This window comes from Cryptomeria japonica, chromosome 3 (genome assembly GCF_030272615.1).
Source record: "Cryptomeria japonica chromosome 3, Sugi_1.0, whole genome shotgun sequence".
Taxonomy (NCBI): Eukaryota; Viridiplantae; Streptophyta; class Pinopsida; order Cupressales; family Cupressaceae; genus Cryptomeria; species Cryptomeria japonica.
The window spans coordinates 173,783,903-173,855,991 of NC_081407.1; the positions used below are offsets into that span (position 1 = coordinate 173,783,903).

The 72,089-nt window shown below is 35.4% G+C and overlaps 1 protein-coding gene across 1 annotated transcript; it reads left to right on the plus strand.

Annotated features, from left to right (window-relative positions):
* Positions 1–17,526: 17,526 nt before the first annotated feature.
* On the plus strand, positions 17,527–21,639 carry LOC131874587 (LRR receptor-like serine/threonine-protein kinase EFR). Its single transcript, XM_059218135.1, has 2 exons — positions 17,527–20,876; positions 20,982–21,639. Exons 1-2 carry the CDS (start codon positions 18,410–18,412, stop codon positions 21,464–21,466), a joined length of 2,952 nt encoding a protein of 983 aa, XP_059074118.1. The 5' UTR covers positions 17,527–18,409; the 3' UTR covers positions 21,467–21,639.
* The last annotated feature ends 50,450 nt before the right edge of the window (positions 21,640–72,089 follow it).

Sequence of the window (72,089 nt, forward strand, 5' to 3'; positions counted from 1 at the left end):
AGTTGGTTGGACATATTGTTGAAATTGAACCATTGGTTGTGTTGGTTGTATATGTTGTTGATTCGAGATTTGATTGAATGAAATTTGACCAAATGAATTTTGATTTGGGACTTGATTGAAATTTGTGCTTGTTTTTTGAAATTGTTTCATCATCTCTATTTGAGAGATGAGAGCTGGTATGTCTGATCGATCAATAAGAGCTTTTACATCAATTGGCTCAAATTTTGGGTTTGGACCTTGAAATTTTTTAAATGTTTTGGACATTTGGGATCTAATCTTCTCACTATTTTTCACTTTTTGTTCCAAAATCTCTTTTTCTCGAACTAGTTTCTCCTCTAGTTTTTGTATTTGGACATTTACATCATCATGATAAGTTTGATCCAAGTTCTGAGACATGTAGAGATTGGATTGACATGATTGATTTCTCAATTGTGATGACATGGCTTCCTAAGAAGGTTGAGACCTCATTTCAACAAATATGTCACTATGCAAATGCAATATTTTTGGGATTCTTTTGATTTTAAAAGGATGATGTATGATATGCAACTAAATGCAACCTAAAAGGATGACAATGCAACTTAATGTTTTTGGACTTTTTGAATTTTTGGAGACAAACTTTTGAAATGCAAAGCTAAAGACACAACCTTGGGAAATTGAAATGAAGTCAAGACCTTAAAGGACAAAGGACCAAATGACAATAGGACAAATTGACAATGTCTCACCTATATGCTTGGATACTAAGCTAGGTTTGACAAAAATGATATTAATGAAAGGACAAATTTTAGACAAGGTCAAGACTCTCGAACAACAACTTAGGGTGTCATCCAAAGTTTTGATTTTTCAAGTTTGACAAACCAAATTTTTGAGACTAAATGCAAGAAGGCAATGATTATGACAATGACTTAGGATATGACATGAAAATGATCTAAGGATATGATATGACAAGATGAAGCCAAGACAAGATGACAATATAATGATAAGGATATGCGAAGACCAAAGACTTGGAATATGCAAAATGCAACCTAGGCAAGACCTAATTTTAGCATGACAAGGATAATGCAGGAATGTCACCTAAATGGAAATCTAGCCTAGATATGACAATGAAATGCAAACTTAGGGAAATGATCTTGGACCTAAGTGCAAAATGAGGACACTTGCAATGAAAAGGACTAAAATGAAAGGAGATGACAATATGCCTTAGGACCTAAGTGGCACTATGCAAAACCTAGCCTAAAGTGACATGAATTTTGAAACAAAGACATTCAATGTTTTGACAAGCCATGTTCAAATGTTGGATGAATACTTGGACAAATTTGGACTTTTGTTTGGATCTTGCTTTTGAATTTGAAGGTTATTGATTTTGAAAATCCAAGTTGATTATGAGCACTTTTGAAAGTTTGTTTTTAATTTAACCTTTGACAATCACGGAAGACAAAATGTTTGTTTGACTTTGACTCAAGACAATCAAGCACATTTACAACAAATCCTATGGCTGGAAAGGACAATATCTATTGAATCCTCTAACGAAATACAACACTTAGCCAGATAGCTAGACGCTTGGTAGCACTGGCTCCCCCTTACAGTGCACTCACTTCTCGAGCATACCAAGCTTCGAGTTCAAGGGGCATCACTTCCCAAGAACTTGCTATCTCTAACTAAGGAGTACATGAGAGGTGTCTTCGGCATGTGCGTATCACAACGTCTGAGCCAACATATAGAAGGATTTTGGCCTCTAAAAACAAGAGATTCTAGTAAGGGCTTTCGTTTGGGTGGGTATTGATCCGGCGAATAAGTCCTCGCAATACCATTCCAACACCCGTTGTCTACAACTTTCGTTGCATCCACAGTTATTTAGAGTGGTTCGGAAGAGCTTGGCTTTAGCCCGTCACCACTTAGGGTCGTTCCCTCTCACCAATGCCTGTGCGAAGTGCCAGGCAAATCGGGAGGCAGGCCCAATTCTAAGGGTTAAAACATGCAATCAAACTAAAAGAAAACAAAGCATGCATGGTGTTCATTAACATTTAAGAAATTAAATGTGCAACTACTTTAAAAATCACATGCAAGATGTTTTAATAAAAGTCTTTGACCGTGTCTTGCATAAGATTTGTTAGTAGTTTCATTTTTAGTCTTCGTCACACGTAACGCCAAGGTGCTGCACAGAGAATTAGTACCAAAGAAAAACCAGAATATAAGAACAGAATGAAGACAAAATAATTTGCAAGTAAAAACACTGGTTTCACCTCTGTTTTTGGCCTCACACAGGCGCAAAATGTCTCAACACAGGCGCAAAATGCCTTGACACAGGCGCAGAATGCCTTGACACAGGCGCAGATCTCTTTGACACAGGCGCAGATCTCTTTGACATAGGCGCAGGATGCCCTGACACAGGCACAAAATGTTTTGACACAGGTGCAGAAGTGTCCAGAAAGCTCTGAGTTGCCCTGTTTCTTGATTTTTTCACCTGCAAATTAGCTCAAAAGCACTCAAAAACATGGTTAAAGGGGTTAGTTCACGTCGGGTTCACCAGAAAATGTAGATAGGAATTTGGAAATCATCAAAGCAATAGATATTAAACTAGCTCAATCACTAAAACTAAATTGCAATGATAAGAAATCCTAATTACAATCAATAAAGGCATGAAGATGAAATACTACAATAAAAAGAAAACCAAAGCCTGTATCTCCTTCATTGTTCCTCCATTGTTCTTCTTTCACCTTCCAATTTGATGTTGTTCTCACCTGCAAAGTGCATTTGCAAGTGGAAAGCAAGTTATTGATGAAATTTTTAGCATAAGGTTACTCGAAAATGTGATTGATTGATCCTGATTGAAGAAAATCATCCAATTTATAGACAAATTGGAGAGATGACAAGATTAGCATGAAGAGATTTGAAAGGAAATTTCAAATCAAGAATGACAAATATGACAAATTATGACAAAATTGACATTTTCTATGCAAGATTGATTGATTGACACAATTATGACAAATTGACATGCAAGATTGATTGATTGACAAATTATGACAAAATTGAAATGTCATTCCCATGAAATTAGGGGAAATATTAGAAAAATTGAAGAAAATAGGAGAAATAGAAAATTAGGAATTAGGAGAAATTAGTAAATTGGAAAATTGAGGAAAAAAGATGAAATAGAAATTAGGTGAATTAATTAATAGGTTTTCATCCATTGATTAATTCATGAAAAAGACCTTGGACTAAATAAATAGATTTATTTAACCCACCAAGAAGAAGAAAAGGATTTAATGATCAAATCATAAAACCCTAGAAATAAGAGGACAAGGAATTAGGTCAAGACAACAAGAAATTAATGTTGATTCGATCATGATTTCGATTGACAAAGGACCGATGTTGATAAACGATTGAGATTGGTTGACAAATTGACCAAGATTGACAAAGAGATCAAATTGATAGGTGCCAATTGATGAGGAACAATGACTAATTGATCCAAATTGACATGATTGAAAAAGGACAACGATTGATGACAAATCGATCGCAAAATGACAAGATTGACCAAGACAAGGATCGATGACGAATCAATCGCAAAATGACAAGATTGACAAGGACAAGGATCGATGATGAATCGATCGCAAAATGACAAGATTGACAAGAGGACAAGGATTGATGACGAATCGATCGCAAAATGACAAGATTGACAAGGACAAGGATCGATGACGAATCGATCGCAAAATGACAAGATTGACAAGAACAAGGATTGATGACGAATCGATCGCAAAATGACAAGATTGACAAGGACGAGGATCGACCAAAATCATGACTGGAGATTGTTATCGACAAGACTAAATTCGAAAACAAGAAAAATGAGGAATGTAGAAGAAGGACTCGATGCTCGCAAATGATAAAGACCAAGCGCGCAACATAGAAGAAATGTTAATGCAACACAAGAACCCTAAAATAAGGCAATGCGCAAATGTTAAAGTATGACTCCGCAAGCATTGACCATTTTTAGACGTCTATAGAATCATGTATCACTCTTTAATAATTATATATATTATTTCATTTTTAATTTTTAAGCATTACACTTTATTTTTTTATTGATTAAAATATCTAGATGCAACAAATTTCCTAACTACAAGGTTTGTAATAGTTGACCAATAAACAAAAAAGTTATATCTAGGTAAAATGTAATCACAAAATTGGTTTGCTTTTTATTATGAATCATGATCATTTAAAATGCTACAATTTATCACCAATAGAATAAAATAATTGGAAAAAAATTTCAAATTATTTTGTAAATGACAAATGATTTTTATTTTGTCAAAAAATATAATTTTAAAAAATGAATAAAAAAACATTAACCTTGTGCAAGATTTTTTTCCATCAACGTTTCGAATCACTCTCATTCTGACGATGAATCACTGGAGTGTGATTCGAAACATTGATGGAAAAAAATCTTCCACACAATCAAATCTAGACGCATTATAAGAATTACAACATGGATTGTGGAAACGTGATAGCATTAAACATTAACCTTGTCCAAATGTATAGAGGTCCCTTATTAATTTTACAAGGAAATTGAAATATAAAGATGGTACAAGAAAATAATGCATTAAGATCAAATAACAAGGAATTATTAGGTGTAGATTTGTTCTAAAGATTGAGTGGAATGCATCACTTTCCTTAAAAAATTAGATGAAAAAAAGTAAAATCAATTTTCCTATTTTTATTGGTAAAAATTTGTCTTTAATTATTGATTTTTGTGTTTATATACTATTAGATTGCATATATATCATTAGGTATACCAATTATTTGAGTCAAGAAATTTTATTATCTATCAAAATGTGTTCCCTCTAAACACTAAAATTAAAATTGTTATTCATGTATGCAAATACTCACAAAAATAATCAAGCTAAAAATAATTTCAATATAATAGATTGAAAGAAGCATCATCTCTAATCAAACTAAAAAACAAATATATAAAACAAGAGCTGTGATACAGCTAGAGTCCCTACCATTTGCTAAAATTTGTTGATTTATTATTTTTTATTAGAAACATGTAGATAGTGGTAAAAGGTCATAGGAAAATTATAATATGATTGAGAATAGCAGTCAAATATGTAAATGGGTCACAGATGAAGTGATTTTTGATCATGTGATAAATTCAAATTTATTGTCCTTTGTAAATAGATATATAGATGTGCTCAGTAAATTCCAGTTCAGGATAGCTACAATCGTTAATACAATGCATTTGTAACACTAGCAAGTCAAGTATAAAAAGGAAGCGTTGAAGCTTTATCTCAAATTTTGTTTTTGTGATGTAATATATATGAAACATAAATGAATAAATTATTTTCTTACATTAATATCTTATTCTAATATTCACATTAATAGAACAAAATGAAAAATGTATAACCTTTGAAAATATGAATCATACAAAACAATCATATTCACATAATTGTTGTGAAAAGTTGTTTGCAACAACTACATAACTATTGGGGAAAGTCATTTGCAATACTTGTACAATTGTTGTAGAAATTTTTTTGTAGCCATTAAACAGGTGCTACATAAAGTTATTTGAAATATTTACACTTATTGTGAAAAATCAATCACAATAGCTTTGTAGTGGCCTCAAAAATGATATTTTCAAAGGCAAATAAATGAGTTTTAATGGTCTTCTCCAACTAGATTGTACACGACTTGAACTCTTCCATATAGGGAGTGCTTCATGTTGATAACATAGTGGTGGTCATAGCTTAGTCTTTCCATTGACTAAAATGTAATTTTTTTATAGAGCTGATATAGGGAGTGTCATAAAGGTGTTGTAGGCTGGTCAAAATGATGACTTAGAAAAGAAGAAACAAAAAAAAACCTACAATTTGACTGCACATCATTGTTTTAATGGAGAATATTGAAGCAATTGCAACTATCATCAAATTACAAATATGACTAATTTTATGTGCAACATGATGCTCTAGGTAATCAAATATCTTTCATGAATGAGATCAATGGATATTCTTGTAAGGCAAACATATCACAATTTGATTTATTTGGTGGAGATTATAGCTATTAGTATTGACCTTGACTTCAAATCAATTAGTACTAGGCATAACTATTAGTAGCATAGTCAATGTTGAGTTTTTCCTTAGAATAAATATTTGTTAAAATTTGATGAGAAAATAATTTATTTGTAAAGAGTCTTCATAAGATTGTTGGTTGTTTTTAATTTTGATACTCAAATTCCGAGTGTAGTTGAATTTGAGTTTTCCACTTACAATAAATATTTTTGAAATGTTGATCATCAAGTGATTTTGAAGTATACTTGAAATTAAAACCATGAATTCTTATCTTATAATTATTTATAGTTCTTAAAAATGGATATGACTAATATCCTAACTTTTGGATTAGAATATGTAGATTTTTTGTTGCCAACGTTTCAGATCAAACTCTATGATCCATTGTCAAGGCAGATAGGGGAAGAGAAATGGAAGGATGTTAAGAGAGCCAACATAATAAATAGAGTAAGAGGTCCAAGATGAATGACACGAGAACCTAAAAGATAAGAGATAGATGGATCATAGAGCTTGATTTGAAACATTAAATATAAATAGTCTAATCTAGATGTTAATATATTGATCATTATGGAATGTGGAAATTTCATGAATTTGATGGATATGACTATTTTTCAAGTCCAAAAGTTAGCATATTGATCATTATGAATAGAAAACTTCATCAATTTGATGGATATGACTATTCCTTTATAATGAAATGAGTCTGATATCTTTTGGCATCTTTTAGGTAGATGAATTTAAAATATCTATAGTAATTATTATATATTTTCCAATGTAGTAATATTTTTGATAATATTTTAATAATATCTATATTAATTATTATATATTTTATAATGCAATAATATTTTTGATAATATTTTAATAATATCTATATTAATTATTATATATTTTCTAATGCAATAATATTTTGATAATATTTTAATAAAATATAAATTAACAAGTGATATAATCAACATTTTAAACTTATATATACATGCAAACAAAATAACATCTACTTTTTTAAATAATAGAATTTAATTATTAATTTTATGTTCAAATTTTTGATATTTATGTTAGAGGATTTGCATTAATTAAATATATTTTATGGTTATTTAAAATAACAATGTGTTATTCTATAACTATATATAATAATAGAAATATAAGTAATAAATATTTTTGAAAGATTAAAATTATATTACAAATTAAAATTATCTAAAAGTTATTTAATTTTTTATTTACTTAAATTGTTTTTTTATAATTTCAATTTCAACATGTTTTTGAAATATTCAATTATGTTTAAAATCATTTTTTTTTTTTATAATATTAAATTAAATGTTATACCATTTAAAATTTGTTTTAACATCCTTTATAACATATATTTATTATTAAATTGTCTTTTTAATTCATTCAAAGTACCCTATATTATTTCACCACCCTTCATTATATTCTTTTAAAATTCATAAGACATATAATTAAAAAGGTATATGAAAAGTTTAAGAGCAAAAGCATTAGCCTTCTTATTATTATGATAAATCAGCTTATACCTATATGGTTTAGTGTTCGAAAAAATACTTATTGTGATAAATCAACATATGCCTATTGGAGCAGAAAAAGGACGGATAAAGCTAGGCCTAAGTGCACAATTTATGAGAAACAAATTAATTTTCATTTGGTGAATAGGATACAAATAGGAAATGTTTAAATCTTTCCACTGCTCAGCCCTCATTGGCTCAAACATTTTTTTTCTAAAATTTTAAATAGAAAATAACAAAACCCCCACAAAATTACGACAGACCAATCAGGAAAATGAAAAAATCAATGAAAAATAGTTTTGAAAATTCAGAGCAGGACAAACTATAGGATAAACATTTAATTTTTGTATTGACACGATTTCAAAAAAAGATTAATGGGGTGAAGTGAAAACATTAGTCTCTGCCTATATATATAGGCAGGGACTAATAATAATAACTAGCAGTTGCACGCAATGCGCCCGCAACGGGAAGCCGACGGGAAGCCGATAGGGGAAGTTTGTGAAAGGCGGGAAGGGGAACTCCTATATATGTACATTTTTATGTGCTTATATGTAGACAGAGAAATAAATTCAATGGGATTGTCAATAATTGAATTGGCAAGCACTCATATATTATCTTCAGTCGATAGAACCCCAAGTTTCTTCGAATTGTTCTCCACCGATTGATGTACTCCTCGGATGCAAGAAACACTTGTCGGCCAAGTGCAGAATTTAAAGGTATAATTATTTTATAAATTAACTAATGGTAGTCGAGAATAGTTTGTTTTGTTAAAGGTGTGGTTTATTTTATGTTTATTAGTTTAATATAAAATGGTATAATTGGTTGCAAACCGCAAGTTTTCATTTCCATTGCACGGAAAGGATGCAATATTTTTTTTATTTTTTGTGCTGTGGTATATACATAAAATGGAAAATGTTGATATAGTGTGGTTAACTATGATATGAAGAGTTGAAGACTTTGCTGAGCATATTAATAAAATGTATTTGCAATGAGAAGTTATCTATAATATAGTCTTATAATTTTTATATATAATTACAAGTATTTTATAAGAATAATCGCCTCTAAATAGGGAATGGATAATATTTTCTTAGATGATGCCAATGTATGTGGTTGGTAAGCGTTTGAAGCGTAAGCAAATGCTACAATTGGAGAAGTTTGTAATGGATACAAAATGTGATTTATTGGCATTTTCTTAATTATAAATCAGAAATTTAAGGAATAATTTTACTATTAATATTATGAACTGTGGGAAATATATGATTTGCACCAGTTATTTGAATATTTCATCAAATGTAAATATGAACAAAGTCAAATTATATCAGCATATCAATTTCAATTATAAATTAAACTAAAAGGTCATCTGATAAGATACATTCAATAATGAAATAAACATAAGATTAATCATTAAATGAAACAAATAGTAGATATTCCTTGAATAAATACATTGTGTTGGCTCATAAGGCTCCATTATAATCATAGATCGATCAACATATATTAATGCCAGATGCTTTGCTATTAACAGATTATCGAAATTCATTAAGCAATTATTCCACAAAATCAATAATATGCCATGGATTCCCAAGTCCAACCAAAGATTCCCCACATGCGTCCTTTCTCTACAAGAATTTAAAGCTCCATTTAAAACACACTGAATCCAACCACCTTCTACAACACAAGTCTGATTTTGGACATACATCTCCCCTGCACCTTGGATTCCACGTCGTGGCATTCCTTCTTGCACACGAGTTCATGATTATTGATTCCACCTGCTAGTTAGTTCCTAATGACAGGCATTCCATTCAATGTACAAGCATTCTATACAAACAATTCAAGCCTGAACTATTCATTTCAAAGCATTGGACATAAATTTGAGATACATGATATCGTCAGTAATCTGCATAGAATTATACCACATGCAGTCTTGGCCAAACAAAGTGTATGTTTGTTGTTCAGCCCTGCCACGCGATGGATGTCATGTTCGATAGGGGGTAACAAGAATAATATATACACAATTAACAATTCTAATTAGTCATGACAATTACAAATTCTGAGCACAACACTTTTTGATTTTGTGCACTTGCACTTGTTAAAGTAAGCATGATGCTTGTACCTTTGAATGCTAGAAAGACAAGGCAATACCAACTGTGAGGAGATTCCTAGTCATCAAATTTGGAGTGTCAACTTATTATTTTATGAGGGGATGAGTTTAAACATGGTCATCATCTAAGTTGCTAGCCTCCTTATACAACACCAAATCATGTTCTGCATGTCATGTAGTAAGTTAAATTGGTTTTTTTATCCTTATTCAACTAAAGAGACAACCAACTTTTATGAAGAAAAGATTCATCTTGATTGAATTATTGTCTCAAAATTTACCAATGCCATTTCCACCACATTGGTAAATGGTTTGAGAATAATGCATCTCCTAGAAGTGATTCCTATTTTGTAGCATTGCATATACATAAGCTTTGTATTTGGTATTAGTTGATGAATGCTATTAAAAAGTTAAAATGATAATATTCTCACTATTTAACATCTGATAATATTATGCTAAAAAGATACACTATAGCATCAGTGTCTGGTATCTGTTCAAATGACTAATCCCTTTATCTTATGTGAATGAAAACTTGGGGAATAGAAGGGCCATTAAAAAAATACCTAATACATAATTTAATACAGTTTAAATGATCCAAAAAGGTTGCTTGCAACTTTTATTATCTTCTACTCTACATATAAGTTTAAAACATACAAAATTGTAAAGTAAAATTTTAAAAGTTTGTTAATTATGTATGTGTACATAACAAGAAATAGAGTATAAAATAGAGGATAAAATACATTTGAGAGAGAGTGAGATGAGAGAGAGAATCAAGCTAATAGTTGAAGCAGTCGCAACAATCACACTTCTAGTATCTTTAAAAGCTTGTTTAAGTTTTCTTATGTTCCTACATCAAACTGGCGCCAAAGAAATTCAGAGTACAAAGAAAATTATTTATATACAGCTTAATCAATATTATATTGTAAGTCATTTGCCTAATTTATTTCTTAACAAACTATACACATCTTAAGAAGGCTAATGTTTCCTAAGCCTTCATCTTTGTCAATAATTGTTGATGGCTTTCCCCTTCCTCCTGACACCTCAACGTACACATCAGGTTCAAGAAGACCAACACACATTAACAAAATAAATATATAACAAGTGCTACTGCTAAATATTTGAAGCTATGGTTAATTGTTATTCCATTGAAAACCCAGACATGTGCGCACAATTTCCCATTCCAAAGCACAACCATTCTGGGCAGAAAATTCCACGTACATATCTCTGAATTGCATAGTTATCCTGATGCTAGTATCAAGCAATTAGTTGACATAATCCTATGCATATAACATAAAAGGTCACCACATAGAAAATGTTTCCAACTCACTCTCCCATAGGGAAATATTTACATTAAAATATACTTTGTGCCAAACGATAAAGAGTAGTTCTTGAAGATCTGAGTGCAATAATGTATAAAGTACCAACAAGTTTATGATTTTATGGAAAAATCCATTGCAATAAGAGTTACAAATTCAGGAAAATAACAAATAATACCTTGAGTTATAAACTTTACTGAAAATACAGGAGCAAGCAAATAAATGCAAAAAACCATACAAAATTATTTCAAACACCAAACAGTTTCCTTGAATAGAGAAATATTTGAATCTAGACTATTCACAAATTAATCATTCATAATATTAAAGTTAGAGAAAATAAAAAAATTAATGGAATTTCTATAAATGTCTACAAAAGACAAGGGTTTGCATGGCTAATTAGTAAATTTTTTACAACACATTTTTGTTCTACTTGTCTCCTAGCTATGGGAGCCTACAACCATATCAGACAAATGAAGAGACCAATAGAATTTTCTATCTATTCATTATTCCAAGTGACGCTACTGTAGCATCTTTCTTCGATGAGGTTACAAAATAGACACAATCTGTGAGAAGGTTGGCATTGACTTACCCTCTAAGAAGGATTTGAAGATTATAAAGTCTTTTCTAGGTTCATGTAGTGCTACCTCATGATGTTGAAATGTGGCGACTGATCAGCAAAGTACTGTACACTCAGCACGTATCCTCGCCGGGGTCCGGGGCCGGGCCGGGCCCCGGGCAGGGGTTCGGGGGCGGCAGCCCCCGAGAAAAATTTTTTTGCCGTTTTTTGTTGATGAAAACCGACATTGTAATAAAACCCAAAAAAGGCCGACTTTGTTTGTTGCCCTAAAAACGCTGTTATAAGTGGCTGGGATGCTTAAGGCATTGTGAGGGTTGATGTACTATTTTTGCTGGATAATAAGAAAGATTGGACGGCTGTGTATGGTGGACGTAACCCATTCTGGGTGAACCACGTTAAATCTCTGTGTTATCTGTGTCCTATTTTATTTCTTTATCTTTTGTATTTAAATCTGCATATAATTGTTAGTTCATATTTGCTTCGGATCTGCTTGAAACCCTAACACATGACCCGCCCATTATTGTGACCTGTCATATCTTGCTTCGTGAGGGTTACGAAGTAGCCAAAAGCTCTAGGGAGGCTGGCATTGCTGACATTGGCTTACCCTCTAAGAAGGATTTGAAGAGCATAAAGAATTTTTTAGGTTTATGTAGTGGTACCTCATGCCTTGCCCCTTGGATTGTTACAAATGTTAACCCTTCATACTCTTGAGACCATCCTCCTACCTGGAAATTGGAAAACAATTACCATCTTTCATATAGATGCTATTGGAATTTCCAAAGAAAATTTAAAACTCAAAAGTAAATGTGTCTTGTCATAAGTTTACAGTCAAAGTTATAGTTTAGTAGAACCATTTATGATTGCTATAGGTTAAAGAGGTCAGTGTCAAGTGCCATCGAAAGAGAAATTTAGCTATAGAAATTAACTGAGGATAAAATAGATAAATGATTGTTTCTCACTTAAACGAAAGTAGAACTCAAAATTCAAATAGTTCAAAACAGAAACCTATCAGTCAACAAAATTAGTTTCAATCTCCTCAAAAAGTAAGGTAGGATCAACGTCCTCTTTGACAAAGAAAATTGATTAACTTTTGCCTTCTTCATCTTTGAATTCATATTGAAAAATTAGTGAACTTACATCCAATTCTTCCTTGATTGATATGAAAATGAAAATGAATCTAAATGATATGAAAATGAAAATGAATCTAAATGATATGATATGATATAAAAATGAATCTAAATGACATGATATAAAAATGAATCTAAATGATATGAAAATGAAAAATGAATCTAATTGATATGATATGAAAATGGATCTAAATTATATGATATGAATAAATTGAAAAATTGAAGAACTGTAGTCAATTTTGAAGACAACGTGCAGAATCCACAAAGTCTCACGTTGAAAGTAATGATATGGATGGCGATTACAATATCCACGGTTGGTGATCATCCATAACTTGAGTTCATTAAAACTACGATTAACATATGTGAAGCTATTTTAGAAGAATCAGATTCATTTCAATTTCAAGTCTATACGAGGGGTTAGATGGAGTAATTAGTATGGGGATTCTCTTCTTTCTCATTTCATCCCTGCTGATTTTTACAAATCATCAGCAGCTCTAGTGTTTGGCGGTGGCAACGCAGAAATTGGGTGAGTTGATTATTTCAGTTTTTGTTTCAGATCTCCATGTGTAAAAAAATTCCAATTGTTTATCTTTGGTATATAATAGTAATGTGAGATGTTTTGTGGTCGACTAAAAAAAAGAATAAAATGCTTTATTGTCACATATAGTGTATATTATATACAAATGAAAAAAAAATACAAGGCATTAGATAACAAGGACACAAAATAATAAGCCTAGAAAAATACATGTGAAACAGACTTTCAACTATAACACAAAATCTAAATCTAAAACAAAAACTCAAACAAGTTAAATTGGGAATTCATCTATTCATATTGCCCTGGCAATGACCACATGCACCATGGTACCTAAGAGAACAAAAAATAAACTAAATGATAAAAATAAAATAAATTGGGGTACCTCTTCTGTATAAACAGAAATTGGTGAACTTTGATTTTTTTGATTGCTAATCTTGTCTCCAATATTCTCCATTACCCACTCCTATTCAACCACCAAAGAATTTAGAGCAAATATGAGTTCCAACACATAATTTCAAACAAGAGTTGTGAAAAAATGAGTTGGTCAATGCATATGCAAATACATTGAGGCAAAACTCGATACTTCATGCTGGCAAAGTGAAGCGATCTTTGGGAGATGCTGCTCCTTTCAAGACCACCAACCTGGTTTTCTTATATATTCCATTTGTAGACATAAAGGACGACATCTTCAAAAATGGATTCACAAAAAATAAGAATTTCCCACAGAGAAAAGCATGAGATCGCAAGGCCTTCAAGATGATTATAAATTAATAATCACATAAAATTAGATAATTAGGGTAACAAGTTGGGAAACATGATCTAATAGATTGGGTAATATAATAACCAACGCTCCAAACTAAAAGGAATCAATATTCTTCTCAATGTAATCTCAAGCAAAATCTAAGTTATAAAGGAATCAATATTCTTCTCAATGTAATCTCAAGCAAAATCTAAGTTATAAATTTCATAAATCATTGAGATTTTGGAAATTTGATGAAACTACCAATAATATGCATATATTCAAAAGAAAATGAAACACAAACTAAAATTTGTCTTTTTAAGCACAATGAAAAATTGTCCTGAATAGGTTTGGGGTCAAATGAGACTACAACACCAGCAGCTTCTATAACTCTCTACACCAAACGTTGCACTTGAATATGAAAAAGAACCCAAGAATAATAGTTGAAACAACAAGAAACCATCCAATATGACATGCATTTCTTGAAAAGGCTTTTCAATCCTACCTCAAGAATGTATCTAGCTACCCACACTTGATTCCTTGATGAAATTCGAGCAGATGGAGCAACCTGGAATTTCCACTGTTTCAGTTAAAAAAATTGCTTTCTGCTAACTAAAGTCAAACTGTCATTTAATTGCTTCTCAATGTGATAGCATTAGATCCATTAAATATTATCATTACCTGACCGGGCATGACCTCTCCATTAATACCGTTGATGTTAATGCCAGTGTATAGACATGCCTTGTAGTAGGCGCAAACAGCATCACGACCATATGGTTTATCAGCCCCAATAGCGCAGTAGTAGGGCCCTATTTATAATCACAAAAAAAGGAAAAAATATCAGCAAATCGATACTGCAGCATGAATATAAACCCTTCCTTATCTTAATATATGATTTAGGTGAATTAAGATATACTATCAAATAAGATTAAGAAACAAAATTCGTGAGAAAGCAAGATTTATTGTGGGTTGAGTTAGCTCCCGGGGACCGAGGAAACCACCCATAGGCCACCCTAGTGCCCAATTCACATCCTTCTACAGAAGCGTGTACTCTTGTTCAATCCCATACCTATTACAGACAATTGATCTTTAGCAATAGGAACCCAAATCATTTGTTAGGTGGAAAAATATAAATTTTACATCTACCAGCTCTATACCATGGTTCGTCGGAAGAGAAATCTTTAAAAAGGACGAATATAAAGTACATGTCTATAACCCATGAATTTGCACGTCGTTACAAAGCGTGGAAGAGTAAGTTTTGACATTTCAGTCAAAGGTAACGTCTATGAGGATTAATTATCAACTAGTATAAACTCCAGTAAAAGAACTCGAAGAGGGTTTACAAGTGCCAAAATTTTCAGATGTTGCGGTTTGGAACTTGAAAAGGCAAATGGCTCCATTGGGGCTTATTACCACACAGTGGTTTTTTCCCTGAATAAGCTGGAAGGGAAAGGGCACTATTACCTGTAAATACGCTGGTTGTCCATGTCAATTGCGAAGCAAAAGCTTTTGGTGACAAACAAGTACATATGAAGTGGTCGCGGAGGTGGAATTACTGGTTGTTGCGCCCTTTTTCTTCTTCGGCTTCACCATGGCAGAGGAGGGAAAAAAATCTTCATTCCTAATTTACATAGAAAGAAACAACCCTAGTAATCCCAGTGTAGAAAACTTCAGAAAACTGACGAAAAAAATAGCTTCCTAGGAGAAGGCAAAAAACACACTGAAGCCCTAGTCGCAAATAAACATATCAAACACAAAATCGCAACAGGGTATACATAAAACTACAAAATGCAACACAAAAAATAATTGCAGGGAACTGATTTAGTTAGCTTACCTAGAAAGGTAAAAAAACCCACTTGCAAATATGACGCAACCTCTGAATATCATGTTCTTCTCCAAAAACTAAACGATCAATTAAAAAACCAAGTGGGGATACAAGGAAACATCTAAATACCCACTTCCTCTCCAATCAAAACCAAGTGCAGCTACATAAAACCCTTTTGAGTATTGCTCTCGAAAATCAAACATAGCAGTAACTCAGCACAAAGCGCCAACATACGGCCAATGCCTGAAAGTCCTAACCCTGCACAAAGCGGTAAACACAAGAAACCCAACTGCACATAAAGCGGTGAATGCAGGAAACCCAACTACAGATATTACAAACACTTTGCAAACCCTCTTCTTCTCCAAAAGCTTAACCAAGCAAAAACATCCATCCTCTGGAACCCCATCAAAGTAATAGGGGTGTTTACCGTCTGCCCAACCATCAATGTCCATGCGAGATGAAGTAACTTGGCTGACAAATTCACACAAGACATACTACTTACTTTTTGCAGGTTTTAATCTTTTCGATGCAACGTTACCGGAGGCTGGGAATTTCCAACGCAAAGCTACCAGAGGCTGACAATTTTTCGGAGGGCTGACAGTTTTTCGTGCGTAAATGCCCACACTGAAGCCACCAGAAATGACTTGGGTTACATTAATGATGCCACCGGAAATGATGCCCCAAAAAAACAATACGATGCCGCAACCAACTTCCCGCAAAATGTGACCGGAATTCCTTTTCCGGGATGGCTGACAATTTTCCGGGCATAAATGCCCCCACTGAAAGCCTATCGGCTTAAATATAATATAATTATATGTATCATATCATAGATTATAATAGTATTCATCAAAATGACATGATCAACCAATGCACTAAATATTTAGCGAGTATAATTTCATATATTCAAACCATGAGTTCTAAAAAAAACTAATTACATTGTTTATAAATTATATTTTTATTGTTTATTACTTTTAATCAGGACAGTAAATGTAAAGGAATCTTTTCTTAGAAATAAAAGTTACATTACAAATAAAATTAATTAGTCAAACGATTTTTTTTCTTAATTAGAAAAAAATAATATAGAAGCTAGACAAATTTTTATATTGTAGAAGTGGAGTATTTGAATTAAATACATGTGTTTAAAATAGGATTTTTCATCTCCCACAAAACTCACAAATATATGTTTTAATAGGTCTCACTATTTTTATTTGATTGTTATGAAATAATTATAATGTTTTGTAATGTTTAATCAAAAATCAACTACCAAAAACATAATGTATTTAATAAGTAATCCTAATTAATTGATAGGCTTTTTATGTGGACTTAAAAATCTATAAATTTGTTTCACATTGTAGGTCATATGTAAGGCTTTTGACAATTTCAAACTTACTTAAGTTCAAATCTCCAATTGATATCTAAGGTGAAATTATTGATGTTGACTCTTGATCTACCCGTCTTATAAGCATGCATATGATTCGGGATGTGATATTAAAGACCTTAATTCAATCAAAAATAATATTTAAAAAAACAATCATTATAAATTATGCAAGCCCCAATAGTTTTCCAAAATGACAATTAAAATAAAATTCTAAATAATAACATTGATCCAGATTCAAGTTTCCAAAATCACAATGCATGGCCTCTTCTCCCTTGACTTTTGACTTATGTCTGTGCTTGAGGTTTCCCAATTGCAATTGAAAAGTTCTGACATGAATCTTTAAATAAGAGAAACAATAGATCTGTTATCGATGCTTCTAACAAGACTGGGTAAACAATTGCAATACCAGGTGGATTAATCCCGCTTTCAGAAATGAATAGTTTGCAAGAGTCCATGAATTGTAAAGGTCAGTTTGTTCTTCTACTCATCTTCACTACTTTTATATTTGTTACGTTTTCGTCCAATGAGTTGCAATACCAGAATCAAATTGATGCAGAAGCTCTGATTGAACTAAAAATGTCCGTAAAAATGGATCCAACTCGTTCTCTGTCCAACTGGGTAAATGGAAATAATATTTGTAACTGGACTGGAATAAGTTGCGATCGCAATCAAAGAGTTGTGAGTGTGATTCTCAAATACAGGGGATTGGCTGCTACCATACCCCCTCACATAGGCAACCTATCCTTCCTTACAATGCTCGACCTCTCCCATAATTATTTCTCTGCTCACATTCCCCAAGAGCTTGGTAAATTACAAAAGCTGCAATACATTAAACTCTATGAAAACAACTTGCAGGGTTCAATTCCAGTTAGTCTGTGTGTAAGTGCACAAATCTTTTAGAACTCCGATTAAACAGTAATTTGTTGAGTGGAATCATTCCACCAGAGCTGAGTTCCTTGCATAACTTGAAGAAACTCAACATCTCTACCAATAAATTGAGTGGTATCATCCCTCAAGGCTTGGCAAATTGCACTGCGCTTAAAAGACTAAATCTTGGGCATAACCTTTTGGTAGGCACTATCCCCAGGTCTATCAGTAACTGCACAAAATTGCGTGTCTTATCTTTGTACGAGAATGTGCTTGAAGGACCAATTCCATCTGAGATATTCACAACATTGACCAGATTACAATATCTGCGTCTGGATTCCAACAAACTGAACGGTAGCATCTCCAAGGAGATTGGCAAATTATGGAGACTGAGGATGATTGACTTTTCTAACAATAGTCTTACAGGTAGCATTCCCATTTCCCTGGCGAACTGTTCATCTCTGGAGATTCTGAATTTAGCTTCTAATTCCTTGTATGACACCGTTCCAGCAGAATTGGGCTCACTTACCCGAGTGCAGGAACTGTGGTTCACTAATAATAGCCTCGGAGGATCAATTTATTTTTTCTTGAACTATACTGAATTGGAGCTATTGGCGCTAGGGACCAACAAGTTTGAAGGTACAATTCCGGAGGTTATAGGATATAAGCTACCCAAATTGCAACAGATGGAACTGCTGGACAATCAGTTAAGTGGCAACATCCCAAAATCTCTAGGAAATTGTTCCGCGCTCGATTTTCTTACAATAAATTATAACAAGTTGAGCGGAGCAATACCCCGAGAATTGGCGATGCTGACTGGTCTACAAACACTTGATCTTGGTGATAACAAGTTGAGAGGAGCAATACCCCGAGAATTGTTAAACTTTACACAATTGCAGTGGCTTGGCCTGGCAAACAACAGGTTTGTGGGCTCCATTCCTGCAGATATTGGCCTGAAGCTTCCCAACTTACAAATCTTTGCTGCTGGAGGTAATCAATTTCGTGGGGGTATCCCAAAGTCTCTAGGAAATTGTTCTCAGCTCTCAATTCTTGATCTCCCATTGAATCAACTAAGTGGTGCGGTGCCTCAAGAATTGGGAATGCTTACTGCTTTGCAGATACTGAACCTCGGATCTAATAGCCTGTCAAATGGACACTGTGCTACAATGTGTGTATTAGACGTATTTTCTAACTGCTCCATTCTGGAAGAGTTGGAATTACAAGAAAACAATTTCAGTGGCAATTTGTCAAGTGGCATAGGAAACCTCTCTCCCAGGCTATCAACATTGTACTTGGCTGTCAACAACATCACTGGCAGCATACCAGAAGAGATTAGTAACCTTACAGAATTGACCAATTTCGATCTCAGTTATAACAATATAATTGGGCAGGTTCCGAATTCATTGGGCCTTCTAAAGAATCTACAAATGTTGGGTTTGAGCTCCAATAAATTGCAAGGCACCATTCCATTAGGGTTTAGCATGCTGGTAAACCTAGAATATCTATGGTTTGGGCTAAATCATATTTCAGGGGAAATTCCTTCATCTTTGGGCAGCCTGCAACAGCTGAGGGAACTTTACTTGAGTCAGAACGAGCTCACCGGAAGGATACCGAATGCCATTGGGCAATGTTTCCGCCTGGAGAAGATTGACCTCTCATACAACAGCCTTACAGGAAGTATCCCTATGGAGATCTCAAGCCTCCATTCGTTGGTGTTTTATCTCAATTTTTCACACAATTCATTGACAGGGAAATTGCCTTCGCTGGGAGGAATGCAACAGATTCAAGCCATAGATATCTCAGCCAATAAACTGACAGGACCTATCCCTGGAGATATTGGCAGTTGTTCGGGATTGCAATACCTGAACCTTTCCAAAAACAAAATGGAGGGAATGGTGCCAATAACAATAGGGCAGCTTAAGAGCCTTGAAAGCATTGACATATCTTTCAATGAGTTGTCTGGGCCAGTGCCACCTTCTATTGCAAACCTCACCATGCTCCGGCATTTAAATTTCTCATACAACAACTTGAATGGATCAGTCCCAGATCAAGGAGCTTTTAGAAACCTGAGCGCAACATCATTTTTGGCGAATCCAGGATTATGTGCAGCCTCGGGCTGGTTGAATTTACGAAATTGCACAAGCTCAGCCCAAAAACATGATGCATTGAGCAGAAACATTATCTTGGGTGCTTCAATTGGCACTGTCTTCACATTGTGTTGCATTTTGGGTGCATTTTACATTTTCTACAGAAGACTTAAAAGGGCACCACTTACAGATATTTTGTTGGGGCAAGGTTTCTTGCAAATTTCTAGCCAGGAACTTCACACAGCAACCCGAGGATTTAGTGCCGCTAATTTACTCGGCAATGGTAGCTTCGGGTCAGTCTACAAAGGGCTCTTGTCTGATAATAAATTGGTGGCTATTAAGTTATTCGATCACGACCCTCAAAATTCATACAAGCATTTCATCAGGGAATGCAGAGTACTGAGAAAAATCAGGCACCGCAATCTTGTGAAAGTCTTGTCCTCTTCCTCTGCTGGAGATTTCAGAGCTCTAGTACTGGAGTTTATGTCACAGGGGAGTCTAGAACAACACCTCCACCGAGATGAAACACAAAGTAGCTTGAGTTTGAAGATGAGAGTGAACATTGCACTTGACGTGGCACACGGGATGGCATATTTACACCACGATTGTTCTCCTCCTATTGTTCACTGTGACTTGAAACCCTCCAATGTTTTAATGGACGAAACCATGACAGCCCATGTAGCTGATTTTGGAATTTCTCGTCTATTGACATCCCATGTTTCTGCAAGTAGTAGCACATCCAGACTGAAGGGAACAGTAGGCTACCTTGCTCCAGGTGAAAACCCGAGCCCTTTTTACAATTTAAGTGTTTGTCTTGGCTTTTTCTTTCCCGTGTATTAGTTGTCTTCTCAACAACAAAATTATGTTTTATTGTTGCAAGAATATGGATTGGGAGGAGAAGTGAGTACCAAGGGAGATGTTTACAGCTTCGGGATGCTCATGCTTGAAATGGTGACTAGAAAGAGGCCTACAGACGATATGTTCTCTGGAGACCACACTTTGCCCAGATGGGTGAGAAGTGCATTCCCTGAGGCATTGGAGGAAGTGGTGGACAGAGAGCTACTGGTTGATCGACAAACTGTAGGCGAGTCCAGTAGTGCCACACCTAAAACAACCGGCGAAGAATTGGAATCCTCTCAGCATGGCAGTTGCCTGGTTAGTCTTATTGGATTAGGACTCCAATGCACAAGGGAAAATCCAGCGGACAGACCAACCATGAGAGAGGTGGAGGTTATGCTCGAAAATATGGTTTATGGCAGGACATATGGTAACTTAAAAGAACATTCATCCATCCAGAATCTGTTAAGCGTAGGCTATAGAGCAGGCCATCCAAATGGCAGCACAGATGAAAGTGACAGCAGTTAAGCATAGTGAATTTCTTTTATAAATGGAACTCTGCATTCAAAACTACAAATCCAGTAAAGAGAGTAGTTAAGCGTAGGTGATAGTTTTAAGATCAATTTTTTTTTGGTTGCTTAAATTCTCAGAGTACAAACAAATATTCGTATATAAATGGAACTCTGCATTCAAAATTACAAACCCAGTGAGAATAATAAACGATTGTGCTATTTATGTAGAGAGAGAACAATTGTGTTATTTATGTAGAGAGAATTTTTGAAGTTCATAATGTTTGTTTTGAATATTTATGAATTAGAGTATCTTAGAGTTTTCAGATTATATCTTATGTTTCGGATCATATCTCGATTTTTTTTCCCTTTCTTTATTTTTTCATTCCCATGATAAATCATAAAATCTGATCAGAAACGTTTTTTTTCTTTTTCTTTGATTGGTAAATGGCTAAGCAAAGGAATTTTTATTAAAATTATAGCAGGTACATATCCAAAACAGAAAATGTTTGAAGTACGCTAAAAGAGGGAGCAAATACTCCCCAGATCAGCAAAAATCCACTTCAAAAGAAGGGCCAATGAGAGTATCAACAAGTTTATAAGGAGAGGCAACTTGATAGCCTCTCAATTCTGAAAATTTAGTATCAAACCTTTCCTAGCTGCTAATTAGAAACTATCAACAAAGATGGACATCAATTTCTGCAAAATTAAGGAGAACTTCACAAAAGGAAGCAAAAATCATATCTGTTTGTCAAAATAAACATGCAGCCCTAAGCTGACTCTTTTCCTTGAGCACGACCCATGCCTCTCGGACTCCCCCTATTTCTTCCGGACCCTCCCAATCTTCCTCTTCCTCTTCCTCTACCTCTTCCAACAGCAGCTTGAGCTTCACGTTCTGGCTTTGGCAGAAGAATACCATTGAACCTGGCGAAGTCTAAGAACTCATCCTGTCTATATGCATTCTCTAGTTCATCACCCAATAGTCTCCATTCAAGGAACCTGACCGCCATTGCAACGAAAACCCTATGATGCCTTAATGCAGGACCTCTGAGGTCAAGGAGAAATGGGTAGTAGTTAATGGTTTCTCCTGGAATGGAGAAAAGAATCAAGTCTCTCGAGCAGGGCATTCTGGTGCCAATGATGGCACGATTTAGGATTGTATCCAAGCCCTCCAACACGTCCTTCTCAAACAGTTGGGAAGTCAAAGCCAGCACCTGCTCTTTTGGGACCTGGTTGTCAAGGAGGTACACCACTAACCTTGAATAAATATGGGAGTTGTCCCCTGCTCAAGTGTCCACTACCAAGAATTACCTTAACCGCAAGAATTACCGACGGCTCGGTGATCCAGAGGAGTCTCTTGAGTCTCAAGTCAGAAATTTCTTTGAAAAAGACTTGACGACCCGCGCAAAAAAGAGATATGGGTGTGTTCGCCATGAAGCAAGAGATTGGTTCTGGATAGGCTCTAACTGTGAAGCCAAAGGAAGCTTCTTCCATTTTGAACTAGAAAATCAGAAAGGAAAAAAATCTCTCTGCAGCTGAAAGAAAACCAAAAGGCAAAGGAAATTTGATTATTAGATGGAATGATAGAAAAGAGCCTCAGCTATGTCATTGATAACTCCCTAACATTCTTGCATTTCCCAATAGTCATAAATGCTAAGAGCCTCGAGAGATTAAGTCCAAAAGGAAAGGTGGTGAGAAAATCTTTTTTCAAAATATGGAAATTAAATGCATGGTCATTCGGGAAATACCAACAAGACAGCTCGACCCACCACGTACTGAAGGCGGTGCTATATTTCCTTTCAAAGGGAATTGTCAGGTTATGATGACATCATCTCTTCTTTCAAAGACATGCCAATTTTTAGATCATTAATGATGTCAGAAAAATGATCTCGAGCATTTAAAGATCATACGTCGGGTCTGCAAAGGCTCTTTCATATTCTACCAGAAATAGTGCCCAAGAAAGCCAAGACTAGACAAAGTTACCCGAGTACATCTAACTTAGCAACTCCAGTACAGACTACTGAAATCTTTGCTAAGAATGATGACTAGGCAAAAAATGAACCATAGTTTCTAGCTCATCAAAGCCATTACTAGACAGAGTTACCCGAGTACATCCAACTCGGCAGCTCCAACATGGACTACATAAATCATTGCTAAGGACGATGACTAAGCAGTAAAAGGACCATAGTTTCCAATTCATCAATACTAGTGTGGTTCTTATTTACCATGGGAAAAGAAATAAGACTTAATTCAAAAAAACAAGAAGTTGTTAGATGTCTTAACAAGTATCTAATTTTCAAATTCAAACCGAAGAGGGAGCCAAGCCTAGGGTGAGTAAGATAGAGTCAAGCATTTTCGATTATTGGAGCGAGTTATTAGAGAGGTCACCTGCCCACCAACTTAACTTAGACCCGTCAACTGCAATCTTGGAAAGAGCATCCGCATCCATGTTTGCCTCTCTATAGATATGCTTGAAGGAGTAGTTGTCAAACTAAGATAATAACACTAAAGTTTTATCCAACAGTTCTTGCAACCTCCAACTAGGAGAAGTTCAGGATTTGATTGCATTAATAGCAATTGTTGAATCCCCTTCAATTGCTAGATTCTTGATATCTCTTTTGGAACACTCTGTTAATCCAAATAAAAGGGCCTTGAATTCTATAATGTTGTTTGTATCCATGGAGATAGGCATTGTCATCTTACCTATAAATGTTCCTCTGTGATTTCTTACCACACAGCCAATCCCAGAAGCACCTAGATTACCTTTTGACGCTCCATCAAAGTTCAATTTTAGCCATCCAATCTGAGGCAGAGACCAAGTTGCTTTGCTTCTTTCGTTGGACTTTGTCCCAAGGAAGGGGGGAATTTTAATACCATTCCAATTCAACCTCACTCTGCTATCCCATGTCGTGAATTATTTATTGGAGCTTGGGGTGAGAACTAGCCTACTGTTTATCACTTCTATAACTGCATCTTCCAAAGAAGATAAAACCGATTCAAGATTTCTTGCTTTGCCTTCAAAAAACTCTCATATTACGTTCCTTTGAGATCTCCCAAACAAAGCAGAAGGGCATTATTTCCCACAGGAGACTCAAGATGTCATCTTTTGGTCTAATTAGCCAACTTTGAAAAAGCGATACTATGTCATTTGGGAGGGTTGTTATCCATCCAAGGTTGGCACATAACCATTTCCAACATTTTGCTGAAAATGGACAATTTAGAAGTAGATGGTCTATAGTTTCCTCTTGCGCTTTGCAAAGGATGCATCTGGATGGGCCCTCAAATCCCATTTTTCCGAATCTCTTCGCTATGAGAATTTTCTTCTTAGTTTCCAACCAAGCAAAGATGTCTGCCTTCGGGATGATTTTACTGTTCAAAAAAATTAATTGGGGGGTTCCTATGTCCTCTGAAACCCCTTGATCTGCAAGAACATTGTATCCTTCCTTGACACTATATTGCCCTGATTTGGATGGGGTCCAAATTAAGGCATCTTCCCCTTCTCTGAAAACTAAATACCTTTCCTTAATTGTCTCAAAAGTTGGTTTAACTCAGTGGAGGGAAGCAAAAGGCCTTCCAATTTCTTCCAATTCTAGCCAAGGAAGGAGGGCTCCTTTGAGAAGACAACATAATCCCTAATATAAATCCTCCAATGATGTCTAAGTCATTGCCTAGTTGTTGGAATATAAATAAGACTATCAATGCTTGGAAGCCCACCCCAAGAATCTTCCCAAAAGAGACATGATGAGAGACCCATCACGAACATCCCATGAAACAACGTCAGCTATAAGATTCCTGAGTTTTAGAATAAAGTTCCAAATTCAAGATCCTTTAGGATGGTTAGATTCCTGCAAGATGTTGATGGCTTCCCCCGCTACTACATATTTCAAATGCATCATTCTAACCCATCTTGCTTTGGGGTCCATAAGCAATTTCTAAACTAATTTAATTCCTAGTGCCTTATTCTAAATCTGAAGATTACAAACACCTAATCCACCTGAGGCTTTAGGTTTGCAATTTTTTTCCCAAGCTATTAGGACAATTCTATGCTTTTCCTTCGTGTTCTGGCAGAATAAGTTTCTCATTTTCTGGATAATAAAAGAGTTCATTCCTAGAGAGAGAGAGCTAAAAAAAAAAGAAGACTAAAAACATTTAAATTGTGCTATTTAATTTCCATTGCTTGAAAGTGTTGAGACAACTATGGTCCTAGGAATATAAAATCTTCAAAAAACATTAGTTTTTCTTGTCATATTGATTACTTTAATTTTGTTGACTACTTATCAATTAATCAACGCAAAAGTACTCCTCTTAGTCAAGGGAAATAATTCCAAAGGGGTTTTACTTTCAAAGAAGACTTCGTAGAAAATATGTTGCAACATTACGTAATAAGAAAGGTTTTTTCTTTCTATTTTGGTTTAAGTGTTTGACCTCGTAACTTTCATTTTGTAGTATCTTTAGAAATAAATAAAAAATATAGTTAATATATTATTAATTATTTATTAATGTCATTTTTAGACTTTTTTAAGTTTTTAAATAAATATTAAAATCAAATATTATAATATTTTAAAGTCGTCAAATAAACTTTTTTAAAATTTCATTTTTTCATTTTATTTATTTTTAAAATATTGATAACAAAAATAACATCATAACTTAACTATCACATTATATCAATACTAATTTTTTCATTTCATATTTTTTATAATTTGATCTTTAATTTTTAAATTTTTTATTTTTGTTAAATGTGTGACACCCAAAATTAAAAACACTAAAGTTGACTTCTTTGAACAACATTGTCTAGCCAAATAATGTGTTGAATATAAATTGTTATAAACCATTTAAGTTATTAAAACTCTTTTAATTCTATTTTTTTGCTCTCTTGATAAATTATTTTATAATGTTTTCATTTTCTAATTATTATTATTATTTTTTTCTAATAAGGTATATTTTTAATTATTTTTAAATATAAATTGTGAAAAGTAATTAAAATTTTGAAAGTATCTTTATTTAGAAAAATTGAACTTTTGAAAATATTTTTTATTGTTATGATTTATTATTAAATGTAAGAAATGTTTTTTTTTAAAGTTATTGTGTGTGTAACATTTTTAAATATTTAAATGAATTCATTTACATTTAAAAATAAATAAAATTAAAGACAAAAATAATATCACAACTTAACCATCACATTATATCAATACCATTTTTTTTTCATTTCATCTTATTTCACATTTTTCATAATTTGGTCTTTACATTTTTTATTAAATGTATGACATCCAATTTTAAAAACACTAAAATGTATTTCTTTGAACCACCTTTTCTATCCCAAATAAGTGTCACGTAGTGGCTAGAACTTGTCGTTTTAATAGAGTAATAGATATAATAAGATACATACATAATTAAAAAAAAAATAGAAATAGTCATTGAATTATAAGTAAAACTTTAAAAAAAAAAAAGCATTTCATTGATATAAATGTACGGAGCATAGAAAGATTAGGCAAGTCTTTCTGAAAGAAATGTAATCTTTATTAAAATGATAGAATGCATTGTAGGCTAAAGTTATATGTAAATTGTAATTTGATTTTAATTTTAATTTTGAGAAATGAGATTGCATTAGAAATAATAAGATATAGTATAATATTATCTAATTCTATTCCACTTATAAGTGATATCATATTAAATTACAATAAATAATATATATTTTTCTTGATATTATATTATTTTTATTATATAAAAATAATTTTATTTTATTACAAAATTTATCTATTATAAATAAGCTATTAGGATTCTTATATTATTGTATTTTAATTATTATATTATTAATATATGTTAATTATCTACTAATAAATACATGATATACTAAATACAATTCAAAAATTAAGTTTGAATTATGGTTAAATTAGAGTTATGTTTAAAGTTGGTGTTAGGTTAGACTTAGGTTATATATGTTAAAATTCATTTAGAGATATTCATATAGACAAACATTAGGATTCTTATAATATTATATTTTAATTATTATATCATTAATATATTATAATATTATTGTATAAAATTTTTATATGTTTATATATTTTTTTATCAGTAAAAGGCCGGAGCCAGAATATTTTATTAATTATAAACAGAATCACATTCTTCGCTCAGTGTGGGCACCGGTAGGAAAGAGTGGAGAGGAGAAAACCTCTGGCCTTGCCCGAGACATTAAGTCCAATTAGATAATGACTACAACTCAACAACATTTATGATTACATCATGACCATTTGAATCTATCTTTCTGGACTAAGAAAACACCTCCATGCCCAAATGATTTTCTCTCCCTTATCACATGTTGTAGCGATGGTCTTCCCTCGTGGGACTGCTCCTATCAGCATTCTGACGTTACTTTTGATGGTACCTTTCCTCATTTATCTTGACACCTAGACTTTCTGCTATCTCTGTTACCTGCAAGATACTCTCAACACTGCCCTACAGCAACCACTTCATGAATTGTTAGCCAATATATGTAAAAATATACAACTTTCACATAACATGGCTTGCCTAACATTTTCCACAACTGCTACTACAACCATGGTATTTTTTATATTGAGACAGCACATGAATCCTTTTAATGTTGACTACAAGATGAAAGATTGTCCAGGTTACAATAGCACTATGGAAAGTAACCCTACCAAGATCATTAACACAACCTATTAGCTCCAGGATAACATCTTTTATATAATTAAGTCAAATAGAGTAATAACAGAGCATGGACCTGAGAGGAGAGGAAAATCTATCCTCCTAAAAGAGCTTAAATTCATATCACTCTACACAACAGGTTTCAATCCTATTTTATTTTCATTAACAGATTCCTTTCCCTTCCCACCAGCATGTTTGAGTCATCAGGAAGGATTTTAAAACAACTACTCACCCTTATACCAGAACCAAGCATAACTGAAAGCAGGAAAGATAATCATATAAATTGATATTCAAAATTATCTAGAAATTCATCGTGAGATATATCTGATAGTTCTTTAAAATGAGTCTTAGTCCCAGGCCTTTCAAACCAATCTCAGAGAATTAGTAATAGTAGCGGCCAACCCTGCCTACCTCTGCCTAGACATATAGGAAGGAGCTATGGCTCACCACAGAAAGCCATAATTTTAAAATAGCTGTAAGGAATTGTGTTTTCACAAAATTATCCGCTTAACCCACAACCTAGACTTGTTAAGTCATGCAAAATTTCTGAAGATTCAACCAATTCAGAGCAGACAGTGAAATAAAGAAAACCACAAAGCTAGAGACAGAAATAACATATCTAAGCTAAATAAAATATTAACCTAAGCACCCAAATGTCTATATAAATTATGTTGGAACTGAAAGTTTAAATAGTTTTAAGTATCACGGTAAACCATTCAAAATCATGAGTAACGATAAAGTAAACCATAAAGAAACACAAAAACTATCCTCCCGTTAGGGATCACTTCTTAGGACTTGGGAGAGGCCCGACACCTTCGCGACCGCACCTTACTTTCTGCCATCCCTAAGCTGGTAGGGAGATCATCTGGGCTAGAGGCAAGGCCAGAAGGGATCTCCATATCATCAGGAACAACCTCAATATTTTATGCCTCGAGATAGTTGGTTGGCCACCTATTACACGACGGTTTTCTGACATGCAAAAGCCACATAAGAAAGGAAAAATTCCTCTGCCTTATCGGATTATAGGCCACAAAGGTAGCCTCAATTTCAATTTCCAAGATTGGTAATCTAGGCACCGGGTTGTTTTTCCATATGAGTCTGGGTATGTGCACAAAGATGGTGGTCAGAAAAGTGTACACCACCCAAAAAAAATATGGAAAAACAAGCAGCGTGTACGTGGTTCTAAAATTTGAAATGACTGCATACATGCTTAGGTTTGTTGTTCCCGAGCCTAGAGAAGGTAGCGCATACACGCTGCTTTTAGGAAAGTAGTGCGTATGCACTACCTCTAGGAAAATGAGCGCGTACGCACTACTTATAGGAAAATGAGTACGTACGTGCTAATAATCCCTAAAGGACCACGTACGCAGTACTTGTCAAAAAAAGTTTTTTAAAAAAAACTAGGTCTTATTTTCCCGTGAAAGCCGTGTTTTTTATTTTCTTTTTCCTTCATTTTCTTTCCTAAACCGCAAATGGGGTGCTAAATTTCTCCTCTAGACACTATGGATCAAGGTTAGTTTTTGTTAATTTTGCCTTTCTTTCCCGTTTGTTCAATTTGTTTTACATTTTGAATTTAATTTCATTAATTTTGATTAGGTTTTTTCATTTTTTATTTCAAAAACTAGATTCTTCTAATCCACAACAAGAACAACCAAATGCACATCCTGAAAACCCACAAGATACACCCCCAATTCCTCCTTTTGACCACACACCTGAAACACAGGAGCAATTAATTAATCAGTTAGGGAAAAATACATCTAAAATCAATAGACTGGTTGATAAATTGAAAACATTCGAACTTGAGCATCATCAATCCCTCGCCACTAGCCTAGAAACATTAGCTAGTAATGTCATAGTTGTTTCCACACAAATTACCAAATGGGGAAACTTTAGGGATAGGTGTCGTCAATTCTATGCCGATGGGTTATCATATGAGGGAGTTAAAAACAAAAATATTAGTAAACAAGAAATACGTACCCTTTTCATTGATCCTAAAACTGGTCAGTCGTTACCTCTTAATGCAAAGAGGTTTCCCATACATTGGTGTACCAATGTGCAGATGAAGAATCTTTTTTGGCAGAGGTGGTGGATGGTCTTTGATGATCCACCTTGTAATAATTATGAGGTACCATTGTATTTTTTGAGAAAAGTATACTGTGAGTTTGTGCTCAATGTGCGGCCAAGCTATTTTGACATGAGAGAGTTCCATGGTAGAGGTGGTGGCTCTGCCCAAGATAGAACTGGAGCCCGTAGGCGATTACCCGTGGAGAGTCGCCGCCCCCTAGCACCCAAACCCAAGGTGCATCAGGCTAGCCGAGTAGAGCTGAAAGAGTCGATGGAGCTACAGACTCTTTAGGTGGCCACAACATTGAATGGTGCCATCATCCAGCATGGGACATCATTAGCACACCCTATTGTATTGGATGATGAGCCATTAGTTGCTCCAGGTAGCGAGAGAGAGCCCATTCAGCATATGTGTGTTAGTTGCTCGAGGATATGCTCGGGGATAGATGATGCGACCGGTGTAGATGGATCCACATCTCATCTGTGCACGATTTGCATGAGTAGATGGCAGGCTCGCTTAATGGATGATTTCACGCTGACAGATGTGTTGATGGACATGGTGTTTGCCCATCAGCGACAGACACAGGTGTGTTGATTTGAATTCATAGCATTTAATTTATCAGTCACTTTAAATTTGTAATTACATAAATGAATTTTCATTTATACATCGATTTAAATTGAGACAAATAATATGCATTTCAAGATGCAGGAGCGGTATCCCATACTCCTCCCCCAGTTACTATAGCTGCAACTTCGATGCCTGAGGTATAAATTTTGTAACATGTTAAAATATAATTGTACACTTTGAATTAAAAAAAAATACAAGATATACTAACTATCTTCAATGCTTGGTCCAATTTTTGGTTTGTAGGTGTTGACAGGGGACCAAATGTCCTAGATTGATGACATCACACTCTTAGCGATCGATTTTGGCCTACAAGGCTATACGGTATCATATTTTGTACAACCCTTTTTATGTATTGTTTTTATGGAATATGCAAGTCATTTCATTTTAGATTTTTAAAATGATGTTTAATATATTATTTGTACTAATATCTCATGTTAATTTTGTTTTTTCAGGGTACCACCTCTGCGTCTAGGGCTCATCCTAAGAAAAAGAATTCCTCGAAGACGCCAAAATGTGGGAAGAAGGTAATTGAACACATTTTTAGTTGTACAATTGTTTGAAAATGTTGAAATCAATTATTAGTTGGGGTTTGTAGATTGATTAGTGTTTTTTGTCTATTTTACATGTACAATGACCATTGAGCTATGTGGATTTGTTGAATGCACCTGATTCGCCCATGGATCAAGAGAGGGTGGAGGTATGTATCTCTACTTTATTTTCTTGATTTCATGATTATATGCACACGTACATGTGAACTTGTGATATATTATAATCTTGTAATTTTTTCATACAGGAAATATCCATAGCTATTTCATTAATGGCGAACCCTCCTCCGTGCACTAGAGAAGCATCTCAGGATCCGATACACTTTTGTTTGATATATTACATTAATTGTTTTTAATCTACAATAATTATCATTATATTAATTGTATTTAATCTTTGAACATTTTTGTATATGTAATAGCGATAGTTTCTCCATCGATGGTGAGCCATCCTCAGTCCATTGGAGAAGCATCTCAGGCATGGGTATGTCATTGTTCTCTATATTATAGTTTTTAAGTGTTTTTGATATATTTATGTTAGTACATTGTATTAATTGTACATTTAATCTATAATAGACCCCTTCGCGGTACGGCCATAACGTGGATCTTTTAAGTATGTCTTCAAGAAAACTCCTAAGAGTGACAAGGAGAGGAGAGCAAAGACATTAGCTCCTAGATCAGCCAATGAGGTAATCTACATTTCAATTACAAAGGAATTATAGTGAAATGCATAGTTATGTTGTTAATTGTGAACTATTTTCTAAAAAAGAATTCTAACTCGGCTTTTGAATTATGGTTTTATAGCCATCTACAGAGTCGTGCATTGAAGAGGCTTGATTTTGATGATCCACCACAAGTTTAGGATCATATAGTATTAGTTTTGGTCATAGAATGACCAATACATGTGGATATATTCTATATTTTGATTGTATATCGATTTGGACATGGCATATGCCACATTTTTGTAATACTTGTATTGACTTGGCAGACATGCCTTTTTTTGATATATAAAAATGTTGATATTTGATCCAATAAATGTGTACTGAGTTCATTATTTTGTATTCGTTGTATTTTGTGGTTGTCCTTTTATAAATTTAATTGATCATTTGCCTATGTAATCAACAATATGAATATAAACAACATAAATATATGATATAAAACATTGCAATTATGGAATATGATTTGATAAAATTTCTAAAATGTTGAATTAACCCAACAAAACTCCTTGTATTCAGTACATTATTATGTATTCGTTGTATTTGGTGGCTGCCCTTTTATAAATTTAAATGAATATTTGCATATGTAATCAACAATATGAATATAAACAACAAAAATTGACAATATGAATATAAACAACAATATGTGTTTGGTGCGAGAGCACCCTCATGCTCGCAATGGTCACATTTTGGTTGTCATGTGCACAAACTGACATCACGAGTGCATTCGGGTGGGTAGTTTTACGCTAGGCATGCTCCTATCATGCATTCCAAAGCGTCGGAATGTCAAGAGTCATACCCTACCGACGCGATCTCTTAAGTGCCCTGAGTCCAAAAAATTGTCAAACTTTGACAGACTATTTCTTCCAATCCAAGACACATATGATTGATCTGTTTGAACTTGTGGGGTCACGTGAGGCTCCTCTACAATGGCCTATCTCAGTTTTTGATGATTCAGAGCCATTTTCAATTGGTAGCATTTTTTTGCCTGCTACAAAAATCGTCAGTTGCATGCAATGCAAAGTTGCAGGATTGGCTAGAATTGATTCGGTTCGTTGTGTACACAAACTGACATCACGAGAACATCTGGGTGGGTAGGTTTACACTAGGCATACCCCTGTCATGCATCCCAAAGTGCCAGAATGTCAAGAGTCATACCATACCGAGGCGATCTCTCAAGTGCCCTGAGTCCAAAAAATTGTCAAAATTTGACGGACTGTTTCTTCCAATCCATGACACATATGATTGATCTATTTGAACCTATGGGGTCATGTGAGGCTCTTCTAAAATGGCCTATCTTGGTTTTTGATGACTCAAAGCCATTTTCAATTGGTAGCATTTTTTCGCTTGCTACAAAAACTGTCTGTTGCATGCAATGCAAAGTTGCAAGATTGGCTAGAATTGATTCAGTTCATCGTGTGCACAAACCGACATCACAAGCATGTCTAGGTGGGCAGGTTTACGCTAGGCATGCCCCTGTCATGCATCCTCAAGCGTCGGAATGTCGAGAGTCATACCCTATCGACACGATCTCTCAAGTGCTCTAAGTCCAAAAAATTGTCAAACTTTGACGGATTGTTTCTTCCAATCCAGGACACATATAATCAATCTGTTTGAACCTGTGGGGTCACGTGAGGCTCCTCTACAATGGTCTATCTTGATTTTTGACAAATCGGAGCCATTTTCAATTGGTAGCATTTTTTTGTCTGCTGCAAAAACTGTTAGTTGCATGCAATGCAAAGTTGTAGGATTGGCTAGAATTGATTTGGTTCATCGTGTGCATAAACCAACATTATGAGAACGTCTGGGTGGGTAGGTTTACACTAGGCATACTCCTGTCATGCATCCCAAAGTGTCGGAACATCGAGAGTCATACCCTACCGGTGTGATCTCTCAAGTGCCCTAAGTCCAAAAAATTATCAAAATTTGACGAACTGTTTCTTCCAATCCAAGATACATATGATCGATCTGTTTGAACCTATGGGGTTGCGTGAGGATCCTCTACAATGGCCTATCTCATTTTTTGACGAATCAAAGCCATTTTCAATTGGTAGCATTTTTTCGCTTGTAGCAAAAATCATCAGTTGCATGCAATGCAAAGTTGCAGGATTGGCTAGAATTGATTCGGTTCATCATGTTCACAAACTGACATCACGAGCATGTTTGGGTGGGCAGGTTTATACTAGGCATGCCCCTGTCATGCATCCCAAAGAATCGGAACGTCGAGAGTCATACCCTACTGGCACAATGTACAAGTTGCTTGACAACTTTTTTGACAATGTTTTAGACAATAATGGCAATTTTTGCTCAAATTGTATCTAGTCTCAATCTATGACCCCTATGACCCGATAATGACTCAAATAATTCTCCATGATTATACAAGAATCAAGAATGCTCATGATTGACCTTATCACATCACACATACTCAAAACATAGTCACAAAACATTGACACAAAAAATAGTCACATATTATTCAAAAATTTGCCTCTAAATATGGTCAAATCAGCTCTTGGCTATTTGATTATACAAAAAAATTTCTTACAAATCATCTCATGGGCTTTTATACAAAATTTGGCATTACAATATGTGTGATTCAACTCATCGCCATTTTAATATACAAAATTTGGCATGTAAATATGTACAAATCAGCTCATTGCCATTTAAATATACAAAATTATGCCCCTAAACATGTAAAACTCAGCTCATGGGCATTTATATATACAAAAAATGAATATAGAACAATTCGTCGATGATTTATACAAAATTGTCAAAATCATTCTACTCTGAATCGTAGAATCAATCAAGTGAGTCTTCAGGATCGGCTCTAACCCGTATTGTGTCAAGTATTGCCTTCTTGTTATGAGGTCTACCACGATACTTCATCAAATGAATATTTGTTGCAACAACAAGGTTAGAGAAATGAAGAATATGTATGTGTGTTTCAAAGTCCTCGAACAACCAAACATCAAAATTCTTGATAGGGTATCTCCTGAGCCATGTTTCTGTCACAACAACAGACCCTATTGGTTACTCAATACCCTCTCTGTCAATGATTATGGTTGTCAATTTTCTTTTTGGCTCAACACAAATAGTAATCCATTCCTTCTTCATTGTTCTCTTCTGCAACAATTGCATACACATGACCTGCATTTTATAAAGTGTTAATTAATACCAAAAAAAAAGTATGATGTACAACAAAATGAACTAAAAAGAATACTTGCAAAAAAATTAACTCAAAAAATCACTTGAATCCACTAGGTCGGATACATGGTCAAAATCCAATGATGTCTCCATCTGGCTCAATTGTAGTGGTTTGGGAATTTGATATGAATCAATGGGAACCAATGGTCTACAAGACCATTTGTCAACCCACTCTTGTGATTCACTTTCTTCCCAGAAATAATACATGCATGAAGAGAAAAAACATACCATATGTCTTGTATAAATTACCAGTGAACTTGAATTTGAACTCATAAATGAGTGCATTCACTCGATCCTACAACTGTACAACAATCTAGAAAACTTTCAATGTTAGATTCAGTGATCAACCAAAAAAATCTATGAACCATTGACGTACCTAGATTACCTGGAACCATCATAGACTTACGCCATTGCATAATTGTTTCTACATCTATCAACTCAACACCACCTTTGTACTTCAATTCTTCTCTAACTAGGGCTCTTTTTACACATGCTCCTGCACCATCGTGCTCTCCCTTACCATGTCCAGCCTTAGTGAAATTCCAAAAATGTTGTACACCACTTGTCATATGCATCCTTGTCAACCAATAAAACATCCTTGCATTCTTGAATTGTGTGGTGCAATTATCTGACCATATTAAGTGTCGATTGTATTGTATGTTCCTTTCCCTTAAATTATCATAGAAAAATTTTAAGCATCCTTGTACAAACTCCGATGAATGAATACGATCATCACTTATGTAGAAGTGATACTCTCTTACAACCTTTCTATCCTCCTCTGTGCTATCATCTGCATGCATGAATGCTATGTGTACAAAAATAGAAACTTGTGTAGCATGATAATACATAGATTGCACTTCATTTTGAGGTTGTAGTGTATAATTTTCAGTGAAATCAATGATAGAGACAATGGTCCCAAGAGGAAATGTGTCCTTACATAACTTGAATTGCTCATCTAACCATCCAGCTCTATGTGTATGCATTATGTACTCATAAACTAGTTTCTCTTCAAACATTTTCATAAATTCAGCTACAGATATATCATTTTTCACTAGCTCACATCTCTTCAAATCTTTTCCATCTTTAACTCCATATGTGACTGTCTTGTATTTTCTGAAAGAAACTAGTTTCGTACCAATTTCATGTGTGCTCTCCAAATGTACGCATCTTGGTAAACGTTGCAAACCACCATATATAGCACAAGAACCTTCCAAATAAGGCATCTTATAATAAATGCAACCATCATGTCTATTACATAGCACACTTGAAATAAATTCTCTTACCAACTTAGGAGGTGCTTGTTTATTGCATTCCTGTAAAACATTGCTAGTGTGCAAAGTAGAACAAATATGATGAAAAATATCATAGTGCATGGAAAATTCAATATGCATCCTACAACAACACGTGGTGCGTACATGATTAATCTTAATATAAAAAGGTTTTGCCATTTCAAAAAATCTTTGAGAAATTCTTATTTGAGGAAACTTTTGAAGGAATCTTTCATAAAATTTAGTTTGAGTCATATCCAAATAGTGTTTGGCATGTGGCTCACAATTTGTAGACCTAATTCGCCTTCTAACAACATCTCTTTGGTTGGGCAAAACTCTTGTGTTGTCATGCCAAAAAATTTCAATTAATGTTCTTAGTGCATCAACAACAACCTTGTCTTTGCGTGGTAGTCTACCCGAGAATGCCCAAAGAGAATTATTGTTAGGTTCCTCTATTTTTTCTTGGCTCTTTAATGCTTTACTTAATGTTGTTCTACTAACGTTTAATGACTTACTTGTTTTGCTTATCAAATGATCTTTTTTTATTTTCTTGCTCATTATGGTTGATGTAATGACATGTTGAGTAGCATTAGAATCTTTAGTACGTGATTTTGAACCAATAGCTTGATATGCATCAAATAGATTTCTCACAATAGTTCTTTCGTTGTTACTTACAGATGATCTTAGGCCTAGAATTTTCATTGTCTCTCTAAAATTCAAATTTTTAATCATTCGAACAATTAATTGACATCTTGCAGTTTGATTTAAGTTTTCAAAATAGTTTTGCCATATTCTTTTAACCATTCTCCTACAAGTTCATTCATTCATTTTATTGGGCATTGGCTTCAATATATTATCATCAATGTCAATCAGATACTTTGGTTTCCTACGAATGATTCTAGGAGGTGTTAACATCGGTGCATTATGTACATTCAATTCATCAAATAGAGAAGGTGTATGTTCATCATTTAATTGATTATTCAATGTGGTATCTTCTTCAATTACATTAGGTTCATACGGTAAATCAAATGTCTCTTCTTCAATTGCATTAGGTACATTATGTTCGTTTGGTAAATTGAATTGAGATGTTGAGGATGGCATACCTTCTTCTCCCATTGTTCTTATGTCACGTAATTTCTCCATACGCTACCTTTGTCTTTCCTTTTCAGCCTCTCATTGTTCCATCGTTCCTCGCTTGTCCTAAATAGAATCATATTACATATATATGTAAACAAAAGTTCATAAATAAACAAATAACAACAAATATGCTCACTATTTTTTGGAATCAAACTATTAAAAAATCACAATAATATTGACAAAACTAATAAGAACAACAATTCAATCATCTAAAATCATGCAAAAATAAAAAACTCACTTACTTCTATGTATAAAATAGTGATAGAAGTGCAGATATAGTTCTAGTGGGGCCTTTAATGACCTCAAAAACTTCTTTTGAGGCCGTTGAGGCTCTTGGGCAACTAAAACTATGTCTACATACCACATACGTGCTACATTAATAATTGTGTGCACATTGTTAGTCCATAAAATGTTGGCAACCCAACGGTATTTTTTTTCCCATTCTATACTAATAAGTAGGGCGTATGCACTCCTAAGCCTAAAAAATGTTATGGCAGTGTAGCGAATAATAGACTCAGTACCCTGTATGCACTTACAAGTAATAAGTACCATGTACGCACTCCTACGCCTTAAAAAAGTTATGGTAGGGTAGTGAACTAATAGGTTCAGTACCTCGTACATGCTATTTGTAGTTGAAAAAATGTGAATGAAAAGGGATGGAGAGAGAGAGAGAGAGGGAGAGGGGGAAGAGTAGGAGGGAGGGAGAGAGGAGGGGGGGTGAAAGGGAGGGAGGGAGAGGGAAGGAGGGAGAGAAGAAGGAGGGGGGAGGGAGAGGAAGAGAGAGAGAGAGGGAGAGGGAAGGAGAGAGAGGGAGAAAGAGAGAGAGAGGGGGGAGGGAGGGAAGGTAGAGAGAGAGAGAGAGAGAGAGAGAGAGAGAGAGAGGGAGAGGAAGAGAGAGAGATGGAGAGAGAGGGAGAGAGAGAGGAAGAGAGAGAGATGGAGAGAGAGGGAGAGAGGTAGAGAGAGAGAGAGAGGGAGAGGAAGAGAGAGAGATGGAGAGAGAGGGAGAGAGAGAGGAAGAGAGAGATGGAGAGAGAGGGAGAGAGGTAGAGAGAGAGAGAGAGAGAGAGAGAGAGAGAGAGAGAGAGAGAGAGAGAGAGATGGGGGAGGGAGGGAAGGTAGAGAGAGAGAGGGAGAGAGAGGGAGAGAGAGAGAGAGGGAGAGAGAGAGGGGGGAGGTAGGGAGAGAAGAAGGGGTATGGAGGAAGGGAGAGGGAGAGAGAGAGGGGGAGAGTAGGGGGAGGGAGAGAGACTGAGGGGGGAGGGAGGGAGAGAGAGAGAGAAGAAGGAGGGGGGAGGGAGTGGAAGAGAGAGAGGGGGGAGGGAGGGAAGGAGGGAGAGGGAGGGAGGAAGAGAGAGGGAGGGGGAGAGAGGGAGAAAATAAAGGTTATGTAGGAAGGGAGAAGGGGAGAGAGGGAGAAAGAGGTAGAGGGAGGGAGAGAGAGAGGGAGAGGAAGAGAGAGGGAGAGAGTGAGGGGGAGATAGAGAGAGAGGGAGAGGAAGAGAGAGAGAGAGAGGGAAGGAGGGAGAGAGGGAGAGAAGGAGGGGGAGGGAGAGGAGAGGAGAGAGAGAGAGAGAGAGAGAGAGAGAGAGAGAGAGAGAGAGAATAAGGAGGGAGAGAGAGAGAGAGAGAGAGAGAGGGAAGGAGAGAGAGAGAGAGAGAGAATAAGGAGGGGGAGGGAGAGGAAGAGAGAGAGAGAGAGAGAGAGAGAGAGAGAGAGAGAGAGACGACACCATATGAAGTCCTAAGGGGTCGTTGGAGACCATATGACCCCTTAGGACACCATATTATCCCTAAAGACACCATATGGTCCCTAACGATACCATATGGTGTCCTAAGGGGTCATAAGGTGTCCTAAGGGTCATAGGACACCATAAGACACATAACGACACCATACGGTGTCGTATGGTGTCTTAAGGGGTCATATGGTGTTTTAAGGGGTCACAAGACACCATATGACCTCTTAGGAAACAATATGACCTCTAATGACACCTAAGGGGTCATATGATGGGCTAATAAAATGATATATTATTTAAAGTTATGAATAGAACATCATACAATGAACATCAGTAGTTTAGTTTTGATATAGCTAAGTTAGACCATTGTCTGCATAAGAGAGATTCCAAGCAAACAAACAATGAGGCTTCGCTAAAAAGAAAGTGTAAGAGCTTGACCTAACCCTAAGAGTACTGCCTTTCTAAAACATATGATGTTATTAAATTTGCAAGGTTATAGGATTGATCTCAATTGTGACTATAGGAATTACACACTTGATTTCTTTCATGGGTATGTACCCTTCCAAGCCTTTTGATAAGTGATGATCATCATATACTAATACTCCCATGCTTACAACAAAATTTAATTTCTTTAGGTGATAGGCATTGTATAACAACATGGGAACTCTCGCATACCCACCACTATCATTCTCCAAGACATCATCTGTGTTACTCTCCCTCTTTCTCTTCCTACCGGTTGTTTCCTTCTGAAAAACATATTGTAGGTACTCTGGCTCATCATTTTTCTTTGTTGACACTATTTTCCACATCTACTATGCTCATTAAAAACACATTCAAGAAGAATATTGTTGCAGGTTTCCTTGTTTGTCACGATAATGCACCTGTGGTTCAATTTCAGACCCTTCTTCCTCCTATTCAATACACACACATAAATCCATCAGTGAATTTTCTTAGGAGAGAAATAAACATAATTTAAACAAACTTAGCGCATACACGCTATTTATAGTAAACATAGCGCGTACGCGCTGTTTATAGTAAACATAGCGCGTACGCGCTACTTACAACATAAGTACCCCATACACGCTTTTGACTGTTTAGGCTTAGAAATAGGCCTGGATGACAAAGCTACGGTTTGGAAGTTTGATTTCCCTCCATTTCCCTCATTTTTGGCGTGTTTTATTTTATCAACTTGGTTTATCGACTTTGTCATCATCAGGTTTACACTTCATCAAGTGGGTATTTCTAAAATTCCCACCATATTTTCACCCATCTTCTGAGCTTTCTAACCATATCATTTTTAAAAAATTTGAACAACAATAACATATTATTATTGAATTTCTTTTACCAGTGTCTCCATAGTTCTCACAAACATAGGTGCACCATGTTTTTAATAAATTTTGATATACTTATCCAAATTTAAAAAAACTTTATATAATTATTGTAGTGCACTTTATTCTTTACAATTTTTTTTTTAAAATGTATTTTCGATTTTTTTAGTGCAACTTATGCTTCATGCACGAACAGGTACCTAATTTTTCAAGATGTGCTCGATTGGAAAAATCATAAAAAAAAATACTCAACAAAAAATTACAAAAAAGTACACATCTTCTAGTGCTAACTCTTAACTATCTTTCTACCAAAGGATTTGTCAAAATACTAAATCTAACTATGACTTTTTTGATGCGCATGTCAGACACTATGTTATGCTTTTCAGAAAAAATCAAGGTCTATTTTTCGTACGCGAAGGATTTGACCCCCTTAATCTTATCCAATTTTGGAAAAGTTTAGTAGTTTGGAAACTAGATTCAGAGTACTACAATATTTGTTCTTTGATTATTTTCATATCTTGAGTGGATGACTTTCAAATTTTACCTCCAAGTTTAGGTTCACCTGATTTCAAAAAAAAAAAAGTGTCCACTTATACCCCCTTTTTTACCACCATCTTTGTGCACTTACCCTCTGTCATAGTTGTGGGGCTTAGGACTAGTTAACTCCTCATCCACGTTGAAGACAACCCTCTCCAGTTAACCCAATATTTCCTTCTTAAAGACACTTCTGTATAATTTCACCACCACCTCCTTGTCCCTCTCACAGTGCAAGGCCATCGCTAAGAACATTGCCACTATATCAGAATTGGCCCTAGTGCGATCCTCATTCTTAATATACTCCTCCCCTAGTATTTTCTTGACCGCCCCAATAACCAAGACATTTAGGAAGACCAAAATGCTTTTCAATCTATCTTCTTTGATTTCCTCTGTAAATACCATTTGACACTTGAGCCCCACAAGCCTTAGTGGAGTATCCATAATGAGCTTAACTTTCTCATATCACCAAGAAGCCTCGATTACATAGGTATAACCAACTAATTTACAAACAAAGCCATTACTTATATTAATTGTGTTTTGAAAGGCGTCATAAAATACAACTCAACTATCTCGGTAAAGGACCGATTTGATCGCTTAAGAGTGTCAGAGGAGCAGGAATGAAGGGTCATGAAGCAAGGAAATTGGAGACAGACGATCTCCAAGATCAAGGTAATTAATACCGCCATCTTTAGTTGAGAAAGCTACGTACTTGGTTATAGCTAACGCGTGCGGAAAGGAAGGTCACATCATCGACTCTGAATATGCAGCCAAAAAGAGGATTTAATTTGAGTAGAAGAAAGGCTATGCTCGAGAACTTATAGATTAATATTTGTATAAATGTATGGATAATTATACAAATTTGCTGACAAGTCGATGACAATATAAATATGCATGTAAGCATTTAAATCTTCCTAAAAGTTTGCATATATATAGATATGTATATCCATATATATAACCATATATATATACACACACACACACCCATATATATGCATGTACACCTATTTATATATATATATATATATACACATATATGTCAACATATGCATCATTATAAATCTAAATATAAATATAAATTATATATATATATATATGTATGTATGTATGTATGTATGTGTGTGTGTGTGTGTGTGTATAAACATATATATATATATATATATATATATGTTTATATATGTATATATATATATATGTTTGTATATATGTATATATGTATGAATATATCCGTGTATATATATATATATATATATGCCTGTATATGCCTGTATATGTGTGACTATATATCAGTGTCTATATATTCATATATATATATATATATGAAACCACATCTATGCATATATCTCTATAAATATCTTATATATATACCTCTCTATATATGAATATGTTTATATTTATATTTTTATATATCCATGACCCTATGAGATGATAAAACGTCTGGATAAATGTGAGTTTTATCTTTAGGAAAAAGTGACAGGGATGTGTGTATGTCATTAACGTAAGGTAATGAGATGTATAATCTATGTCCGCCCTCCAAACCTCTTATTTTCTAACCCCTTATAGATTTAGGGGCGAGGGGGAGGTTGAATCAGAATTTTGAGGTTGCATGCAAGATGATACTTGTTGGTCTATGCAAATCCCATATGCCCCAAAATTAGCTAATTCATCCGCTTTAGAATTACCCTCGTGGAAGATGTGATTAAATATGATCTTCTTGAAGGCCTTGCTCAGGTTTAAAGTTTTGTTGAGCAGTGCCTCTAACCTCTAGTTTAAAATGGATCCTTTTCTCATAGCATTGATTATAATGGTTGAGTCCCCTTCGACAACCAATTTCTCCACTCCTAATGCCCTACACATTTTGAGCCCTTCTACTAGTGCCAAGAATTCTGCCATGTTGTTAGTTTCAATGCCTACTAGTTTATCCCTCCGAGCCATCTCAAACTCGTCTGAGTTGTAAAGACAACAACCTATACCAGCCTGTCCTGGATTGCTTCTGGAGGCACCATCAAAGTCAAGCTTAAACCAGCCCATCTTTGGTAGTTTCCAGACAAAAGTTTCCCTTTTATCTTTACCTAGCTTAGGCCTTGGTCCAATATAAGAGAGAATCTTCAAGCCATTCCAACGACCCCTCATCTTCTCATCCCAGAAGGACATATTTGCCTCCTTACTCTGATCCTTCATTATTATGTTATTCATAATTTCAATAATAACAACTTCTATTTTATTAGTAAGTTGTTCCCAACCTAGCTTTTTTCCTTTGAAAAGTCTCCTATTTCTCTCTTTCCAGAGTTCCCAGATAACAATAGATGGGGAGATGATCCATAGAACACCATACAAACACTTCTTGTTTCTTATAGGCCAAGCTTGAAACATGTTCATGACAGAGCTCGGTATTGTAGTACTCCAACCCAATTTGTTATGAATCTAGTTCCAGCATTGAAGTGAGAAATCACAGGATAATAATAGGTGATCCACGGTTTCCTCCCCCTTTTCGCAAAGAGGGCATCTACTTGGACCTTCATAACCCCATTTTCTAAACAGGTCGGTTGTAAGGACCCTATTCCGAAGAGCTAAGCATGAGAACATGCCTGCCTTTGGAAGGCAGTTTTTGTCCCAACATAACTTTAAAGGATTGTCATATGTTGGACTTAGTTGTTTGTCAACCAGAAGTTTATAGCCTTCCTTGGTGTTATAGCTTCCGGATTTGGATTCTTTCCACACAAGTTTATCATGGTTGGGCTGAAAAGAAATGATTCTCGATTCTAGGATTCGGGTCAACCCTTCTTTCTCTCCAGTCTGAATGTCTATGTTATCCTAGGATTTCCATCTTCAATTATTGGTTGTGTATCCATCTACTTCTTCAATATAGTTCTTTACATGTTGTAAAGAGGAAAACTCGAACCCTAGTTGTTCTCCCCTCCCCAACTCCAAGGAGAGAGAAGGGAGAGTCACTAGGGTTGATGGTTTTCACTTAGGAGAGACTTTACATTCAAAAGAGGGGTTGAAACCCACAAGATCCAATCCCACACAATGCAAGATTGGATTCTAAATGAGTTTCAAGGGTTGTGACATCAAGGATACCCTCTTTTGTAAAGAATGTAGATAGAAAGATTGAACTAGGAATGCATGTAAAGTAGGAAAGATTCACTTATAAGCAGAGATAGGGATATGGGATGAAGCTGCAGACCTGGAATTAGCAGTAAAATGTCGAGACGGTGCTGTTCTGCAAATTTGAGCGAACGTTGATAGGACGATGGCGCCCGGCGTGCACACGGTCCTCCGAAAAATCCGTAAAACGAAGGGGGATCTGTTCGTCTCTGCACAAGGATTCCAGATCTTCAATTATAGCCGCGTACTGGCAACCTACACACAGAAAAGAGAGGACGATTGGGGGGTTAGGGATGAGGGGTTTGCCTTTAGGTCAAACCCCGGTTTTGGAATTAACCAAGAAATGAGAATGTTGTAAATGTAAATGTTTGTAATGTAAACAAGTACTGATACCTTGTTGTAAGAATGTTTGTATTCTTACATGCGAAGGTGTAATGAATGTTGTATTTTGTATGTTGTAAGTGATCTCCTCTTCAATGGTTGAATCCTTGTCTTGAATGCAACACCTAGCCTTGAATGGAGACTTAGAATGCTCAATTGCTTGAAGGAATGCTTGAATGCTTGAATGCTTGAATGTTTGAATATCGCTTCCGCGTCTTGTTCTCGCTTATTTTCTTCCTCTTTCTTTACCTTCCTCAAATGGGAGGGGAAATGTAGTTTATATACTTGTCAATTAGGGCTGATAGACTAATTTTTCCGACCTTAGGCCGACCAGGAAACATTATTTCCCGAATTGCAAACTTAAAGACCCGATGCCCAAAAGAGACCGGGCCAAAAATAGGGCCAGGGACCAGGGCGCTGGGCGCCATGGTCCCACCTCCCGGGACAACAAGGTGCAAGGAGGGATCAGGCCAGGGTGCAGAAAAATGCAGTTTTTGGTGTTGTAAATAGGTTTCGGGGTCTCCATTCAGGTTCAATGTTGCGCCGCCATCGTGAAGACCCAAATGCAGTCAAAATTGCAAGTGTCGCAATTTTAGGACGCTACATTTAGCCCCCACTTTAGCGGGAGTATAAGCATACGCTCATACTTCCGGTAAAGTACAAGGAAACAACATTGAAAAACTTTCACCACGTCAAGGAGGCAAGATACACCAAGCCCCTAGTGGACTAAGGATCTTACGACTTTGATTGACAAAGTAAAAGGGAAGATTACGAGGGAGAACCATGACTGTCAGTAGTAAGGTTCCCTCACTATGAGTCATGCAAGAAAAATACCAAAAATTTTCAAGGCAAAGCTAAATTTGTCAAGAAATTTTCAAGTATCTTGAAAAGATATGAACGGGATGTATGCCCCCCTATGTTAAAGCGATCGCACACGCCTCACCGGGGGTGATTGCTTTAAGGTAGTGATACATATAAGAAATGAGAAAGGAGCACGTTATCACAAGGATTTAGCCCCCAAGTGTGAGATAAGCCCAAGGATAATAGACACAAAACACAAAGCACAAGGTGACTTCGCTTTCCTCGGGGTCAGTATGTTGTATGATAATTCATGTATATCATATGTATGTATGCATAATTGTTCTTCATTCCCCAATCAAGGAAGGTCACCTAGGAGAAGGGAACACATGTGTCTTTTGAGTCAACATGAGAGAGACCAAAAGAGATCTCAATGCTTTGCATCATCCTCAAGTAGACAAAACTAAGGACAACGAATAGAAGAATGAGAATAACACATAGAAGAAGTAACAAAAGAGATCAAGAGAGGAGGAGAGAGTCTGCTATGCTAATGAACTAGTCTAGCATGTCATCTACCCCCAATCTTGCTGATCAATATTTCGGGAAGGCAGGAAACACGCTAGAGGAGGAACATCCAACACAACAGATGGAGCTATCACAAGATCCAAACAAGGGCTATGTTCATGTTCCGAGCCACGTTGTTTTTATCTAGGAGCTTGGATAAGTGCTTTAGAAAATTCGTTAGATAAATGGTTATCAACATCAACATATTCATATTCACTATCAGAATGAACAGGAGTAACATTTTCATCATGAATAATATTTTCATCATGAATAACATTTTCATCTATATCATCATCAAGATTTATAAAAATAGGATCTTTAACTCGCACAGGATCAAGGCCATCATGCATCTTATGTTTAGGAGATTTCGGCTCAATTGTCGGCTGAGGAGAAAATGGAATAATACTGGCTGAAGGTGTTTTTGGGGATTGCAAAGTTTGAGAAGCAGCTGCCTGAGCTCTAAGACGACGCTTTCGTCGGCGTTCACATGCAGAACGATTCCGTCTAGTCTTAGTAGAAAGTTGAGAAGGTTGAGGAGGAGGAATGTTCTCATCCTTTTCACTTGGGTGTTTAGGTTGTGGTCTCTTAGGTTGAACAATAGGAGAAGAGGAAGGTCTCTTCTCTCCATAAGAGGAAGGAGGAGGAACTGCTCCATATAAGGGAGGAATATTCGGTTTAGGAAGGAGACCAAGTCCATTATGACGAGGAGGTATAGGTCTACTTTTAGGAAGTTTATTAGATATATGCATTGTCACATTCATAGGAATGGGTTGGGAATCTTCTTGAGGAAAGACATTAGTTTTATCTTTCAAAGGAAGAACTTCCTTCTCAAGAACGATAGGAATGTCAAGTTTGGGTGTTCTAGGTTCACTTAGAGATAGGATCATATCTTTCTTCCACTTTTGATAAGATTTGAAAAGATGATCACTTCACGGAGGAAGAGATTGGAATTGTTTAGGCCAAAAGTAATCAATAGGAACGCTAGAAGTTCTTTCAGCTGGTTTAAAGAGACTATGATTGACAGTAACAACTTCACCATTATGGGGAAATTTCAAACACTTGTGAATAGGAGAAGCAATAGCTTTCATGGAAGATAGCCAAGGATAGCCTAGCTTCACACGAAATTGTTCGGATGATGGAATAATAGCAAAGTCCACATCAAGGGATTTGTTATGGACCTCAATAGGTAATGTAATAGAACCAGTTGCAGGAGAAGAAAATGCATCAAATAGTTTCACAACCACATTTGTTTCATCATAGATCACTTGATTCAATTGCAAAGTAAAAAGAAATTCTTTAGTAATGATATTAACCATACAAGAAGGATCAATAAGCACTCCACGGCAAGGTGTATTCTTGACTTTTGCAACTATATATAAAGGACCATCAGGTGCCCTGATAGTTTCACTAGAATCAAAGGTGATGGAAGGTTCTTTAGGGATTTTCTGCTGCTCTACAAAGTTAATCACATTCGGAGTCATAGACACAAGATCATCAGGTGAGACAGAGGAATCATTAGTATCAATCACATTAGAGGTATGAGAAGGTAATGGATCAGTAAAAATCTAAAGATTTTGGTTAGGAGGAGCTACAGATGTATTGCCTTTATCATTCACACCAGAAATAGAGATAGTATTATTATCAATCAAATCTTGAATTTTACCCTTTAAAGCAAAACATTTTTCAGTATCATGCCCAGGATGACGATGAAATTGACAAAAAGATTTTTTATCAAAATAGGGTGAATTAATCTTTGCAGGATCTATTTTCTTTATAGGAGGAAGAGTAAGCACATTTTGTTCCAATAACTTATTCATAATACTATGCAATGATTCATTCAAAGGAGTAAACTTTCTTTCTTTCTTGAAAAACTTAGAAATAGGAGGCACACCTGATGCCGCATTCACATTGTTGTTGATGATGTTTTCATTGAATTTAATGGACTCTCTGTTCGGTTTAAACCTCCCAAATGGTTGTTGACTACTATCACCCTTATCACTTGGAGCCATAGGATTTGCTTGTTCCATTTGACTCACAGTCAGTTGATAATTGTGAAGAGTTGCGCACAACTGTTGGAAAGAAGTAAACTCAGAAAACAGAAGTTTTTCTCTAATATATTTTTGTAAATTAGAAATAAAGATTCTTTTAATATCATTGTCAGGTACTGGAAAAGAAATTTGAGCATACAAATGCTTATATCTACCAATGAAATCAGTCACTTTTTCTTTAACACCTTGTTTACAATGCATTAAATCAATCAAAGTAACTTTAGGACTTATATTGTTTTGAAATTGTTGAATAAAAGCATTTGCAAGTTGTTCGAAAGAAGTAATAGAATAAGAAGGCAACGAGCAATACCATTGTAGGGCTTTATCTCTTAATGTTCTAGTAAACAGTTTTGCAAGCAACCTTTGGTCATAAGCAAAATCAGTACATATTGTTTGAAAGGTCTTAACATGTGTTAGAGGATCACCCTTACCATTATAAAGCTCCAAATGCGGAATTTCAACATGTTTAGGGGGGATAGCTCGAACAATGTCAAGAGAAAGTGGGCTCGCAACATCAAATGTGGGCACACTAAACTTAGATTGATTCATAGAGGCAATTTGTTGTTGTAAAGAGGAGACAGTTTGTGCAAGATTGTTAATGGTCGCTTTAGTTGAAGAGTTCATATTAGAAGTGTTAGATTGTGATGGAGGTATTATGTTATTGAAAGAAGGTAGAGAGTAAGGTGGTGGGACACTATGATAGTTAGTCATAGGAGATGATTGGAAAGGAGGAACACTACAAGGAGGAATGGAAGGGTTAAATGAATTGCCCCCTTGCGTCATGTTCATTTGTGGAGATATAATAGGGACACTCATTGAAGGAATGAATGAAGAAGTCGGATTGAATGAAGGAAGAGGGTTGATTGAAGAAGAGGTATTGCCCCCATGACTGGTGATCATAGGTGGAATGTCTTGTATTGAAGTAGTCATTATGTTTGATGTAAAAGTAGGTATACTAGCAATAGAAGTTGTCAAAGGAATAGAATGATTAACTTGAGTAGGAGGTTGTGTATAACCTAAGGTTTCGGCACAACTTTTCATCGGCATCACATTCGAATCCACAATGTGTGCAATACCACGCAAAATATCAATTCCATTCTTATCACTTTGAACCATACATTTTAGACCCTCAATTAATGAAAGAGCTTCACTATCAGGGTATTCTTGAGACATCCATTGTCGAAAATCATCAAATTGGTTATCCAATTTTGAAAGTTGTTCTACAGAAACCTTATGGAGAGCTTCTTCATCATTAAGAGGATTAGAGGAATTACCCATGTCCTCGTTAAAAAGGCCATTCAAATTAGGTTCCATCTCCTCGGTAATTACACCTTGGAAAGACTTAATTCTAAGGCTTCGTCTAATGGGAATAGTGTAAGTAGGGCTTATTGTTGTAAAACTCATGCACTAAAGAAAGAGAGAAGATTTTGAATTTTAGAGGTAGCAAATTTCAATAAAATCAGCCAATCTCCTAGATTTAAGCTGTTAAATACAATCAGGACAATCTCCCGAAATTTCAGAAAAAATGTCAGGGACCGTGGTGAACGGAGTGCACACGGTCCTCGCAACTTTTTTCAAAATTTTCAGGGATGAAAGTTATGATGATTTTAAAGCTAATCTGAAAAAATTGAGTGATTTTACGATCTGTAGATAGGCCAAATTAAAGTTGCAGTCTCAAAATTGAACCCTACCAAGATTGTTGAAAAATGTAAAATTTGAATTTTGAAAAAGAGGGGGAAACTGAAATTTTGAATTTTATGATTTTAGAAGGAATACTGAAAGCAATGCAAGCGTTGAAATTTAAAAGTTGACTCGATTTCATGCAAAATTCGAATTTGAAAGTGGAAATCAAGGTTGTTACAATTAAACACTTAATTTCAAAAGTCACAAACTACAAAAATTTGAATAAAACACTGAAATTTCGAATGAATGCCAACACACTTTTTAGATTTAGGACTGTAAGAAACACAGTTTTGATATGAATTTTAATTTCAACAATTTTTGAATGATTAGAAGCCTCAATCCAAGCAATCGCTAGACCAACTTTGACTTTAATTTTGAAAGTGTTAAAATTGATAAAATCAGCCAAAATTCTGGATTTTAGCAAAAAAATACAGTAAGATCTAGCTCCCGAAATTTCGGAAAAAATGTCGGGGACGAGGGCGCTCGGGGTGCACACGGTCCTCGCAACTTTTTTCCAAATTTTCAGGGATGAAAGATATTGTGATTTTATTTCGGAATCCAAAGTTACAGCCGATTTGGAGGTGTTTTGATTAGTGAAATTATCAGTCAAAGGTTGAATCAAGAAGGTCTTAAAAATTAGGGTTTTGACATTTAACCACTTAATTTTCAGAATTAAAGCACAAATATGAATTGACAATTTGCAATAGAAGGGTAGATATGAAACAAGCATTAACAATTAAACATTTCACAAGTTTAATTACTTAAAAAGAAAATTTTAGGGTTTTTATGCAATCAACCTCTAAAATTTGCAAAAGATCAAACATGGAAATATAATTAGGAAAGCAAAATTTTCAGATCTAACCATGAATAATCAAAATGAGGATGTTCACGTCGGGTTCACCAAAATGTAAAGCGGAAAAATTGAACCCTAGTTGTTCTCCCCTCCCCAACTCCAAGGAGAGAGAAGGGAGAGTCACTAGGGTTGATGGTTTTCACTTAGGAGAGACTTTTGTTAGAATATTTAATCTTTACTTAGCCTAGGTTTATTTTTATTCCTACATGTAATTTGTCCTCTAGTACATGTGTGAGGACAAGTCATTTCTTTTATTTTCCTTTATTAAGGAATATTAGATTTCTTCCATAAGAGGATGTGGACACATGGCACACACATTTTATGAATGGTGGCATTCATAGATTTGGGAGTTACTTTGTAACTCCTCTCCTCATCTTTGTTTAAGAGATGTCTCCTCTCTCATTTCTTCTTAATGACAATATTGTAAAGAGCTTCTTGCTCTCTCTCTCTCTCTCTCTCTCATTTTTAGGCATTGCCTCATTCATAATATCACAAGGGGTTTTTCTTTGCTTTTCCCCTTTCAAAAGTTCTTGTGCCTCCTTCTTCACATTTGGGTGATGCTCCAAGGTTTTTGCTTTTCTCTTGGTAACAATTACTTCATCATAAACTTTCTTGGATTAATTTTCCTTTCCTTGCTCTTTTATTTCCTTTCATGGTATCAGAGCAGGTTTCTAATCCTTGTTTTAAGTTGACATTGATGAAGGTTACCATTCTGTGGAGTTCACCTTGTTGGAGGCATTCTTGAGAGGAGAAGAAGTTCTTTTTCTAATATTTTCTATTGTGCAGGTTTTAATTTCAGATTTTAACTTTTTTTTCAAACTTGTTAACAAGTTTGCCTGCAGGTTTAATCTTCAATTCTGTTTTTTTTTTTTTTTAAAAAGGGCTTTGGAAGGCTTGCTGCCAAAGTTCCTCCTTTTTTAGTTTAAATTTGTATATTTGGAAGGCTTGCTGCCAAAGTTTCTTTTTTTTAGTGTGCATAGTTTGGAAGGTTTACCGCCAAACTTAGTCTCCTTAATTTATTTGGTCGGCTTGCCGCCAAAACTAATTTATTATTAAACTTCATTTCTGATTCACTTGCAGATTTTAACCTTTTTCTTGCTTACAACTATTCTGATTCAATTTGTTTGAATCTGCCATTCAGTCCTAACATCTTTATTTGCAGGTGTTATTGATAAATAAAAAGGATAATCTTTATTTAAACTTAAATTTGTTGAGGATTAAACTCAAACTTAAATTTGTTCTTCTTGTATAATTGTATCTGTTTTGTTTTTCAGTCATTGGACTGTGACTCTATTGTCCCTTTCAACCATTTCATGGTTATCATTTTGAGTTGTTTTAGATATTTTATGGTTTATTGTTAAATAAAATAAGTTTGTTATTGCTTTTACCAATGCCGATAAAGAATTCTTTTCCAATCACTACCCATACATCATTCTCAGATCAAAATCAAACATAAATAGTTTGATCCCTGGCTTAACCTTTTTCTCGTGCTAGAGCTCCAACCTTATACTTGGTATTCAATCCCTGCAACTGATAAGAATCGGTCTTGTCACTGCAATAAAATTCTTCGACTGAGCAGATTATCTAGATTATTTGGCGTGGAAATATCTTGGCGAAACTAACACGTTAGGTGTCGTTAGGTTTGGACATCGACAAATCAGAGAGTTTTGCTTAAACTGCGTACAGGAAGAGTTTAAATAATAATCAATAAGATAAACATTCTTTCTGCTTGTACCTGCGTTGTCTAACTTTACCATCTGCGTTTTTTAACACCTCTCCATCCCGTAGTAGCTTCATTGGCAGGGTAGCTTCATTGAAGTCTCATACGGTAGATTGCTTACTTCCAACTCTCAGCGCCCATAGGGCTCTCTGCGCAGCGGAAGCCAGACCAACAACGCCCATAGCCCTGCAAGGAGATCATTGCAGAGACCCATAAAAACAATAGAATCTATTTCAATTTGTTTAATCTTTTAAAGCTGATCTTGCAAACTCATATAACACTTTGGCTGGCTCTGATGAATGGAAAACACCTTGTAGTATTACTCCATCTGGGAACTGGATTCGAATAACAGTAGCTTTATATCTCTTTCGTGTAGTTTTTATCCACTTTTCCCTGCGTTTTGTATTCAAACCTGCGTTTTGTATTAACTCTCAAACTTGCGTTTTGTATTCATTCTTGTCATTCAACTTCTCTGCAAAATAACGTCTCTGTACTGTAGATTCTTTGCAGTCTGTGTATCGTCGCTTCTGTTTGCAGTCTGTTCTCAGTCTGTGTCCCAATCATTCTTTGTAAAACGGTTCTCCATCATTAAATAACGTTTCTGCAAGTTCATTTAACTTATTTGCAGTCTAAATTTATAACGTTTTTTTTTATTATTCATATTCTTTATTGTAATTTCTGCACTATTGTGTAACTTATTGTAATTTAATATTCATATGCATATTCTTTATTGTAATTTTCTGATAACTTATACGTTTCCTGCTCTATATAAGTTTATATTTTGTTTTAAGTGTTAATATATATATCTTTTATAAAAAGTTTTTAATATAAAATTGTTTTATTATTAATATTTAAAGTTTTTTAATATAAAGTTCTTTAGGATTTGAAAATAATATTTTTTTTGTTAAATAGTTTTTTTTAAATTGTTATTTTAAACAAAAAAACATACTTTTTGATCTATAATATTTCTAAATCAAAACTGGTTATTTTAATTAAGGAGGTTAATTTTTTTTTTTCAAGTGGTTATTTTTTAATAAAAGGGGCATTTTTTATTTTCGAATCATTATTTTACTATCATGTCTACATTAATTCCAGAAATTAAATTAAATAGTTCCAATTATCATTCTTGGAAAACACATATCTCGTTTATTTTTCGTTTCAAACACCTTTTGGATGTTGCGACTGATAAAACTTTTGAGCCCGCTACAACTGCTCCTCAAGCCGACCTAGATAGATGGAAGGCTCAAAATGAGGAAGCACTTGGTTTAATTGGTATTTCAATGGTTCCTGATTTGTATGTTTTAATTGGAAATTGTACAAAAGCGCATGAAGCTTGGGAAATTTTAAAAACTACTTATGATAGCTCAAATGAATCCCGAAAAATTCAACTTCAAGATCAACTTCAAGATCTAAGGTATACGGATTTTAAAACAATGGATGAATTCTTATTAAAGTTTGATTCTGTTAATAGTCAATTAACTGGTTTAGGAGTTACTCTAGCTGATTTACGTTTAATTCATCTTATTCTTAAAAAATGTCTTCCTCGTCAATTTCAACAATTTATTACGAATATTCATGCTCAACTTGCTATTCCTAGCTTAGCTACTCAATTAACATATGATATTTTTCGTAATTTATTGCGTCAAGAGGAAGCTAAATTAATTCAATTTGGTACTCTTAAAAGTAGTGAACATGCTTTTATGTCTAAAAGTCAAAATCATAATAATAATTTTAGATCTAATAATAATAAACATAATCATAATCATAATCATAATAATAATCATAATAATAATCACAAATCTTCTAATTATCAATCTCATTCTAAATCCTATCATAATAATTCTCATAATAATAATCATAATAATACGTACAATAATCAAAGGAATAATTCTCAAACAAGACCCCATTGCACATATTGTGGGAAAGATGGACATATTACTAATAATTGTTTTAAGAAACAAAATGGTAAAAAGCCCATGAATCAAAATAATCAAAATAATCAACATAAACCTCATTATAAGAAAGGTAATAATAATGGAAATTCATCTCGTCATGCATTTACATGTACTTATAATGTTTCTCAACCACTTGAGTGGATTATTGATTCTGATGCATCTCAACATGTTACTTCTCATAAAGAATGTTTTGAATCTTTGCATCCCGATACTTCTAATATTCCTGTTCAATTAGCTAATAATCATAGTTGTAAAGTTGAAGCTATTGGTGATGTGAATGTTCCTAATGGGAAATTACATGATGTTCTTTATGTTCCTGAATTAAAATCAAATTTGATTTCAGTTCCTAAACTTTGTCAAGATTATAAGATTAACTTTTATAGGGGCATATGTTATATCATTGATCCAAACACTAATCATGTTATTGCTACTGCTAAAATGGATAGTGATAACTTATTCAAGTTCTATGAATTTGCTCCTCCAAAGTATTCTTTGCTTACTACTGTTGATTTTACTATATGGCATGAAAGACTTGGCCATCTCAATTCTGATTATATTTCATTGATGCAAAAAGAAAATATGGTTGATGGATTGCCTAGTATTGTTCCTTCTCAAATTGTTTGCAATGGTTGCATGAGTGGTAAGATGCATAGGGAACCCTTTCCTCATGGTCAATCTTGGAGGGCATACACTAAATTGCATCTCGTTCATAGTGATCTCTTGGGTCCCATGGAGAATCCCTCCATCCAAGGTTCAAGGTATGCACTTACCTTTGTTGATGATTTTTCAAGGAGAACATGGATATACTTCCTTCATAGTAAGGATCAAGTGCTTGATGTTTTTACTGAATTTCATATGTTTGTAGAAAGGCAATCTGGTTCTAAAATTAAGATTCTTCGTACTGACAATGGAAGAGAATATGTCAATAATGCATTTAATGCTTATTTAAAATCTTTTGGAATTAAACATGAGCTTACCGTTCCTTATACACCACAACAAAATGGTGTGGCAGAACGGAAGCATAGGACAATTGTTGAAATGGCTAGATGTTTATTGCATGCTAAAAATATGGATTACAAGTTTTGGGCTGAAGCTATGGCTTGTGCAACATATTTAATTAATAGAACACCTACCAAAGCCTTAAAGGATAAAACTCCTGAAGAAGCTTGGTCTGGTAGAAAGCCTAATTTGCAGAATTTAAGAATTTTTGGTTCCATAGCTTATGTTCACAAACCTAAGGAGAAAAGAAAAAAATTAGATGCTAAATCTTCTCCTTTTATTTTTGTTGGTTATGATGAAAATACTAAAGGTTATAGAGTTTACAATCCTATTACTAACAAGGTAAAAGTTGCAAGAGATGTTTGTATTGCAGAAAAGGGCATTCATGATTGTTCTAAAGTGAAGGATGATGAACTTGGTCAAACCAAAGTTGTGCTTGTGGAGGACCAACCTCCTTCTCTTAACCCTACTCCTAATGCATCTCTTTCTATTCCTTCTAGTGATAGTGATAATGATAATAATAACTCTACTCCTCATGACTCCTCTTCTAGTGATGAATCCATTACTTCTAAAAGAAGACCTAAATGGTTTAAATCTTTAATTCAAGATAGTGATGAATACTTAGCTAGAATGGATAAACTTCAAGCTAGGAGAGTTAATTATTGTAATTATGCTTTAATGACTACTATTATGAATTCTAATGATCCTAAAACATTTGATCAAGCTAAAAATCAACCGCATTGGCAAAAAGCAATGAAGGAAGAATATGATACTTTAACTTCTAACCAAACTTGGGATTTAGTTCCCTTGCCTCATGGTAAAAATCTTGTTTCTTGCAAGTGGCTTTATAAAACTAAATTGAATGCTAATAATCAAGTTAGTAAATTTAAAGCTAGATTAGTTGCTAGAGGTTTTTCTCAAATTGAAGGCTTAGATTATAATGAAACTTTTGCTCCTGTTGCTAAAATGCCTACAATTAAACTTGTGCTTGCTTTAGCTTCTAGAATGAATTGGCCTATTCACCAAATGGATGTTAAAAGTGCTTTTCTTAATGGTGATTTACATGAAGAAATTTATATGTCTCAACCTCCTGGTTTTATTAAAGAAGGTAATGCACACTTAGTTTGTAAATTAAAGAAATCAATTTATGGATTAAAGCAATCTCCTAGGGAGTGGTATTCAAAGATTAATGAATTCTTTCTTTCTCAAGGCTTTATTAGAAGTAAAAATGATCCTAACTTGTATATTAAACATAGTGAAGATGATATTATAATTATTATCTTGTATGTAGATGATTTGATTCTTACTTCAAGTTCCAATACTTTGATTTCTGATATTAAGTTTCAACTTAATCAAAAATTTCAAATGACTGATTTAGGTCTTTTACATTATTTCTTAGGAATGCAAATTTGGCAAACCTCTAAAGGAATTTTCTTATCTCAAAGTAAATATGCTCAAGATCTCATAGATAAATTTAAAATGAATGATGCTCATCATGTTTCAATTCCTATTGAATTAGGCACTAAGTTAATGCTTGATATGCAAACTCCTCTTGTTGATGCTACTTTGTATAGACAATTAGTTGGAAGTTTAAATTATTTAACTCTTACTAGGCCCGATATTGCTTATAGTGTTGGTTTGGTTTCAAGATTCATGTCTAAACCTCAACAAACACACTTTAAAGTTGCTAAAAGAATTTTAAGATATATTAAAGGAACAATTAATGTAGGTTTGTTTTATGATGCAAATTCTGATTTTACTTTAAAAGGTTTTACTGATTCCGATCTAGGTGGAGATCCCAATGATGGGAAATCTACTTGTGGTTATTGTTTTTTTGTTGGTTCAGGAGCAATTTCTTGGAATAGTAAAAAGCAACAATCTACCTCTCTTGGATCCACTGAAGCTGAGTACAAAGGATGCACTAATGCTTCCAAAGAAGTCTTGTGGCTTAGAAGACTACTTGAAGATTTGGGTCTACCTCAACATGAACCAACTCCATTGTATTGTGACAACCAAAGTGCCATTGCCTTGGCTAAAAATCCAGTTTTCCATGCAAGGACAAAACACATTGCTCTCCAACACCACTTTATTAGAGAACAAATTGAAGACAAGCAAGTTTCACTCCTCTATTGCAAGGGGGAAGACCAAGTTGCAGATATTTTGACCAAGACACTTTGTAAAGAAAAATTCCAATTTCATTGTAAAAATCTTGGATTACAACCCATTGAAGGGTTTGATGTAAGCTCCCCAAGTAAAGCTTAAGGGGGGGTGTTAGAATATTTAATCTTTACTTAGCCTAGGTTTATTTTTATTCCTACATGTAATTTGTCCTCTAGTACATGTGTGAGGACAAGTCATTTCTTTTATTTTCCTTTATTAAGGAATATTAGATTTCCTCCATAAGAGGATGTGGACACATGGCACACACATTCTATGAATGGTGGCATTCATAGATTTGGGAGTTACTTTGTAACTCCTCTCCTCATCTCTGTTTAAGAGATGTCTCCTCTCTCATTTCTTCTTAATGACAATATTGTAAAGAGCTTCTTGCTCTCTCTCTCTCTCTCTCTCTCTCTCTCATTTTTAGGCATTGCCTCATTCATAATATCACAAGGGGTTTTTCTTTGCTTTTCCCCTTTCAAAAGTTCTTGTGCCTCCTTCTTCACATTTGGGTGATGCTCCAAGGTTTTTGCTTTTCTCTTGGTAACAATTACTTCATCATAAACTTTCTTGGATTAATTTTCCTTTCCTTGCTCTTTTATTTCCTTTCAACTTTACATTCAAAAGAGGGGTTGAAACCCACAAGATCCAATCCCACACAATGCAAGATTGGATTCTAAATGCGTTTCAAGGGTTGTGACATCAAGGATACCCTCTTTTGTAAAGAATGTAGATAGAAAGATTGAACTAGGAATGCATGTAAAGTAGGAAAGATTCGCTTATAAGCAGAGATAGGGATATGGGATGAAGCTGCGGACCTGGAATTAGCAGTAAAATGTCGAGACGGTGCTGTTCTGCAAATTTGAGCGAAAGTTGACGGGACGATGGCGCCCGGTGTGCACACGGTCCTCCAAAAAATCCGCGAAACGAAGGGGGATCTGTTCGTCTCTGCACAAGGATTCCAGATCTTCAATTACAGCCGCGTACCTGCAACCTACACACAGAAAAGAGAGGATGATTGGGGGGTTAGGGATGAGGGGTTTGCCTTTAGGTCAAACCCCGGTTTTGGAATTAACCAAGAAATGAGAATGTTGTAAATGTAAATGTTTGTAATGTAAACAAGTACTGATACCTTGTTGTAAGAATGTTTGTATTCTTACATGCGAAGGTGTAATGAATGTTGTATTTTGTATGTTGTAAGTGATCTCCTCTTCAATGGTTGAATCCTTGTCTTGAATGCAACACCTAGCCTTGAATGGAGACTTAGAATGCTCAATTGCTTGAAGGAATGCTTGAATGCTTGAATGCTTGAATGTTTGAATATCGCTTCCGTGTCTTGTTCTTGCTTATTTTCTTCCTCTTTCTTTACCTTCCTCAAATGGGAGGGGAAATGTAGTTTATATACTTGTCAATTAGGGCTGATAGACTGATTTTTCCGACCTTAGGCCGACCAGGAAACATTATTTCCCGAATTACAAACTTAAAGACCCAATGCCCAAAAGAGACCGGGCCCAAAATAGGGCCAGGGACCAGGGCGCTGGGCGCCATGGTCCTAGGGGACTAGGGCGCTGGGCGCCATGGTCCTGAAGGACTAGGGCGCTAGGCGCCATGGTCCCACCTCCCGGGACAGTAGGGTGCAAGGAGGGATCAGGCCAGGGTGCAAAAAAATGCAGTTTTTGGTGTTGTAAACAGGTTTCGGGGTCTCCATTCAGGTTCAACGTTGCGCCACCATCGTGAAGACCCAAATGCAGTCGAAATTGCAATTGTCTCAATTTTAGGACGCTACACATGTTTACCCCATTTATCTTCCAAAAGGGTTTGTGCATTTTTTAAATTAGTCAGTTTGTTAATTATCGGATAGCCCCCCCATGAGTTTGACTAAAATAAAAGGCCTGGCCACCTTCGCCTAGCTTCCATGTGATTTTATCCAAAATAATGCTTCTACAGTCAAGAATGAAGTTCCAAATGCATGACCCTCTTGGGGGGTTAGCAGTTCTAAATATTCTCTCGGGGTTGTTGCTATTCAAATATTTATGGAACAAGATTCTGGCCCATTTAAGGTGGGGGGATTTATGCACATTCCACACTAATTTCGCCCCTAAGGCCTTAATATGATCTCTCAAATTCTTAATTCCAACCCCACCACTTTCCCTAGGCTTGCAAACTTTATCCCAAGCCAATAATGCATATTTTTTTATCCCCTGACCCTTGCCAGAAGAAATTTATTTTTTTATCCAAAGATTACCTAGTATTTTAGCTGTCAGGAGGTCAATACAAGACAATTGATAAATTGGCATGGAAGAGAGGACTATCTTTATCACGGTAGCTCTACCTACAGAGGAAAGCCATTTTCCTTTCTAGGATTCTGCTCTGGCCTTTATTTTGTTGAGTATATGATCCCAAAATTTAGAATATCTACAAACTTTTGTTAAGGGTAAGCCAAGGTATTTACATGGTAATTCCCCTGCCTTAAAGTTCAGAATATTGCAAATTGTTGATTCTTCATTTTTATCAGTGTTAAAAAATTAAGATTTCATATTTTCCAGTGTTAATTTCCTGCCTACAAGCAAGGGCATAGGAATCAAGAATAGCTTTGAATGAGCATGCCTCTTGTCTCTTGCCAAGGCCATATAGCATAATGTCATCAACAAACTGATGATGAGTGATGGGATATACCCTCCTAGTTATTCTAATACCTACCAGGGAACCCCTCTCTCTAGCTCTAGATATTGACCTGCCCAGTGATTTTATCATAATTATAAAGAGGAAGGGAGACAAAGGGCCCCCCTACCTTAACCCCCTTGAAGTGCCAAAGAAGCCTTCAGGGGAGCTATTTACCAAGATAGACATGTTAGGCCCAATATGGAAAGCTAATGTACTGAGAGGGGAGGGGTGAATCAGTACTCCAAAACTTTTCTTTGATAATAACCTTACTGTTATGCATAGACATAATAGTGCAGTAACATAAAATAAAACTGAAATCAATAGATAACAATCATACATGATTCACTCCATAACACATATATTTTGGTCACGCAGAAACTCTTGGTTAGAGAGAAAAACTGCGGTGGGGATGGCACCCACAACTTCACTACTGCAACAATAAAGAATGCTCAGTTAGAGCTACATTTAGCTATTTCTGATAGCTTACCCTATTAGGAGTATCAAGATCAATTAGATCTACCTTACTAAAGGATTTTACAACACTATATAAGTGTAGCACCTAGTTAAAGGATTTACAATTTATAGACTTGGTTAGAGTCTTTTACCCTGTTAAAGGTTTCTCTTACAACTTCAAAATATTACAATAAAATCATTACAAATATCTGCAGCTTTACATCTGAAATGCTAAAGCAGATTCTATGTGCTCTGAATAAGATTACCTAGCTTGTAGCATACCTCAATAACCCATAATGAAACTCGGTAAACCCTTTTGTTTACTCTGTTCTTCGACTATTCACTGATAACCTTCTCAGTGACCTCTCTGTGTCTCTGTAACAGTCTTCCTTCATGCATACACACTATTGTTTTCTAACCCTAGAATCATGCTGTATAAATAGATCTCTTACAGCAGTGATTTAATTCATTGCTTCAATCTTATAAAAGATTCTTCGAATGAATGACTAAACAAAATATCTCATTGGTTAGATTGACCTTGTAATCATACACAATCTCCTAGTGCAATTTCCAATGTAAAAACGGTTAGATGTGCCTCGATGTTGTAACACATTTTCATGTGCATGTCCAGGTTCAATGTATCTGGTAAAATGTTTCACTCGGTGAATATCAACTCAGTGAGTTAACTTTACCACTCGGTAGCCATGAAACTTTACTTGGTAAACAGCTCAGTGAATACTACGTTCTGTGACTGCTTTCTTCTGTAACCAACTAGATTGTTCATACCGACTTCTCTGTGTGTACCGATTGCATGATTCGGTAATACTAACTGACTAGAACATATAGTATGACTTTGGATATGAAACTAATGGCAATTTGATAAGTAGTGACAATCTCCCCTTTTGACAATAGTTGAGATGTTTGACAAAAACTACTTACAAAATCATAACTCAAAAACTATATACTTGCCAAAATGACTATACTTGACAATATATACAATAGTCAATAAAATAGTATATGTAGATATACTCCCCTTATCATTATTCTGTACATAACTCTGAATTTTGCATGTTTGGTTTTGTTCTGTACTTGTGAGCTCTCAATGCTCTGTATATTCTACTCGGTATACTCCCCTTGTATACAATACTCATAATTGTGTTAACAAAACTGTATTACTCTCCAAATGTAGAACTACTCCCCCTTTGTTGGGATTTCCTCTTTGTAGTATCATAATATTACTCCCCCTTTTTGACAAACATGAAAAACTTAATTTCCATTCGGAGGTGGTAATTGATCAAAAATAGTCTTATACTTGGTCCGAGCATCGGTGAGGGTGACTGAGAGTGAGTCCTTGACACTTTCCATTAATGAGTTTTGTGCTTGAATATCAGATAAGAGTGATATCAAGCCATCAAGAGTGCTTCCCTCTTGTGTAGTTGATAAGCATGTAGCTCAGTTGAGTTGTTCCTATACTAATGAGAGATGAGGAAGGAATAATGTTTGAAGGGTCATTATATCCATCCTAATTTTATGCTCTTCATTTCTCAGTTCTAACTGTTGAGCCATGAGTTGTTGCAGCTTTTTGTAAAAATTCTGAACTAAAGTAGGCTCAGTGGTCAACTTAGATGAGAGATCGGTGATCTCTTTCTCAATTGCATCAGTTTTATTTTTTATATCTTTAATAAATAAAGAAAATGTACACAATTTTTGGAATAAATAAAGAATGTGCTTGAGTTGAGGGGACAACTCAACAATGAATTTGACAAGTTTTACCTTGCCAACAGCAATTGATTTTTGTACTTCCTCTATCATTTTTGTTGTAAGCTCTTTATCCTTGAGCTTGCTTAAGTACTCAGATGCATCAACTCCATATGTTTCAATCTAATTGAGGAGTTCATCCAACTGAATATGGATGGCTGCATCGGTTGACACTGTTGCTGATGGTAGCATATCTGTTAGTAGTGTCCTAACCTTCTGAAGTACTTTATTCTTTTTATGTATGGCCAGTTGCTTCTCCTGTTCGACCTTTGCTTTGCATAGTTCACCGAATTTAGTGAGTGCTTGCCCTTTTAATTTGGAAATGTCTACATTGGGCAACACAATCAGTTTAGATAAGTCAAATTTAAAACCATGCTTTCTCACCTTCTTTTCTTTTCCTTTGGTCTATGGCACTAAGACAAGTGCATGTGAGGCTTGCTGACCCTTGGTAGGTTGCTCGGTAGATGCAACACTTTGGTCTGTTCCTGTAGTAGTTGCAGTGTCTTTGGGTGTCTCGATGCTAGGGGTCTCAGTTGTAATATTTGCAGTGCTTGTCTGTGCTTGAGACGTTTGATCTTTGGTTGTGTCACCTGCAGCTTCAGATTTGTTGCCTTCGGTAGCTTGCTCGGTGTCCTTGGGAGCTTCGGTTGAGATTGGTGGCTTCACCGATGGATAAGGCTGAACTTGTTTTAAGACAGATTCACTAGAGACAAGTTTTGCATAAGTGGTGCCTTCAATCATTTCCTGCTCTGGTGCTGCTTCATCGATTACATCTTCATCAATTTGTATAGTGTCAACCGGGTCTGGACCTTGCTCGGTGACATCTAGATCTTGCTTGGTGACATCAACAATTTCAATTTGAGATTGTTCACTCACATCCTTTTGTTTGAAGATCTCCTGCCACTTGGCTTTAGTCTCATTCTCCACATCAATATATAGCCCATTCATCAATTTTAAGGCTCTCTGTTTCACAAGAAATTTAAAATTGTATGTGGTCAGATGCTCCTTGATTTCAACTACGGACATGTCAGGAAATAGATGGACTAGACTTCTTTCTCTTATTTGTCTCTCTGAATCCATCGCATATTTCCATCTGTTATCAATGTGTGAGTAGAGTTCACTCGGAAGTGACTTTGCTAGTTCTAATGGTGCTAACCGAAACTTCAGAAGTGTACATATGATAGCTTCTTCAATCTGTCGTTTCTCATCATTATTCCTAATCTCATACTTAACATATCTGAATCTTGCAAATCCACTGTATTCTTTAAGATTGGCACAAAAATTTTCAACACTGTGATGTTTACCTTTTTTCTTTTCACAACTTGGAATTTGTTTGCATCATCAAACTCTGTATCACTCAACTCTTTTGCCAAAATGAGTCTCTGAGTATATTTCTTGTAAGTCTTGGTTACCTTTGGAACGACAACAGTCTTTTGTTTCTTACTCGGTGATGTAGCTGATGCTCTGGTGTTGGGTCTCTTTGTTGGTGGAGTCGGTAGGGCCTTTGTGATGTCCTGTTTCTTTCTTTTCAAAACTTTTCCCTTTGGCAACTCTGTGCTCAATGTTATTGCAGCCTCCTATGCTTTTGATTCCTCTTCAGTAATGGCAAGATTGCCTTTGACAGGTGTAGAGGAGGATTCTTCTCTGAATTTCTCAAATAAAGCCTTTATCATCTTTGTAGCTTTTCTTGTAGCCTTAGGTACTACAATGCTCATTTTTACTTTCTCCTTCACCTCTTCATAGGTTCCATACCTTAGTTCAGTTGCATGCCTTGGCAATGATAGATAGGCATCAATTTGTTGCTATGTAATATCATAATCAATCTCATAACCCATTGGTTGCAATGATTGAGTCCTCGGTTCATCAACATTTACATAGCAATAATCAGTGTCGACTTCAAAACATAGATTGTCCTTGTATTTTTCGACCAGTTGTGGTGGGATCCTATACCTGTTGTGCATTTTCTCTTGGAATTTGCTGAAGTAATCATCCATGATATCATTAAAGTTATCTCCTAACTTCTTGATGTAGTCATTGATCTGATGGGTGACAGGTCGATGTAGCTCCCATACTACTTTACCGACTGAGGGAAAGAACTTCTCAAAATAGAAAAACATGCATACAAGTAGTGAACCAAACTTTAGTGTGTTTGCCGAGTTGTTCATCTTCGGCTTCCTTATTGTGTTCAGGTTCTCAAACAAGTTCTTTAGTAGTACTTCACATAAGTCTACTTTCATTCCCTTCTTCACTATTTTGTAGGCCAGGTCCACTGCAGCACATGGTACATTGTTTTCCCTTGCAGATTGGAAGAAATAGTAACCAATAACTCTGATTGCGAATTTTAGTTTAGCATCAGTGACATTATTCAATTTCAGTCCTCGGTAATCAGATTCTACTCCAGTTAGACTGATTAGCTCCTTTTGTGATATCATTTTCTATGCACGAGCATGATCGTAGATGGGATATCCGGTGATTAGGTGAATGACTTCCTTCGTGATCTTGAATGGTTTCTCTTGTAGCCACATGAAATCATCGTGTACTCTGCTCAATACAAACTTAACCCACTGGGGTTTGAACACACGGGGATAGACTAGGGCTTCAGTTAATCCCTTGATTCTGATATGCTCAAATTTGCTATCCAGTTTGCCATCAGTGCACAATTCATCGTATGTGTCACTAATCTCTACATGACTGAGTTCCTCAAAATGACATTTGGTAAAGAATCTAACATCTTCTACTAACAAGACTCGATCTGGGATGAGTGAAAATGCAGTTTTATCATCCAGTTCTGAGGCAACTTTAGGAGTTAGGGAATATTTCAGCGAGGGCTTCTCCACATTTTGGACAACTACAGGGTCTTGGATCTTGGGCGCCATGGTAGATTTCAAGTAAGATTTGACAAGTTATCCTTAGGGTTTACAAGTGACTGACTCTTCACACTCGGTAGACAATAGCAATTTGACTAGATTGGAAACCAGCTACATAGTGTGAATAGATTGATGTAAATACCTTGAAATTCGCTCTGAATGAAGTTTGATCACTTTGATTCTCTCTGCTCTACTTCTCGAAAACTTGGATGAATGAAAATGACTGCGAAAACACTTTTAAGTACTCAAAAATACCTTATCGGGCTCCGTGCAAGTTAGGTCAAGATATTAAATGCACTTGGTTCACCTTTTACCGATTTACTCTTTTTTCTGTTTTCACCGAGTACCCAACTTTGCTTTATTAACCGACTTGACAGGTTTCCTATATACACTAACTTGACAGGTTTCCTGTATAGTATATAAACTGACTAATTGCATCTTAACTATGCAGATTTTGAATTCTGTACATAATAGAATAGGAACTGTTATGATTTAACTTTTAAAGAATGCAGTCCCTTCATACCTTTCCTTGACTAATTTGAAATAGGTGCACCTAACTCGGTAGGTAAGGTGCTTTCTTCATCAGACATAATTTCTTTCTTTTTCCAAATCATCTTGAATTTTTCTTTTATCTCTTCAGTGTCTCTTCTCGGTTGATCTCTGCAATCTCTAGCTAAATGTCCAGCTTTGTGACAATGAAAGCATGCCATACCAAGATTTCTCCATGATCTTCGGTTGTTCATTCCAAATCTTATAAAATAGTTGGCACTTATATGTCCATATCTTCCACAACATTCACACCATATCCTTGTATTGTAATCCCATGGTATTGCTGCATATTGTCGGTAAGGATCTGTGTGAGTTTGGTAACCTCCAGCGTTTGCTTGGTGTGGATGCTTCATGTAGTTATTTTGCTTAAACCAACACTTCTTGGTACTATGTCCATATCTATTGCAGTTTTTACAAAACCCTTTGAATTTTGCCTTCTGATAGTTGTTAACAGACTTTTTCCTACATTGATTAGGTATGTGACCATTTTTATTGCAATTGTAACAATATCCATTGGACTTAGAGATATTCGATTGCTTACCTTTTCTGATCTGGCATATGTTGGCAATATGACCTTGATTTCCATAGTAGTAGCAAATAGGCTTCTTCCTTTTGATGTTATTCCTTTTTCCAGCTTGTTTTGATGATTCTCCTCTCTCGGTAGTATGAATTCCTTTCTTGGTAGAGTCTTTTCCTTTGTAACCGAGTCCTCCATCTTTGTAGAGTCTTCTTGTATTCAGTTGCTCATCCAACATCTTTGATGCTTCATAACTTTTCTCCAATGATTCTTTGGATTTCTTCTCAGTTTCAAGTTCACCAGTCAACCTTGATACTTGAAGTTTCAATGATTGATTTTCATCATTCTTCAGAATTGCTTCATGATGTGCATAACCTAGTTGACTGATCTGTCATATTTTGTTGGATACTAGTTAACCTTATGATTTCATCATCCTTATCAGATACTAGAGCTTCAAGTTGTTGTTTCTCTCTTTGTAGATCTCTTGCTTTATCTTCAGCTGTCCTTAATGCATCTAGATTTTCAGTCATTTGTGTACTGAAATGTTCATGTTCTCTTTTCATTGCTTTTAGTTGATCAACCAATGCTTTGTTCTTTTCTTTCAACATTCCAATCATTTCTTCAGTCTCTTCAGATATACTATTCTTAGATGATGTCTTGATTTGTTCAACTGGCTCTTGGGAATCCTGCAAGTCATCAGATAATCTTCTCCTTACTTTCAGAGATTTTTGCATTTGCCTCTGCATGTCTGCAATCACTTGATTTGCATTATCTAGCTCTTCTTGAAGATGCACAATCCTCCGAGATTGTTTGTAGCCTTCCATTGCTAAGATCTTTCTCTTTAGGTAGTTAAACCCTTTCCCAAGATTCAAGCTTTGATACCAATTGTTAGGCCCAACATGGAAAGCTAATGTACTGAGAGGGGAGGGGTGAATCAGTACTCCAAAACTTTTCTTTGATAATAACCTTATTGTTGTGCATAGACATAATAGTGCAGTAACATAAAATAAAACTAAAATCAACAGATAACAATCATACATGATTCACTCCATAACACATATATTTTGGTCACGCAGAAACTCTTGGTTAGAGAGAAAAACTGCGATGGGGATGGCACCCACAACTTCACTACTGCAATAATAAAGAATGCTCGGTTAGAGCTACATTTAGCTATTTTTGATAGCTTACCCTATTAGGAGTATCAAGATCAGTTAGATCTACCTTACTAAAGGATTTTACAACACTACATAAGTGTAGCACCTGGTTAAAGGATTTACAACTTATAGACTTGGTTAGAGTCTTTTACCCTATTAAAGTTTTCTCTTACAACTTCAAAATATTACAATAAAATCATTACAAATATCTGCAGCTTTACATCTGAAATGCTAAAGCAGATTCTATGTGCTCTGAATAAGATTACCTAGCTTGTAGCATACCTCGGTAACCCATAATGAAACTCAGTAAACCCTTTTGTTTACTCTGTTCTTCGGCTGTTCACTGATAACCTTCTCAGTGACCTCTCTGTGTCTCTGTAATAGTCTTCATGCATACACACTGTTGTTTTCTAACCCTAGAATCATGCTGTATAAATAGATCTCTTACAACAGTGATTTAATTCATTGCTTCAATCTTATAAAATATTCTTCGAATGAATGACTAAAAAAATATCTCATTGGTTAGATTGACCTTGTAATCATACACAATCTCCTAGTGCAATTTCCAATGCAAAAACGGTTAGATGTGCCTCGATGTTGTAACACATTTTCATGTGCATGTCCAGGTTCAATGTATCTGGTAAAATGTTTCACTCAGTGAATATCAACTCGGTGAGTTAAATTTACCACTCGGTAGCCATGAAACTTTACTCGGTAAACAACTCGGTGAATACTGTGTTCTGTGACTGCTTTCTTCTGTAACCGACTAGATTGTTCATACCAACTTCTCTGTGTGTACCGACTGCATGATTCAATAATACTAACTGACTAGAATATATAGTATGACTTTGGATATGAAACTAATGGCAATTTGATAAGTAGTAACAAGACATTCTAGGGGAGGAAATGCATTCATAAATTAGGTTTATCCATGATTTTTCAAAACCAAAGGCTTCCAAACATTTACAAAGGAAGTGCTAGTCAACTTTATCATAAGATTTCTTTATGTCTAGCTTGATAAGAATAGTCGGTTCCTTGTTTTCATGGATGGAGTGAATGGCCTCTTGGGCTATGATAATACCATTGAAAATAGACCTACTTGGGACAAAACCAGTTTTATCTTTGCTTATAAGGAGAGGGAGTAGTTTCTGCAGTCTGTTGGTTATAGCTTTGGAGAGTAGTTTGTAATAGTATTGTAGAGAGAAATTGGTCTCAAATCATCAAAGTTTTCTACCTTTTCCTTCTTAGGAATAAGGGTAATAAAAGTGTTGTTGATGTCCTTGAGCACCTTACCCGAGTTCCTAGCTCCCTCAAGTGCCCTCGTTACATCATCCCCAATAAAATGCCAACATTTTGGGAAAAAAGGGAGTTAGGAAGCCATCAGGCACTGGAGCCTTGTTGGGGTTCATCTGACTAAGGGCTACTTCCACTTCTTCTTTGGTAAAACTAGCATACATAATCTTGTTCTATGCATCAGTAATAATTTTGGGAATGTTAGCCAAGATAGTATCTCAGGAGCTTAGGTTAGAGCCTTCCCAGTTATTCAGAATGTTCTCAAAATTCTTGACTACCCCTACTGCAATTTGGTTAGGGTCCTTTGTTTAATGTCCATCACCCATTCTAATTTTGGTTATTTTGTTTACTAACCTCCTCTGTTTAGTGCTATTGTGAAAAAACTTTGAATTCCTATCTTCATCCCTTAACCATAGCTCTTTGGACTTTTGGCGCCAGAAAACTTCCTTCTTAGCCAGTATATCCTCATAATTTGCTAGTAACCTTTTTTCTTCCATGAAGAGAGTCCAATCCATCCCTTCATGGATTACTATCCTATTGAGCTCACTAATCTCACCCTCTATTCTGGCTTTTGTTTCAAAGATATTACCAAAGTTCTTTTTATTCCATCTCAACAAGTTATTCTTAACTACCTTCAGCTTGCTAACAACATTAAAAAGTCTAGACCCAATGACCTCTGCCTCTCTCCATCAATGCTCAATTAGTCCCAGGGCCTTGTCATCTTTCAACCAAATCAATTCAAATTTAAAGGGACATCTTCTGGGTTTGGATTCCTCTGTAATTGATATCTGAATGGGATAATGATTAGAGCCAGAGATGGGGAGGACTTCTGCACTAAGTGAATTAGGAAAGTCGGTCAAACTTCCCCAGATAAAAAACTTGTCTAATTTTTTCGCTATGTAGCTAAATCTTAGCCTCTTATTGGTCTTGGTGTAAGTATCCTTGCAGTCTCAATCTCCATAAGACTGGTTCTCTGTACCCAATCATTAAAATCCTTCTCTTATTGTGATCTTGTACCGAGCCCTCCCTATTTCTCTTTTTGGTCCAAGATGGCAATAAAATCCCCCCCTATGATACAAGTCTTGTTTGGGATAGTATTTAGAAACAAATCTAAATCCCTCCACATCCCTCTCTTATCTTTATTTTGTGTTGGACCATATACATTTATAAGCATAAACCGGACATTATTTTTGATACTCTTAGCCCAACCACTCATCCAGTGTGCCTAGCTCTCGACCAAATCAAAGGTGACCATTCTAGGGTCCCAAATTACCGCCAAGCCACCTGAGGATCCAATAGATGGATGTCCTATCACCTCCCTAAAGCCTACTTTTCTCTAAAAAGTTCTAATATCATCTGAGTTAAGCTTGGTTTCCTGTAGCATGGCCTTTTGCGGACCCATCCATATTTCTCAACTCTAATAGAGATTTCCTGCCTCTTCTTTTACCCTGTTTAGCACAGTCCGGGGTTTCCAAGCCCCACTCATTCTGGTCAATCCCCAAAACATCCATCCTGAATTCCCCCGCCTCTTCATCTTCGCTACCCAACCCTACCCCCAACTCATTCAAATTGCTAGCTTCATCTACCACATCTTTTAAATCCATAATCTCTACAATTAGGGCTTGTTTTTGGAGAACTAGTTCATCTTCATCTGCAATTTCCTCTATGAATCTGTCCATGAGATCGTTAATGATGTCATTACAAGCTTGGTTGATTAAATCATCCTTCCTATCTGCTAGTGCCACATCCTTGACACTTGGTAATATGTTATCTCTACTCTTCAGCATCTCAGGGTGCCCATTGCCAACTCGTTATCACAATCCACCTTTTTAGTGATATTGATTATCTCCACAGCCCTCATGGGGCTCTCATGAGAGTGCTCCTGATTCCCACTATCCTCTACCTTGGTATGTAATCTTTCACCAAGACCAATCATAACCTCCCCCTCAATTATGCTCAACTCTTGATTATGGACTCCCTTATGAGGTGATGGTGTTGATATATATTAACATGCGAAGGGTTAACTACACCTGTTTGGGCATTTCTGGGAATAGGACAAATTCCATCAAAAGTTGCAATCTCAGTATTTTCTGGGAGCTTATCCAATGCTAGTGGAGAGGCAAGGAGAGGTGCCTTATTCGACACTATCTCTCCTTCTTCAATTTCGAAGGGAGGATTTAGAATGGAGGCCTCCTTGTTTATCCTAGACGAACACCTTACTCCCATAGAGCCCTCCTTCAATAAAGTTGATTTAGCTAAATTTAGGGTCTTTGTTATCGAGGGGTTGGTATTTTTAATTGCAAGAGAGGAGGGTGATAACTTAAAGACTAAGTGGTTTGATATCAGACCTTCATAGAATTCAGGTGTTAAATTGTATTTACAATTCATTGTAGTGAAGATCAATGGTTTAATCTGAGGTAAGCAGGAATCCAGATTATTAAGCATTTTGATATCTGAAGAGCTCAAGGCCAATAAAACCCCCAAGGCTAACCCCGATATTAAATGGGATTTGGACATGCATAAGTTCTATTGGGATGTATTTAAATCCAATCTATTTTAAAATTTTCTGAAGCTTATACGTGCTAGGGAAGAAGTTCAACTGCCAATCTATGAAATTGAAATTATAGCTATGATAAAATACAACATTACTAGTTAACAACTCCATTTTTAAAGATTGCCTTATATAATCTATAAACATAAAGTCATTAGGGAGGATAGTAATACTTACCTGACCCGCATAGGTTTCTTCCCACCACTAGGCTACAAATTCCATCCTTTCCCCTTTCCGACATCATTTAGCAAACAAACCATACTTTCTGCAATGGTCCCTCAAACCCTTTGCAAATTTTTCTTCAGAGACATATCATCCTTTGGTCTAGGGTTTGTATTTTTTGGCTTATTTTGAAAATTTCTAAATGATGGCATCATTCATGGATTTTGTTTGAGATATACGACAAGGGGGGAAAGAAGCATCAGGGGTAGGGATTTGTCTTCTACCCAGGGGAATCACATTGGCGCCTGAAGAAAAATTCGGAATGAATGAAGATAAGGGAGTTGTAGTCACATAAATCTGTCCACTTAATTAAATGAATATTTACTATTTATTTGATTATTTAACCATCACTCATCAGTTAATTAAATTAATGTTTAATTAATTCATACTCAAATTCTTCTCCTATTAATTAAATAAATTATTCAATTTATTTAAATTAATTCATTAAGCCACATTCTAAAACAATCAATTGAATAAATAAACATATTTATTTAATTTAACCCCCTTTCCTCATTTAATAAATAATCA

What these genes read in the sequence shown, in the direction of transcription:
- LOC131874587 (XM_059218135.1), top strand. Translation starts at nt 18,410, where the DNA reads ATGATTGACTTTTCTAACAATAGTCTTACAGGTAGCATTCCCATTTCC. An exon ending in AGTAGGCTACCTTGCTCCAG is followed by an intron (nt 20,877 to 20,981) that starts GTGAAAACCCGA and finishes TATTGTTGCAAG; the next exon opens with AATATGGATTGGGAGGAGAA.